At 42.6% G+C, this 62,632-nt stretch overlaps 3 protein-coding genes across 6 annotated transcripts in view; 1 reads left to right on the top strand and 2 right to left on the bottom strand.

The window, feature by feature from the left end:
• Positions 1–4,876: 4,876 nt before the first annotated feature.
• On the bottom strand, positions 4,877–7,213 carry LOC117496409 (tripartite motif-containing protein 35-like). The gene has a single exon (XM_034148069.1). The coding sequence runs from the start codon at positions 6,954–6,956 to the stop codon at positions 5,559–5,561; it is 1,398 nt and encodes a 465-aa protein (XP_034003960.1). The 5' UTR covers positions 6,957–7,213; the 3' UTR covers positions 4,877–5,558.
• An 8,311-nt stretch (positions 7,214–15,524) lies between these two features.
• prr5l (proline rich 5 like) lies at positions 15,525–39,373 on the top strand. 3 transcript variants are annotated; one of them, XM_034148084.1, is made up of 9 exons: positions 15,525–15,807; positions 27,334–27,458; positions 30,930–31,010; positions 31,089–31,137; positions 32,911–32,968; positions 33,305–33,396; positions 33,818–33,955; positions 34,154–34,247; positions 38,258–39,373. In XM_034148084.1, exons 2-9 carry the CDS (start codon positions 27,343–27,345, stop codon positions 38,476–38,478), a joined length of 849 nt encoding a protein of 282 aa, XP_034003975.1. In that variant the 5' UTR covers positions 15,525–15,807; positions 27,334–27,342; the 3' UTR covers positions 38,479–39,373. The 3 variants fall into 3 exon arrangements, with proteins under 3 accessions (XP_034003975.1, XP_034003974.1, XP_034003976.1); XM_034148083.1 differs by having other exon boundaries at positions 27,331–27,458; XM_034148085.1 differs by lacking the exon at positions 38,258–39,373 and adding an exon at positions 36,589–37,100 and having other exon boundaries at positions 27,331–27,458.
• Positions 39,374–47,868: 8,495 nt separating this feature from the next.
• Positions 47,869–62,632, bottom strand: part of LOC117496412 (GRAM domain-containing protein 2A-like) — a 28,786-nt gene continuing 14,022 nt past the window's right edge. Inside the window, exons 4-12 of one of the 2 annotated variants that reach the window (XM_034148073.1) lie at positions 60,079–60,151; positions 57,016–57,119; positions 56,508–56,606; positions 55,801–55,872; positions 55,650–55,709; positions 54,765–54,918; positions 52,076–52,169; positions 49,721–49,822; positions 47,869–49,272 (exon numbers count right to left, since the gene is read on the bottom strand). In XM_034148073.1, the coding sequence (XP_034003964.1) occupies positions 49,224–49,272; positions 49,721–49,822; positions 52,076–52,169; positions 54,765–54,918; positions 55,650–55,709; positions 55,801–55,872; positions 56,508–56,606; positions 57,016–57,119; positions 60,079–60,151 (807 nt within the window). In that variant the 3' untranslated portion in view covers positions 47,869–49,223. The remainder of the gene's footprint in view (positions 49,273–49,720; positions 49,823–52,075; positions 52,170–54,764; positions 54,919–55,649; positions 55,710–55,800; positions 55,873–56,507; positions 56,607–57,015; positions 57,120–60,078; positions 60,152–62,632) is intronic. The other variant, XM_034148074.1, reaches the window with a different exon arrangement.

Below are 62,632 nucleotides of genomic sequence, written 5' to 3'. Positions count from 1 at the left end.
TGGGGTAACATGTTTGAAATGACAGCACACTGCTGCTTGTTGGCAGCCTGACTCACTTGACTTGTCTCACACACACCCAGGGGGGGAGAAAGAGGACACATTGACCCAGGAAAGAGTCTTCAAAACACAGGTAAAAACTGTGTTAAACAGTGGGGTAACATGTTTGAAATGACAGCACACTGCTGCTGGTTGGCAGGCTGACTCACTTGACTTGTCTCACACACACCCAGGGGGGGGAGAAAGAGGACACATTGACCCAGGAAAGAGTCTTCAAAACACAGGTAAAACTGTGTTAAACAGTGGGGTAACATGTTTGAAATGACAGCACACTGCTGCTTGTTGGCAGGTAAACATTGTTTAATTGTTTAAGTGTTTTTAAATGTATGGAACAGTGTTTTGTCTCTTTCAAAACTCTCCCGTCATTGGCCGGATACATGGGGACGATTTTATATTCACTATGACCGTTACTATTCCAGTGAGACGAAGTACGTCCGGTGACAGGAGTGATCCCATGTTAATTTTGTCCAAAAACCAGAGCATTCCCTTATCCGTTGTACCAACCATCGGAGAAGGGGAAAAATCGGCCTGAAGCGCCAATAGTCTGGCCCCTTCTCCCGTTGGCACTCTGTCATTTTTTTGACAATTTTTCAAAACTTCATTTTTGATTATTTTAAGTTATAATTAAGCGTTTTCTTCAATTTTTTTTGCTTTCCACGGGTGGGGGCGCCTGGCAGGCCGCCTATGAGCACCCAAATTCGGCCTGGATCATCCAGGATTTGTGGGCTAAGCTCCATAAACTGACTAAATCACCCAGAGAGGTCACCTTTCTAGCCCAAATATATATAATACAAATACATTTAAATAGTAAAAGGTGCACTTGTGCTCTGCATTACCCGGAATTTTATTTTCATAGCCCCATGATAGTGATTAAAAATCATTTTCATGGGAAAAAGTGTTAAAACGCCTGATTAAATTATATGCAGGACCCCAGTGAGCTCCAGACTATGTGCATTGTGTTGGGGAACCATATAAATGATAGAATAAATGCATTTAAATGCAAAAATAATGATTTTAAATCATTTTAGGGGGACAATTGTGGAGAGGAGCCTGAAAATGACTCTGCAGCAGGCTGCCTATGAGCACCCAAATTCGGCCTTCTTCACGGAACCACGACCCCTTCTGTGGAGGGTATTCTCGTGCCCCTGGTGAGCACACAATGACCCAGGAAAGAGTCTTCAAAACACAGGTAAAACTGTGTTAAACAGTGGGGTAACATGTTTGAAATGACAGCACACTGCTGCTTGTTGGCAGCCTGACTCACTTGACTTGTCTCACACACACCCAGGGGGGGAGAAAGAGGACACATTGACCCAGGAAAGAGTCTTCAAAACACAGGTAAAACTGTGTTAAACAGTGGGGTAACATGTTTGAAATGACAGCACACTGCTGCTTGTTGGCAGCCTGACTCACTTGACTTGTCTCACACACACCCAGGGGGGGAGAAAGAGGACACATTGGAGCACAGAATGACCCAGGAAAGAGTCTTCAAAACACAGGTAAAACTGTGTTAAACAGTGGGGTAACATGTTTGAAATGACAGCACACTGCTGCTTGTTGGCAGCCTGACTCACTTGACTTGTCTCACACACACCCAGGGGGGGAGAAAGAGGACACATTGACCCAGGAAAGAGTCTTCAAAACACAGGTAAAACTGTGTTAAACAGTGGGGTAACATGTTTGAAATGACAGCACACTGCTGCTTGTTGGCAGCCTGACTCACTTGACTTGTCTCACACACACCCAGGGGGGGAGAAAGAGGACACATTGACCCAGGAAAGAGTCTTCAAAACACAGGTAAAACTGTGTTAAACAGTGGGGTAACATGTTTGAAATGACAGCACACTGCTGCTGGTTGGCAGGCTGACTCACTTGACTTGTCTCACACACACCCAGGGGGGGGAGAAAGAGGACACATTGACCCAGGAAAGAGTCTTCAAAACACAGGTAAAACTGTGTTAAACAGTGGGGTAACATGTTTGAAATGACAGCACACTGCTGCTTGTTGGCAGGTAAACATTGTTTAATTGTTTAAGTGTTTTTAAATGTATGGAACAGTGTTTTGTCTCTTTCAAAACTCTCCCGTCATTGGCCGGATACATGGGGACGATTTTATATTCACTATGACCGTTACTATTCCAGTGAGACGAAGTACGTCCGGTGACAGGAGTGATCCCATGTTAATTTTGTCCAAAAACCAGAGCATTCCCTTATCCAGCAGTCTGTAGGTTTGTGTTCGCATATTTATGCTGTCGCAGTTCCTGTTGTTTCTATCGCGCATTGCCGGTATGAAAGGGTCTGTGCCGGAAATATCAAGATAACACGGCAGGGTCCGTTTCAGTTTGTTTTCATCTGATTTCAAATAAACAAAGTCTTGGCTTTCAGAATATTAAACTTGTTTCGGCAAATTTAGATGATAAATACAACTATGAAGCTTGTAACGGAATCTCATTGGCTGGTGTCAATTTCTGACAACGTGATTCGTTCAGATGCGTCACGTTGTGTGCTAAAGCACTTCCAGGTTAGCTTTCCGCTAGAAATTTAAATCTGAAAATGGCAAAATAACGGAGAAAAAAACGTTCACAGAGAAGACGACAACAATTGTCACTTGCACAAAGCAAGGTTATACAAAAAACAAATGACCCCGAACATGAAATACCTTCACGGAGTGCGTCGATGCGCAAGCTATCATCCAGATAACAGGAGGGTTTAGCTAGCGTCACCCTGCAATCTTTAAAGGTCGTTTTCTCAAAATGAGTTTTTTCTCCTACTCTGAGTTCGAAATTTCCACTTCAGTAGCAGTTACATACACCAAACCTTCCAGTTATATTCCTATCAATATTATGAAGGCTTTTACAGAAGGGTTTGGTCATATATAATTCATAGCCTGAATTATATAACATTTTATACCTAAAAACATGGTGAAAATTGATATTTTAGGGCTGTTGACAGTATTTTCTGATTTATGGAGTGATACAAAGAGATATCCAAAATCCCTTCTGTAAAAGCCTTAGATACTAATATGACTACAAAATGAAACAATAATTTTGCTCCTGGCTTTATCCAAAGTTCAGATTTCGGTTCCTGAAATGTGTTCAAATGTGCGCATATTTCATGAGATAATGGTTCATTTGCATATTTAAACATGCTATTTCAGAAAACTTGTAATACAAAAAACAATTGCCATATTGTAAGTAATTAACTGGAGAAATTTTAGCTGATATCTTTAAGTTAAAAAAATTACCCTATTCACCTGGGGTGTCTCGCCTTAAAGCCTATTGTATACTAACTCTTCCCGTCAAGAATATGAATAGAACTTAGATAGATCACTTCTGCGAATGAATAGCTAAAAATATGTATTTCTTAATAAACTAAATAGGCCACCATTGGTAGCAGTTTATATACTTCTCAGTAACTGCTCCCCTTAAATTAAATGTATTCTGTAGATTTTGGGGATTCATTAATGCATTTATTGCCATCACCATGCTTTTTCAAGACTCTTTTAAATTCTATCATTTTATAAGGACTTTTCAATGTTCGACATCGCGTGAAACAGAGGATTAATTTCGACATTCTGTATTCCTTGCTTACTTCCTTAAACCTTTTCTCCTCCTTATCTCTTTCATAACTTTTTTTTTAATGCCGGTGTTTATTTTATTATTATATATAGTCGTTATTCATTTGTTTTAAAGCTCAATAAGGAAGATTTAAACTTTCACACACGTTGACCGGCGAAAAACTCTGGCCGGTTCCTTCGGCCCCCACCACGTTGAATAAACAGAAGGCTGCTTTTGTGGAGGAAGTACTGTATGTTGATTTTTGACATGTAAATGGGTACCTACCCCCCTCTGAGTGAATACCTGTTGTACCTGTCCGGGGCTAAGCCCATAGGACGATGCTCTGATGTCATCACCCTCGCACATTTGTCATATGTTTACAAAAAACGATGTTAACACTTTCTCGTTCTTAATATATGCTATATTTAGGGTCGATATGTGTTGAATTTACTTTAAAATAGCAGATCACTGTGATTCGGCTTAGTGAACGTGTGTCTCTTCTCCGCGGCTCCTCCGTGCAGAGAGGCCCCCCCCGTTGACAATTCACGAGCGTCTAACTCTCTCCCCCCTCCCCCGTCGCACCTTCTAACAGAGCCCCCCCACATATCAAATCCCAATTTAACCCCTGGCCTCTGGAGCAGAAATGAAAGAGTTTTAAAAATGTTTACGTTTTGGTATGTTTTTAGGGAAATGTTGTAATATTGCAACGTTGGCCTTAGGTGGGAGCAGAATTTCTGTATTTCTACTCACATTGTCTGAATAAATATATTAAACAACTAAGGGTTCATTTGCAGGATTGATTGCTTACTTAGCCCTATATCAGTATATAGCATGAATAATAATCACACATCACTCATATTTGTTATGAATAATCATTTATCATTTATTAAATAGTAAGTCGCTTTGGATAAAAGCGTCAGCTAAATGCAATTTATGAAAGCCTCACTCAGGATTTTTTTAACAAGTGTTTTTATTGCTCTTGGGGCATTAAAAACAAGATTTTAACTTTAGTTTTTTATATAATATCTGCATTTTCTCTTGTGAAAAACTAAGTCTTAGTTTGGCCATAGTTATTTAATATATAGCGCCATCTCCTGGTTAAACCCTGAAATTGGAAAATAGTGGGAGGGCTTAACATTCCCGGATACTGGTCTTTGGCAGGTCTTAGGCAGGTAACTGGCTGGTAGTAGGCAGGAAGCTGTATGCTGGCGTCCGAAATAAGATGCCCCATCTGTAAAGGAATGAACAAAAGGAGAAACTGCTGTCTTTCAGTGGACCACAAAGGTCGACCTGTTTTTATTGAATTTAACTCGATACACAGTTACATGTGATTAAAAAGGATAACATGTTTAAATGATAAAGACAACAAGCTGAATTAGAGGAAACATGTGAGGAAACCTAAAAACATTCTACACATTTCTATATCTGAGGAAACACACATCATTATAATATGCAAACATGATAACATCTAGGTTAGAGATAGGAGGCTAATAAACTCTGGGCCTTTTCTGAGGTTAACTTTCAGTATCAGTGGCACAGACACACATGATGAATTACGTTGAACAGATGATTTAAAATAAAATCCCTTTTACACAGGAGACAACATCTAAGGGTTCTGACTTTAAGTCTTTAGGTATACATGAATAATATTTATGATATCAAAACAATACATCTGCTGATTAAACTTGACCAAACAATCATCATCATCGTCATCGTCATCATCATCATCATCATCGTCATCATCATCGTCATCGTCGTCGTCGCCGTCACCGTCGTCATCGCCATCGCCATCGCCATCGCCATCGTCGTCGTCGTCATCATCGTCATCGTCATCGTCATCGTCATCGTCATCGTCATCATCGCCATCACCATCGCCATCGTCATCGTCATCATCATCATCATCACCATCGTCATCGTCATCATCATCATCATCATCATCATCATCTATTCGTGTTGTTCTCCCCTCACAGAGATCTTCACTGGGAGAATCTGCAGTTCATCCCCAGTGTTAATGTATGGAAACAGCCTCTCAGTGAAAGTGTGTGTGAAGGTGTGTATGTGTGTGTTAGTCTCAGGATCAGAGAACGTCAAGGTTCCTCCGTCCCAGTCCAGATCCACTCTGACCCTCTGGAGCTCCTTCTGAAATGGGAGAACAACACTTCGATGTAGTGAGGAGTCTGCAGAGTATTCACCATCGCAGAACCACATTGTCCATAACCCAGACTCAAAGTCTCCCTTCCTGATCCTATCAACAGACTCTGCTAACACTCCCAGTTCCCAGTATCCACTGTCCCCGACCTGGACGTCCCAGCTGTGAGTCCCTGAGGCAAAGCCCTCAGAGCCCAGGACAGAGAAATATAAACCATTAAGCCTCTCTGGATTATTAGGAAGTTCCTGTTCCTCCTCTCCTGCTCTCACAGAGGTCAGACCTTCAGACACGATGAGGTTTGAACCGGCAGTGTTTGGGTCCAGGATCACAGGGCAATAGGACACCATGTCCTTCATCTTGCTCCAGATGTTGAAGCTGAGGTTGCCCAGGTGTTTGGCCTGGTCTATCAGAGCTCCTGAGGGCAGCTGTGGATCCTCCAGCAGGGGGCGCTGCAGCCTCTCCACTGCAGCCTTGTAGTTGTTCAGGAAGGAGACGTCTTCAGCTCTCAGCTCCTCCTCTGTGGCTCTGACTGTGTGTGAAAGAGCTGCTATCTCTCTGCTCACAGCCTCCATCTTCTTCTTCATCATCTTCCTCTTCTGCTCCTCTTCCTCCCTCAGTGCAGCCATCCTGGCCTCCTCTTCCTCTTCTAGAAACTGGTGAAGCTTCTTAAACTGCTCCTTAATCTGCGTCTCTGTGTGTCGAGCCTGGACCTTCAGGTGTCCTGTTGTTTGATCAAAGTCCACTTGAACTTCCTCAAAGAGCTTCAGTTTCTTCTTGAAGGGCTGCAGAGACTTCTGGAGCTTCTCTCTGAGATCCTGAGCAGCTTCATCGATGGGTCTGAATCTGTGGTTGTTGTGTGTTCTTGAATCTCTGCAGACGACACACACTGGCTGCTGATGGTCCAGACAGAAGAGTCTGAGTCTCTCAGAGTGCAGACTGCAGAGAGCCTCTGGAGATCTGTGATCTCTCTCCTGTAAGAAACTCTCACACAGGTTCTTTAGCACCAGGTTAGAAGGAGGCTCTGACCGTGAAGATCGTCTCTTACAAAGTGGACACTCTTTGATCACTTTCCCCGTCCACCAGCTCTGCAGACAGTCTCTACAGAAGCTGTGGCTGCAGGACAGGACGACAGGATCTTTAAAGACTCCATGGCAGACAGAACAGCAGATATCTTCCTCTAATCTGGAAGCCATTTATTCTCCGAGTGAAGCAGAAACCCAGCAGCAGCCGCTCCCTGAAAGTTACTTCCTCTTTGACTTCTGGTAACACTCTGGTTCAGTGTGGATTCAGCAGCTGCTGGAAGTGGAAGTATTCCAGTTTCCCTCCTGTAGCCGGCCTCTCTCAGGGGAAGTGCTGCTTTCAGTCTAAAGGTGACTCTTATTGTCCGTCTCTCTGTGAGTGAGTGTGTGTGTGTGTGTGTGTGTGTGTGTGTGTGTGTGTGTGTGTGTGTGTGTGTGTGTGTGTGTGTGTGTGTGTGTGTGTGTGTGTGTGTGTGTGTGTGTGTGTGTGTGTGTGTGTGTGTGTGTGTGTGTGTGTGTGTGTGTCAGCAAGTACACAACACGCCCACCTGACGACACTACGGTGGCTGAGAGACGTTGATACCGTACATGGCAGATTAAAAACGAATTGCAAATGTTATTGTAGCATTTTAAGCAACTATTAGGCAAAAATAATTAATAATCTAGTCTATCCGTTTGAAACACAACAGTATATGACTTTAAGCACAAATCATTTTGTCTAATTAATAAATTAAAACAAAAAGGGGGCTGAGTAAACTTTATTTTTTAGTACACATAAAATAGGTAATAATGAGATCTATTAATTATGTTTGTCTAACTGCTACACATGCATTTATACATACATGTAGATATTTATGAACATCTAAATATAGTTGTTAAAGGTTTTAAGATATAAATAATCACATCATGGGGTCATTAAGGTTTCAAACAGGTTCATGTGAGGTAGGCCTACTATAACATGAAAACATGAGCCTGTAGTCTGGTCTGTTATTGATATGGGCTGGACACCCCTTCACAGCGATCATCATTGACTTTCTTTAGACCAAATTAGGAGGGCCAGTCAGGCCACTAATGAGCTCAATCATTCACATGTATTATTACTTTATAAATTAAGAGTACTAGGGGTCTATTTCAAAACCTTTGAAGGAATCGTCATGCATTCTGAATGTTTCTGTACTTTAAAAACATCATGGCTCAAGATCCTGTTCTTGTTCAAGATGATTCACTCATTTGTGAATTTAACATCCATATTCACTCAAAGCTGAAACAACCTGAAAGCATTGCAGGCCTAAAGCTCCTCGTCAGTGACCTATATTTAATTTCTTCCATCAAACTTTAAAAATGGCAAACAGCATGTTTTTAAAGATTTAATCTTTTAAGAAACAAAAAATCAACTTTGAACAGAAAGGTTTAAAAACACGTTTTGAATGCAAATAAACTTGAAACATAAACCTATTTGTCATTTCAGAATTCACTTGTATTGTCTGCGTGAAAGGCACAGTAGGCTATGAGCGAATACATATCAACATTCAAAAATGACAAAGTCGTACCATATATACCATGTGCTACTGTCTAGGACTAAGTATGGTGAGACTTTTCAGAGACCCCCAACATAACAGTGCCAGAGACTGGCGACCCGACGGGATCGTGATCTCCAGTGTGCTGGGCAGTGTGGCGGCGGAGGGAGCCCAGGGCACCACCGGAGGAGAGGCGAGCGATGACCGCAGCATCACCGTGGTGCAGATAGGGCAGAACGGGGAGTACCTGGCCCGCCCCCCGCACAGACTGAGGGGACTTGTTACACGGAGCCCATCACCGGGGAAGCTGCCGGACCGAGAGTTTGATCCTGCCTGCGGCGGCAGAAGGCGGTCTACTCGGCCTGCCCTTGGCTCTGGGGTCCCTCCTTAAACAAATAAATAAAAACCTTTTAAATGAAACGTTCATCTTAACAGATAAGATTTGATCATTTATTTTAAACGTCAGGCCTACAGCATGGCCACAAACCCCATCTACAAACAGAGGCTCTGTCCTCATTACCTGATTGCATCCACCTGGGTTACTTGGCTCAACCCAATAACTTTATATAAGTTTACTTTAAACCACAATTAAAATAATATAATTATACATATGTAGGCCAACATGTCTACAGTATAGCAACTAATACATGTTTTAAATAAATAAACATTCAAATGTGAAAGACTCCTTCAATGAATATTTAAAACTTACACAAAATCAGATTCTTGTAAAGATTAGAGTACAGTTCCATCTGTCAAGCTAAGCAACACACTCTCACTCCATAAGCGTCCAGGAGCGACGCTTGGTCAGGGTCCCGAGGCGTGCAGTTGGGACGCTCCTAGGCTCCTTCAGCTTCATAAACAGACGCACATAGCTTTCAACTGATTGCAATGTATTCCCATCGGCGGCGGGATTTGACGCTCAGGGAAGCACGGCATTCGTTTGCGTGGGAGGCTGTTAAAGGCAATGTGAGCGTCCATTCCCATTGGATAACGGAGAATTGTACACCCGGAAGTAAGTATTCCCCTTACTGTCGATTGATTTGACAGTGATATCTCCACTACTCATCAACTCAAAAACACCAGATTATCTTGTTAATTAAACGACATTGATAGGTTTTAGTGTGTGTTCAATGCTTTTGTCACGTTTTCCCCTTCAATTCTGAGAAACAAGTTGTTTTCTATGAGTTTTGGATGGCCGAAGACATTACATTACCCACAATCCTCTGTAGCAACCATAGACTGTATAAAACAATTAAATAATACATTATTCCGAGTGTGCTTGCTTTTCTCTTTGAAAGTCATCACATAACTGCATTGTAATACACGTTTCGGCTGCATTAAATATGACATATCTGCCGTAGTTAACTCTATGTATAGAGCCCTGATGACAAGACTTCTAGACAAACAGGAACTGCCGCCAAAACTGAAAACTTGACGTGGATCTTAAATATATAAGCAATTAAACAACATCTTACATTTCTTTTCACACAATACGTCTCCTTGCAGTATCAACACTAATTCGGCTGACTTTTATATTTGATCCAATTGGTAGATAGGCTGTATTTACGCCATAACGGTGCACAGCTGATAGAAAGGGACACCTACTGGTTAAAGCACGTTATTGCATTTTATACGTCCTCCGTTTTGTTATATTATTATAGGCCTATAGAGTCGTTATTCATTTGTTTTAAAGCTCAATAAATAACAAAGAAGACCTTTGACCGGCACTTTTCTAATTTTGTCCAGAAGATTTAAACTTTAACGGACATCTTGACCGGCGAAAGAAACTGAAACTGAAACTCTGCGGCACGGTCCCCTCGTTCCTTGGAAGAGGCGGAGAGGTGGGTGTTTGTCATCTGCTGGTGGACTAACCGGAGAGAATTACAGTGCTTGCCTCGACGGGGAGGGATTGCATTGAATTAAAGCAGCGGGAGCAAACGCTTGCCTCGGGGAGGGAGAAAGAAAGCCACACTTTTGTGGCAGACTACAGCGCCACTTACAGGCCTGGCATATGTACTACAGCGTCTCCAGCGCTTTCGAGCGGCAATGGCCGGCCGTGGCCCAACCCCACATTCCCCTGATTGGTGGAGTTGGCCCAATAGCCGTAGCGCCACTTTACTGACGTCAGGAAAGTGTTCAAATCTGGATCAGTTTTGATCAGATCCGTTGCAGCCCCTTTTTTAGAGATTTGGGTATGGAGGAAAATAGAGAGGGTTGTGTTTTCTGACACTTGGTGAGTTCCCTGGAACACCGGGGACACATATTCATGTAGAAAAGACGTACACAAGTGCATTTTGCATGATAGGTCCCCTTTAAGTAAATTCTATTAATTTCCGATTTATTTATTTTTATTTACCAAATTAATTTCCCAATTTCACTCGAATATCAAAACATTTATGATTGTTTCTGTTTTTGTGTGTACAACCCTCTCCCCCAGCTCCTTTGTCACATGTGTTTTAACCCACATTACTCGTCAGTGTGTGTGCATGGAGGAGATGTGTATGAGTATTTCCTGTTGCAGTGCACTGTGTGATGTAGTTCTGTTCTCCACCAGGTGGGGGAGCTCTACCCTGCAGGAGGCGATCAGAAACTATAGAGACGCTGCAGTCCATCTGCTGCAGGACCCCAGCTGGGACCAAAACCTCCATAAAGTCTGGGACCAAAACCTCTATCTGAGACCAAAAAATCTATCTGAGACCAAAAAATCTATCTGAGACCAAAACCTTTATCTGTGACCAAAACCTCTATACAGTCTGAGACCAAAACCTCTATCTGACACCAAAACCAACCTTTTTTAGGGTGAGGGCTACTTTTAAAAAATAAAACAAGTCGGGGGCTACTTTTACTCCTCTTTTCTTTTCTTTTTTGCAGTGTATATATTTAGCACATTTTAACATTATGATATGCTGACCTTTAACCTTTGTTTGCTGTTTGGGTCTGTGGGACCGCTTTCAGTGTTTACTAAAAGAACATGTATGCAATCTAATTATTTTAACCTGCTTTATTTGGGGGTGGACGGGCCTCACCTCCTCCAGGGGGGTCCTCACCTCCTCCAGGGGGGTCCTAACCTCCTCCAGGGGGGTCCTCACCTCCTCCAGGGGGGACCTCACATCCTCTAGGGGGGTCCGGGGGCATGCACCCCCGGGAAGATTATTTTTGAATGTTGAAGTGAAATGCATCAATCTGGAGCGCTCTGAGCCCCAGATGAATTGATGGAAACAGCTCTCAACACTCAGATGAAAGAGAGCTGTATACTTTTCAATAATCCAAACATCTTTAGAATATGATCACAACCAATAACAAATCATTTAAACTGGTTTATTCTTATCTTATGTTACCTATAGCATGCTTTCTTTCTTTTTATTTATGTTTATTTTACTAATCACTCCCCTTTCAAACTGTTTTTTGGTTTTTTTACTGTCCTATAGTACACATTGGAATGATTTATTACTTTATCTATATTAAATAGATAAAGGTGTGCTCTCCCTAGCTCTCTCTCTCTCTCTCTCTCCCTAGCTCTCTCTCTCTCTCTCTCTCCCTAGCTCTCTCTCTCTCTCTCTCTCCTTACTAGCATCTCTCCTCTCTCTCTCTCTCTTCTCCCTCTCTCCCTAGCTCTCTCTCTCTCCCTCCCTCCCTCCCTAGCTCTCTCTCTCTCTCTCTCTCTCTCTCTCTCTCTCTCTCTCTCTCTCTCATCTCTCTTCCTCTCATCCCCCCTCGCTCTCTCTCTCTGTCGTCACTCGCTCACAGAAGGGGGAGGGATGTCCTGTGTGCTCCTCCGTGGCGATGACGTCTGCGTTAAAAATAATAATAAACATATTTGTAAAGTGGGGGGACACAAACGGGATTTCGAAAAGAGCGGGGGACATTTCCCCCCTGTCCCAGGTGGAAATTACGCCATGCGTGTGTGCGTCAAGTGCAATAAATATATATGCAAGTTGCAACACACACAGTAAAACTCTGCCCTATGTGGCACCTCCCCGCTGATTTTCCTTCTGGCAGAATCTACACAACACATCAGCCCCATTGAACAGCCTATCATGCCAGCCTATACAGCACATGTGGCCCACATTGCTTTTCTTCCAGACTGCAACGCTGGTCCCGCAAATCAAGCAAGAACGTGATTGGTCGATATTCATTGTGGGGGTGGGGGGAGGAGGGGTGTTAGATAGATATAGAGTTGTAGTAAGTAGATAGAGTTCGCTATGATTGAGGTTTCGTTTATGCATAGGGTAGATTCTTTTAATTACATTTCCATTTTTGTTTTGTGTATTTTATACATTTTGGATTTGCTTGGCGAGCTATTTTTAGAACATGCCCCGCGGGCGACTCACGTTGCCCCTGCGGGTGACCAAGTGCCCGCGGGCACCGTGTTGGCTACCCCTGCTCCATACAGTCTGAGACCAAAACCTCTATCTGATACAAAAACCTCTATACAGTCTGAGACCAAAACCTCTATCTGACACCAAAACCTCTATACAGTCTGAGACCAAAACCTCTATACAGTCTGAGACCAAAACCTCTATCTGAGACCAAAACCTCTATACAGTCTGAGACCAAAACCTCTATACAGTCTGAGACCAAAACCTCTATCTGAGACCAAAACCTCTATACAGTCTGAGACCAAAACCTCTATACAGTCTGAGACCAAAACCTCTATCTGAGACCAAAACCTCTATACAGTCTGAGACCAAAAATTCTAAAAAATAAATAAAAATTGTATAAACGATTAAATAAATTATACTAAATAAATAAAAATGTGAATCCATTAAATGAAATGAGCAGCAGCTGGAAAATGCAAAAATAAATAAATAGTATTTAATAAATAAAAAGCTTTATTATTATTTCAGTTCAGTAGTTTCATGCAGAATATACATAAGCATTAAGCAGCTGGTAAAGATGATGGAGCCTTATATACATTTATATATATATATATTTATATATATATTTGTTTTATTGTTATATTTTACAATATATATATATAAACTTGTTGTTGTTCAGCTTCTTTGTTTCTCCTTTTTTTAATTATTAATAAAGGTTATTTTACTTCTCCCACTGTTGAATAATAAAACATTTAACGTCTTTCAAAATTATATTATTTTTCCTGCTGTAACTCCTGTTTCCGTCTGAACCAATCACCATCTGGGAGTCAAGCTGGAACCAATCACCGTCTGGGAGTCAAGCTGGAACCAATCACGGTCTGGGAGTCAAGCTGGAACCAATCAGCGTCTGGGAGTCAAGCTGGAACCAATCACCATCTGGGAGTCAAGCTGGAACCAATCAGCGTCTGGGAGTCAAGCTGGAACCAATCACCATCTGGGAGTCAAGCTGGAACCAATCAGCGTCTGGGAGTCAAGCTGGAACCAATCACCGTCTGGGAGTCAAGCTGGAACCAATCACCATCTGGGAGTCAAGCTGGAACCAATCACCGTCTGGGAGTCAAGCTGGAACCAATCAGCGTCTGGGAGTCAAGCTGGAACCAATCACCGTCTGGGAGTCAAGCTGGAACCAATCACCGTCTGGGAGTCAAGCTGGAACCAATCACAGTCTGGGAGTCAAGCTGGAACCAATCACCATCTGGGAGTCAAGCTGGAACCAATCACAGTCTGGGAGTCAAGCTGGAACCAATCAGCGTCTGGGAGTCAAGCTGGAACCAATCAGCGTCTTGGAGTCAAGCTGGAACCAATCAGCGTCTGGGAGTCAAGCTGGAACCAATCAGCGTCTGGGAGTCAAGCTGGAACCAATCACAGTCTGGGAGTCAAGCTGGAACCAATCAGCGTCTGGGAGTCAAGCTGGAACCAATCAGCGTCTGGGAGTCAAGCTGGAACCAATCAGCGTCTGGGAGTCAAGCTGGAACCAATCAGCGTCTGGGAGTCAAGCTGGAACCAATCAGCATCTGGGAGTCAAGCTGGAACCAATCACCATCTGGGAGTCAAGCTGGAACCAATCAGCGTCTGGGAGTCAAGCTGGAACCAATCAGCGTCTGGGAGTCAAGCTGGAACCAATCACCGTCTGGGAGTCAAGCTGGAACCAATCAGCGTCTGGGAGTCAAGCTGGAACCAATCAGCGTCTGGGAGTCAAGCTGGAACCAATCACAGTCTGGGAGTCAAGCCGGAACCAATCACAGTCTGGGAGTCAAGCTGGAACCAATCACAGTCTGGGAGTCAAGCTGGAACCAATCAGCGTCTGGGAGTCAAGCTGGAACCAATCAGCGTCTGGGAGTCAAGCTGGAACCAATCACAGTCTGGGAGTCAAGCTGGAACCAATCAGCGTCTGGGAGTCAAGCTGGAACCAATCAGCGTCTGGGAGTCAAGCTGGAACCAATCAGCGTCTGGGAGTCAAGCTGGAACCAATCACCATCTGGGAGTCAAGCTGGAACCAATCACAGTCTGGGAGTCAAGCTGGAACCAATCACAGTCTGGGAGACAAGCTGGAACCAATCAGCGTCTGGGAGTCAAGCTGGAACCAATCAGCGTCTGGGAGTCAAGCTGGAACCAATCACAGTCTGGGAGTCAAGCTGGAACCAATCACCATCTGGGAGTCAAGCTGGAACCAATCACCGTCTGGGAGTCAAGCTGGAACCAATCACAGTCTGGGAGTCAAGCTGGAACCAATCACAGTCTGGGAGTCAAGCTGGAACCAATCACAGTCTGGGAGTCAAGCTGGAACCAATCAGCGTCTGGGAGTCAAGCTGGAACCAATCAGCGTCTGGGAGTCAAGCTGGAACCAATCAGCATCTGGGAGTCAAGCTGGAACCAGAGCTGTACCGGAAGTCACAATAAAAGACCAACACGTAACTTCAGGAATTTTTTTTATTTAATTTTTGTAATTCACTAAATATGGTTTTCCCTCTGCATGGTGTACGAGTGACTGAGATATGAACATAGACATACAAATAATAAAAATAATAACAATAAGTATAGTAACAATAACAATAATAATAATAACAAAAACCATTATGATAACAAATATACAATATTTAAATAATAGTGTAAAGCTGTATGATTTATTAAGACAGTTTGTTTGACTGAAGCTATTTAGAGAAGTAGTTTAAACTACAAAAGAATAATCCCATTTAATTGTACAAATGTACAACAAAATATAATATAATATACTAAATTGCTTAAGTAGCAAACAGCTAAATAAAAAAAAGATAATGTTTAACTTTGAAAACTCAATCTGGACTTTTACTTTGAAGGATGTAACCGGAAGTGTGTGTAGGCAGCATCGGTCGCTTGTTCAGCAGCCTGTTGATCAAGCCGCGGGTTGTCTCATGAAGAGCCGGGAATGTCAGAGGAACAGTCTCTCTGTGCACAACAAACACAACCAAACAAACTGTTTACTTTTAGTGTTTATTTTTATTTGTTTCCTCTGTCTGGAAGTTGGACCGATGTGTGAGCAGAATGTTAGCCGGAGATGAGGCGCTGCAGTCGGCGTTGAGCTGCGTGTCGACCCGCTCGGTCCCCGCCGGTGCTTTATTCATCATCCAGCACTGAGGCGAATCTGCAGAAGTGAGTTCACACACACACACACACACACACACACACACACACACACACACACACACACACACACACACACACACACACACACACACACACACACACACACACACACACACACACACACACACACACACACACACACACACACACACACACACACACACACACACACACACACGAAAGCAGACGTGCACTCAGTCATTTCAAACAGTTTGTCTGGGTTTTTCTAGTTATACCAGTTCTTCTGCAGACCCTCAGGAGTAGAGACACTACATACTGATATACACCTGGAAAAGTCATGGAAATTCAAAATGCTAATTCCAGGCCCTGGAAAAGTTATGGAAAACAATATTTTTCCCAAAGTTTTGGAAAAGTCATGGAAATGTAACTAAAGTTGCATCAAATATAATTTATATTTGAGCTAATCGCCGAAATAGTAATACTATAATGATAATACATACTGTATCGTATAGTAATGAAACGTAAAAGGGCATTTAACTGTCGAGGTGTTTTGCTGGTGTGAGATTTTAGTGGCTTTAGCGTGTAGAAGCTAGTAAGCCAACTATTGGATTTGTTTTAGATAGGCACAACATGTTTCATATGCAGACCTTATTTTCCTGTTCCATGTTCAAATAAACCATTTTCAGTGATACCGCTGAGAAAGAGTCATTTTATTGGTCATGGAAAATTAGGTAAAGGTCATGGAAACGTCATTGAAAATCATTGGTGAAAAAGTGTATGAACCCTGACACACACACACACACACACACACACACACACACACACACACACACACACACACACACACACACACACACACACACACACACACACACACACGAAAGCAGACGTGCACTCAGTCATTTCAAACAGTTTGTCTGGGTTTTTCTAGTTATACCAGTTCTTCTGCAGACCCTCAGGAGTAGAGACACTACATACTGATATACACCTGAACATCAGCAGGAGAGGACTCTTTAAAGTAGAGACACTACATACTGATATACACCCGAACATCAGCAGGAGAGGACTCTTTAAAGTAGAGACACTACATACTGATATACACCTGAACATCAGCGGGAGAGGACTCTTTAAAGTAGAGACACTACATACTGATATACACCTGAACATCAGCAGGAGAGGACTCTTTAAAGTAGAGACACTACATACTGATATACACCCGAACATCAGCAGGAGAGGACTCTTTAAAGTAGAGACACCACATACTGATATACACCTGAACATCAACAGGAGAGGACTCTTTAAAGTAGAGACACTACATACTGATATACACCTGAACATCAGCAGGAGAGGACTCTTTAAAGTAGAGACACTACATACTGATATACACCTGAACATCAGCAGGAGAGGACTCTTTAAAGTAGAGACACTACATACTGATATACACCTGAACATCAGCAGGAGAGGACTCTTTAAAGTAGAGACACTACATACTGATATACACCTGAACATCAGCAGGAGAGGACTCTTTAAAGTAGAGACAGTACATACTGATATACACCTGAACATCAGCAGGAGAGGACTCTTTAAAGTAGAGACAGTACATACTGGTTGATCTGAAAAAAGGCTTGTCTGAAATGTCATTGTATATTAATTAACAGAAACGGTAGAATATGTTTGTTTTCTGCTGCTGTTCAGAGTAATGAACAAACCCCTCCCTCTCTTTCTGTTTGTAATTGCCTTAGCCTCTTTAAATACTTTCTCATGACAGGGGGCTGCTGTTTGAGGATTAGCCACATGCTAACACTTACACACAAACAGTGCACTCAGGTTCAGAGCCGCGCTTCACACTGTTTACTTTCACTTTGAATGAACAGTCTAAGTTAGATTTGGGAAAACACCTGAGGTCAGGGTTAGTCAGAAACAGCATTTAACCTCTGACCTGTTGGGAATATGTGTTTTCTGAGTGAGAGTCGAAATATCTGAGACACCAATAACATTTTGGAGCCAAGCAACATTTCTCCAGAACATCCTGTCACTTAGATGGCATTTTTCAGACGGAGAAATCAGGAAGAAATTAGTTTTAATCGAGACTCGGTTACATCACTGTGCGTCAAACTGTGTCCACATTTTACATAATATGATCGTTTTCAGGTTCCTTTAGCGTCTCTACTTTAAAGAGTCCTCTCCTGCTGATGTTCAGGTGTATATCAGTATGTAGTGTCTCTACTTTAAAGAGTCCTCTCCTGCTGATGTTCAGGTGTATATCAGTATGTAGTGTCTCTACTTTAAAGAGTCCTCTCCTGCTGATGTTCAGGTGTATATCAGTATGTAGTGTCTCTACTTTAAAGAGTCCTCTCCTGCTGATGTTCAGGTGTATATCAGTATGTAGTGTCTCTACTTTAAAGAGTCCTCTCCTGCTGATGTTCAGGTGTATATCAGTATGTAGTGTCTCTACTTTAAAGAGTCCTCTCCTGCTGATGTTCAGGTGTATATCAGTATGTAGTGTCTCTACTTTAAAGAGTCCTCTCCTGCTGATGTTCAGGTGTATATCAGTATGTAGTGTCTCTACTTTAAAGAGTCCTCTCCTGCTGATGTTCAGGTGTATATCAGTATGTAGTGTCTCTACTTTAAAGAGTCCTCTCCTGCTGATGTTCAGATGTATATCAGTATGTAGTGTCTCTACTTTAAAGAGTCCTCTCCTGCTGATGTTCAGGTGTATATCAGTATGTTGTGTGTCTACTTTAAAGAGTCCTCTCCTGCTGATGTTCAGGTGTATATCAGTACGTAGTGTCTCTACTTTAAAGAGTCCTCTCCTGCTGATGTTCAGGTGTATATCAGTATGTAGTGTCTCTACTTTAAAGAGTCCTCTCCTGCTGATGTTCAGGTGTATATCAGTATGTAGTGTCTCTACTTTAAAGAGTCCTCTCCTGCTGATGTTCAGGTGTATATCAGTATGTAGTGTCTCTACTTTAAAGAGTCCTCTCCTGCTGATGTTCAGGTGTATATCAGTATGTAGTGTCTCTACTTTAAAGAGTCCTCTCCTGCTGATGTGCATGTGTTTATCAGTATGTAGTGTCTCCACTTTAAAGAGTCCTCTCCTGCTGATGTTCAGGTGAATATCAGTATGTAGTGTCTCTACTTTAAAGAGTCCTCTCCTGCTGATGTTCAGGTGTATATCGGTATGTAGTGTCTCTACTTTAAAGAGTCCTCTCCTGCTGATGTTCAGGTGTATATCAGTATGTAGTGTCTCTACTTTAAAGTGTGTGTGTGTGTGTGTGTGTGGTGGTGTGTGTGTGTGTGTGTGTGTGTGTGGTGTGTGTGTGTGTGTGTGTGTGTGTGGTGTGTGTGTGTGTGTGTGTGTGTGTGTGTGTGTGTGTGTGTGTGTGTGTGTGGTGTGTGTGTGTGTGTGTGTGTGTGTGTGTGTGTGTGTGTGTGTGTGTGTGTGTGTGTGTGTGTGTGTACACACTGTGATGGATCGATGGAGCTATGTGCAGCTCAAGGCATATATGCTCGAACGGGAGCTGCCTGGACGCTGCAATCATGTTGCGCGCACTATCCGTGCTGAGTGTGCTGACTTTTCGTACAATGTCCCACTGTCTGGCTACCTGCATAAAGTCAAGTGCTCGGCGCAGTTGTCGGTGAAATGTCGCTCCTCTGTTTTCATTGAAACAGCTCCTTATATCCGTTAGCGCAGCTAGCTAGCACCAGATGCTAACAACAACACGTAAGGTGTGCCTCGCTCGCGCCACACATACACACACCCTCCCGATGGCCAGTCCGGGCCTGCCGGTGACCGTGGAAGTGTGGTCTGCCACAAGCGGGCGGCAGGAGCGGGGCTGTCAGCATCAGCTTGGAGATGGTATTTTAAACTCGATGCGCTCTGAAACTACGGGGCGGCCGAGGACAAAAAATACACATGCGTTAATCGCGTTAAAATAATTAGTGGCGTTATTTTTTTTTATTATTAACGCGTTAACTTGACAGCCCTAATATTTATACGTTTTCTTTTTCAAAATACCAAACAGATCATGCATTTTAGCCATGCCTCATTTCGCTCTATTTTCCTCTCCTCCACCCTGTCTTTGCATGCAGCTGACCACGCCCCCCTGCAAAGGAGGGGGCCGAGTTACGAGCGTCGTGTTACCATGCTGTTACCATGCTGTTACCATGCTGTTACCATGCCACGGCAACCTCTCATTCCCCTGATAGGTCAGCTCCTCCGTCCTGACGTCAGAGACATTTTCAAATCTGGATCAGTTTTGATCAGATCCGTTGCAGCCCCTTTTTTAGAGATTTGGGTATGGAGGAAAATAGAGAGGGTTGTGTTTTCTGACACTTGGTGAGTTCCCTGGAACACCGGGGACACATATTCATGTAGAAAAGACGTACACACGTGCATTTTGCATGATAGGTCCCCTTTCAAGAGTCCTCTCCTGCTGATGTTCAGGTGTATATCAGTATGACCTTTTTTAAGATTACTGATATTTTGACTGGAAGGCAGATGGGTTGCCATGCCGATGGTTACACACTCGGTGACGCCTGACGCCCACCTCCTCGGAGCAGGAGGGGAAACAGTTGTTTTGTGTGTATGTGTGTGTGTGTGTGTGTGTGTCGATACAACCAAATCCTGTGAATGCTACATGTGGTGAACGGTGGACACATGGTCCTGTTCCCACACACAACCTGTTGTCCCTGACACGCACACACACACACACACACACACACACACACACACACACACACACACACACACACACACACACACACACACACACACACACACACACACACACACACACACACACACACACACACACACACACACAGTGACGAGCTGCTAAAATCACTTTCTTCCTTCTCAAGCTGTGCAGGTTTTTGATTTGAATGTTCTTTTTACTGAACCATCATTAAACACCCTTCAAAATAATATTACAGAACATCATTTATAAAAATCTCAAGTACAGGATCTGAGTACTTGTCCCCTGTGTCCTCAGTGTCTCCCCCCTCCTGAGGCCTCGGATGAAACAAAGATGTGTTTGTGTTGACGCTCCGCTGTGATCAGAGGAGACGGCACAGAGAGGCTTTATTTCCCATCAGCCACCTGGGCGTCCTGCACTTAGAGCCAAAGAGTCTTTAATAATAATAATCAATGTTTATCTATTTAAACAGCACATTTAGAACCACCTCAGTCGAGCTAAGTGCTGAACAGGGAACACATGCACAATAACACAACAGGAGTAAATCAATCATTAGAAACATGATAAAAAGCACCATAACTAGAAACATATAAAAAGACATACAAATGTAAAAATGTTATGCTCAACTAGTATTAAGAGTGTTGTTTGCATAGCGCTATGTGCTGCTCAGAGTGCTCCGAGTGCTCAGAGTGCTCAGCTCTGTGAACAGCACATGTTGAATAAAGTGTCCTGTTAGAAATGTAGAGTAGGGTCTCCTGCCGGATGCTAACCTGCATCAATTAGCATCAATTGTGTTAATTGAGATTATATCTGACTCTGTGGACTAGAGTAACTTCATGGATTGGCAGATTTGGACGCTTTCAGAGTGGTTTGGGGGTTATTGAGGATGCTCAATCCATTTCTGACCTTTTTTCAGGATCAGAAATGTCCGTTTTAACCAGAACATTTCCACATCTCTTCTCTCTGTGGACTGATTCTGACCACCACGAGTAGAGTTACCCATTGGTTATACAGTAGAGAGCACAAGATGACCATCATTACCTCGACTGTGGACAATTTATCTTCAAGTAAATAAGCAGTCTGTCCATGATCCAGAGTCTCCTAAATCTTCCAAATCGACCCAAAATGTATCCAAATCAGTCCACAGAGAGAGGTGTGGCCTCTTTCTGCTTAAAACTGACATGTGATCCTGAACATGGATCCTGAATCCTCAATAACCTCCAGAACCACTCCCAAAGTGTCCAAATCGGACTTCCATTAGCATTCATCCTAATTAACGCAACTTATGCTAACTGTGCTAATGTCCCAACATGCAGGTTAGCATCCGGCAGCTTCTAGGATCTGGAGACCCTACTTAGATTTCTGTCATTCAACTTTGGGGTCTCAACATGTCCGGATCTCACTGCTAGCAAACAGACCATCAGATGAGATGAGGAGGACTTTATTGATCCCAATGTGGGAAGAGTCTGCGTGGCAGCAGCTTAGAAAGACACGGCATCTATTAGAGAAATCAAGAGACTAGAAATAAACAAATCCAAAATGTAAACATCTCAAATAGAAAAAAATAGCATTAAAAAAATGACCAGAAAACTATCGACGGTTATAGTCCCCCGTCCCACCTGAGCCCCCGTCCCCCCTGAGCCCCCGTCCCACCTGAGCCCCCGTCCCCCCTGAGCCCCCGTCCCACCTGAGCCTCCGTCCCACCTGAGCCCCCGTCCCACCTGAGCCCCCGTCCCACCTGAGCCTCCGTCCCACCTGAGCCTCCGTCCCACCTGAGCCTCCCGTCCCACCTGAGCCCCCGTCCCACCTGAGCCTCCGTCCCACCTGAGCCTCCGTCCCACCTGAGCTTCCCGTCCCACCTGAGCCTCCGTCCCACCTGAGCCTCCCGTCCCACCTGAGCCTCCCGTCCCACCTGAGCCCCCGTCCCACCTGAGCCCCCGTCCCACCTGAGCCTCCCGTCCCACCTGAGCCTCCGTCCCACCTGAGCCCCCGTCCCACCTGAGCCCCCGTCCCACCTGAGCCACCGTCCCACCTGAGGCCCCGTCCCACCTGATCCCCCGTCCCACCTGAGCTTCCCGTCCCACCTGAGCCCCCGTCCCACCTGAGCCCCCGTCCCCCCTGAGCCCCCGTCCCACCTGAGCCCCCGTCCCACCTGAGCCTCCGTCCCCCCTGAGCCCCCGTCCCCCCTGAGCCCCCATCCCACCTGAGCCCCCGTCCTCTGCAGAGAAATAGTGAGCAGACGTTAAAGTAAAGATTTATTTTGACAAAGTGTGTAAACATTGAGCTCCTCTCTGAGAGCCGGGGCGTCTCCTCGTCTGCAGCTGGGAAACGGTTCCAGACGCTTTGATCCTCTGAAGCTGAACTTTAACACCTCGTCTCCAAACCCCAGTCTCTGTCAGGGTGAATGCACCATACAGAGATCTTTCATTCTGTTTGGTCAGGGGTGTCCAAACTACGGCCCGGGGGCCAAATGCAGCCCGCGGCTCATTTTGAAACGGCCCTCAGTAAATAAAAAAAGTATAATGAAATATGGCCCACAAATAAAACGTGTGCATGTCATATCTTGTACTTCTTAGTATTTATGTGTTAATGAGCCCACTTTTCAAATGAATTCAGTTAATTAAAGTCAACAAATCTTAAAAAAAGCCCAATAACTTCATTACATAACAAGCTTGAAATAAACCTTCATATTTCCTCTTATCAGCAATCTGAAGTACAGTAGGGATGCCAGCGATTATTCGATTTTTCGAATATTCGTTACAGTCTCCATAATCGAGGCGGCGAATAATCGATTAATATTCGCCAGGGCTGTCCGATTTTCGAATTTGATCATGGTCAGTTTCTGGCATCCCTAATCTGAAGCTTCTGTTTGAAGGGATGAGCTGCTAACTAGATACATGGAGAGCTGGGATGAAGGCCGTTGTGTTGACTTTTTCTCAGAACTTGACTTTTTTTTTTTCCGAATATGCCTTTTTCTCAGAATTGGACTTTTTCTCAGAATTTGACCTTTTTTTTTTCAAAATGTTACCTTTTTCTTTTCTTTTTAAATCATTTTGTGACATTCTCACTGAAAAGACTTGCACTTATTTGCCCTAGACTTCTGCTTTCAGACGTAGTTAATTATGAAGTTATTACCCTATCCGATAATAATCCAATGCAGAGGCAATAATGTAATATAATACATTATTTGATATATATTAAATATATATATATATAGGTATATTTATATAGTCTTAAATTTACAACCGGGCCTTTGAGTGCAACCATAATTCTGATGTGGCCCACGATGAAATTGAGTTTGACACCCCTGAGCTAGGGTCTCTGCAAACAAATAACACCTACTTTGCATTTAATCAAGTTTAATTGTTGTCTACTTTATCAATATTCATACATGTCTAGATAATAAAACGGTCATTTTAACTTCTGTGGAATATATATGTGCAATACCTTTTATAAGAAAGTCTATCCGAATGCTTCCTGACTTTACCTGAAGGTGTCATTTCAAATATACGTATATAAATTACACATAAGGCAAAGAAAATGTGGTTATATTGACCTTTTTTTGGCCATTAAAAGGTCATAATTATAATACTTTCTCATAAAACACATTTTAAATTAAACTACAGCTTCTTTTAGGAGAAGTCCGGTACCAGCAGGACTTTCTTTTTTTAATCCAACACTTATGAATTTCCAAATGTCCAAAACATCGCTCACAGATGTTCTGCTGTTAGCTTACTATGTTGACAATAGTTTAAAAATGTCGTGGCCGATTTGGACAGTTTAGGAGTGTTTTTGGGGGTCTTTGAGAGTCTATTTCCCACATTTTCAGGGTCATAAATGTGAGTTTTAACCAGAAAGTGGCCACATCTGTTCTCTCTGTGGACTGATTTGAACTACCATGAGCAGAGAGCATTGGATATAGAGAGCACAAGATGAACAGTATGATCTCTACTGCTTCTTCAAATAAAGAAACTATCTGTGTAACCAAATGTCCAAAACAACCCTCACTGTCATAGTGAATGTTTTTCTGGTGCAGATAAAACCCCCCTATTTGCATACCGCCTGTGTTTCCCCCTGCTGCGCTCACGCTTCCTCGTTGGGTGTAATGTCAGTTCAGAATGATAAAAGGATGCAAAACCTAACATGTGTAAAAGAGTTTCCTCTACGTTCAGCATGCAGTCTTTCCATTTCCTGCCATCACAGCCACCGCAGACCTCTGAATCCAGCAAGACCTGTATTTCCTGTTTTCTTACACACACATAGAAAAACACAGAAGAAGAAGAAGAAGTGACTGAAAGTTTCCCACGCTGACTAAATCAAATCCGCGGTTGTGTTGTTTCTGGAGACGCTAAATATACATTACAGACGGTAAATGGACTGCAGCTTGAAGGCTTTTTTTCCGTGCACAGAAATGCATCTTTGAGCTTTCTGTGGTTGGTGCAAAGCGAGGCAGAGTGAGACCTCTCGGGTCACAGGAAGCTGCGGTTTGCAGGAAGCCCTTGCTCTGTGTTTCTCACAGAGTCGCTGCTGACAACATGAAGTCAAACCTGCATCCAACGTGTCAAAAGACGACTACGAGATGCGTCGGATTGTCATTATCCTAAATGTCTCAGAGATATGTGTCTGTGCTGCGAGGGGTGCCAAATGAATACTAGAAGCATTATGATTCACCCTCTGAAGGACCACGAATATAAATACCACATATAGCACCATTTAGTGAGAGCATTTGGGGGAACTCTACTTTAGAGGAGGGGTGTCCAAACTACGGCCCTGGGGCCAAATGCAGCCCGCGGCTCATTTTGAAACGGCCCTCAGTAAATTAAAAAAGTATAATGAAATATGGCCCACAAATAAAACGTGTGCATGTCATATCTTGTACTTCTTAGTATTTATGTGTTAATGAGCCCACTTTTCAAATGAATTCAGTCAATTAAAGTCAACAAATCTTAAAAAAAAGCCCAATAACTTCATTACATAACAAGCTTGAAATAAACCTTCATATTTCCTCTTATCAGCAATCTGAAGCTTCTGTTTGAAGGGATGAGCTGCTAACTCGACCAATGGAGAGCTGGGATGAAGGCCGTTGTTTCTCAAAGCAATTTTCAAGTATCAGGAATAATTGACTTACATTTGATTGATTTTGCTAACTTATAACTCACTTTATGAGGCAACACACCTCTAGCGAGCGCCCCAGACCTTCCTATATTTCCCTGTATGTGGCCCTCGGTGAAAAAAGTTTGGACCCCCCCTGCTTTCGGGGGGTCCGGGGCACGAAACTTGTTCCCAAACCGCTGCTCTCTGTAAGCAAAATAAGAACTTTTTGCCCCTGAAAAATGTTTAAGAATGTCCTTGTAAACTTTATAAAAACACTTTGACTTTGAGTTTTGATGACTCTTTAGGAAAGTCACGGGAGAGGAGATGGGCTCCATGTTTCAGGCAATAAGGAATATGGGAGGATGAAAATCATGATGTAAAACATGCTATAAAACTTGATGTAAACGTAATTCACGCTTTCACACCAAGTACTGAGCCGGTACTTACGGCCCGTCCACACAGCAGCGTTAAAAAATCTTGGAACGCTTCTGCCCATTCACTTTGAATGGGGTGACGTCACTTTGCCTCACTTTTCGCCGAACTGCATTGTGGGAAGCAGAGCGAAGATTTCCAGGATTTTCAGGATTCAAAAGTTGAGCAATGTTCAACTTTTGAGGCTGAGGTGGAAGCGTCAGCCAATCAAATCCTGTGTATGCAAATCTGACAGTTCAAGCGCTAGCCAATCAAACGGCGTGTATGCTGGGAGAGACATACCGCAGGTCATTTCCTCATATTCCAAAACATGGAGGAGAAATGAGCGGTAGGGAATCACCCGGTGCTTTATGACCAGTCCCTATTTACCTACCGGGATACAAACCGGAGGAGCCAGGCATGGAGGGAGGTGGCAGAGACAGTGGTAGCTTTTCTCCTGTTTGGGGAGTTTATATCCAGTTTACTTCGGGCTTTTTTGCTTCGTATGTCGGGGGCGGGAGATTCATGTGATTGGTTGTTGGTGCCTTGCTCCCAAAAAATCCTCAAGCTTCAGATACGCCCACCTCCAAGATTTTTTTAACGCTGCTGTGTGGACGGGCCGTTAGTCCCCGGTACTTGTTCCCCCCGAACGCTTTAGTCCCTGGAACTGTCCTGGTAGATCGCGTTCACACCGGAATAAGTCCCTGGGGGAGGATTACGCAAATGAGCCGCTGACGTCACTTCTTCTTCTTCTGCTTTGGGTTTACTGGCAGGCCGCAAACAACTTCACGGCGTATACTGCCACCCGGAGTCCCCGGCCGGAAGTCCCCGGAGTTGGGGACTGGCTTCAGTAGAAGCTGCTGGGTCGCGTCTTCCGAGTAAATCGCCAGAAGCGCCGACACCTCCTCATCTCCAACGCTCCCATGTTTTCTACTGTGTTGCCATAAGTTAGTCTCTCAGCGTTGGTGCCCTGGGCGAATCTAGCAGGGACTATCTGGGGGCGAAAGGTTCGCGTGAACTAGTGACTAGTTCCAGATATTTTTGGTGTGAAACCAAATCTCCCCCCTATCGGCCTAGTTCGGGGGGAAAAGTACTCCGGTGTGAAAGCGGAGTACTTTTTGCAGTAAAACATGCAAACATGGTCTAAAACTTGATCTAAACACGATATCAGGAATGAAGTAAAAAACGACGTTCAACAAATAAAACCTGATGTAAACATGACGTAGAACATAATGTAAACATGACGTAGAACATGCTAACATGCTAACGTTCTGTAAATCTACAGTTGAATTAGCTGTTTCTATAAATGTCTTAGTACGCTGATGACGATGCTGTTTATCTAACTGTTTGTCCCCCCTCCCCTCAGCAGCCAAGGTGCATGATGGGATCTTTCCGGCGCCCTCGGCCTCGCTTCATGAGTTCTCCGGTTCTCTCTGACCTGGCCCGGTTCCACGCCAGCTCCCCGTCGCTCTCCAACACCAGAGTGTGGAACAGGTGATTTAAACATTTAATATGTTTACTCAGTGTCTCTCCTATCCTTATTGATGTACTACATTTCCCAGAATGCATTGTGACGACCCTTAGCTGACCTCTTACACAGCAAGTAATGAAACACACACTTTCAGACACATTTAAAAAAGGTTTGAAATACAGGAAGTTGTGAATTAAATTGTTTCAAAAGGTCATCAAAGTAAATATAACGTGCTTAGCTGAGGAAATGATTTGGGCATTTTGATTGAAATGTATAAAGGACTCTTTAAAGTAGAGACACTACGTACGGATATACACCTGAACATCAGCAGGAGAGGACTCTTTAAAGTAGAGACACTACGTACGGATATACACCTGAACATCAGCAGGAGAGGACTCTTTAAAGTAGAGACACTACATACTGATATACACCTGAACATCAGCAGGAGAGGACTCTTTAAAGTAGAGACACTACATACTGATATACACCTGAACATCAGCAGGAGAGGACTCTTTAAAGTAGAGACACTACACACTGATATACACCTGAACATCAGCAGGAGAGGACTCTTTAAAGTAGAGACACTACATACTGATATACACCTGAACATCAGCAGGAGAGGACTCTTTAAAGTAGAGGCACTACATACTGATATACACCTGAACATCAGCAGGAGAGGACTCTTTAAAGTAGAGACACTACATACTGATATACACCTGAACATCAGCAGTAGAGGACTCTTTAAAGTAGAGACACTACATACTGACATACACCTGAACGTACGTGTGTGTGTGTGTGTGTGTGTGTGTGTGTGTGTGTGTGTGTGTGTGTGTGTGTGTGTGTGTGTGTGTGTGTGTGTGTGTGTGTGTGTGTGTGTGTGTGTGTGTGTGTGTGTGTGTGTGTGTGTGTGTGTGTGTGTGTGTGTGTGTGTGTGTGTGTGTGTGTGTGTGTGTGTGTGTGTGTGTGTGTGTGTGTGTGTGTGTGTGTGTGTGTGTGTGTGTGTGTGTGTGTGTGTGTGTGTGTGTGTTATGGGTCTAAACATGAGCTTTAAAGTGCTGTGTGCTGTTTTCCACAACAGGTTTTGTCAGATTTGTTTTATTTTCTGTAATAATATTACAGAAAAGGAGGGATGTAAATACTGTGTGTCATTGGCTCAGATTGATCACTGTAAGAGAATATATATATATATTTTTATTTATTTATCTTCATAATACAACAACATTTTCTTGACTTAATGCAGTCCTATGTGTGCAATAAAATCAAAATATTTAATTATAAGAAATTCAAATAGACTCTCAGTTTTTAAATATCTGTAATTGATAACGTGAGCGCTGGTCGAGGCTTGAAAGCTGGAAGAAAGGCTGTAAAACTCTCCGGAAGCTTCCTGTCGTCGCAGGATGTTTAGTAGGAAGTGGAGGTGGCAGCCAGGGCCACTTCCTGTCAACCAGCTGTGACACACACACACACACACACACACACACACACACACACACACACACACACACACACACACACACACACACACACACACACACACACACACACATAAAGGGGCTGTCTGTTGCTCTTCTTTTATTTTGAAGGAGTGGTAGAGAAAGTCTGAACACATCCTGTGTGTGCATGTGTGTGTCACTTAGGGCTCTTTACGGTCAGATTTGTAACTGGATTTGATATCATGAAGACATCGAGACAACGCTCACTAACTCTGCTACAGTAATCATGTGAAAAGAGTGAATATTATGGGATTTATAGTATAGCAGCTTTAATGTATTTTTCAGGAGATTTTAAAGACACTCTAAGTGATGATGTCATCACTCTGAACATTCCGTCACATACACACCCATTAGAAAATCTGAAAAGTTCACTAAACTTTAAACAGTGATTTTAGGAAAACAGTTCCATCTATTAAAAAAAGCTTTCAGTCCAACGAAGTAGAGAGTCTGGAGAGCTGTTTAAACTTTGAATCTTGTTCCTCTGATAAAGTATGGCGAAGCAGTAAGACCTCAAAGTTGGGTGATTTTGAGCTCAGGTCGACTTCCCATTCATTCCTATGGAGAAAAAGTTAGCAATTTCTTTGCGATTTGCACCAAAAAACGTCTTGTTGAATATCTTAGAAACGTTATAGCTATTTAATGGCATTTTATACTTTTTACTGAACTACATTCATCTGACAGCTTTTGTTTCCTTACAAAATTAAATATGTTCCCACAATATGTTGAAAAAGTTATCAATTTTGATGCTTTGTTATAAAATAATGAATACGCAGTAGAGCTAGTTACGTTAGCTGCTATTCGTTAGCATCCGTGGTGTGGTGTGCTGAAGATCGGAAGGTTGTGAGTTCAAATCCCGCCAGGAACACCACCACTAGTGCGCCCTTAGTTACTCCAGGGAGAATGTCCCTGTAATTGGTCATTGTAAGTCGCTTTGGATAAAAGCGTCAGCTAAAAAAAAAAAGCGTGACCACATCACCTCAATTCTGGCCTCACTGCACTGGCTTCCAGTTCGGTTCAGAATTGATTTTAAACTCCTTTTATTTGTTTTTAAAGCCCTAAATGGGCTGGCTCCGGCCTATATAGCTGAACTCCTCCAGCGCTACACCCCAGCCAGAGCTTTAAGGTCTGCTGACCAGCTGCTGCTGATAGTGCCCAAGACCAGGCTCAAAACCTGAGGGCACCGAGCCTTCGCAGCAGCTGGCCCTAGGCTCTGGAACACTCTGCTCCTCCATGTGAGGTCGGCCCAGACCCTAGGGGGTTTTTAAATCTACACTAAAAACACACTTCTTCTCCCTGGCCTTCTAGTCAGAGCGGAGCACGACTCCTGACTTTTCCCTGTGTGGTTTTTTATTTTTTATATATCTGTTGTAATTTATTGTCTTTTATTGTGATTGTAGTAATGTGTTTTTATGATTGTAGTATTTATTACATGTACAGCACTTTGGCCGGACCAAAAATTGCTTTTAAATGTGCTTTATAAATAAACTTTGATTTGATTTGACTTACTGAAATCTAATGTAAAAAATGTAATCCGGGTCCTTGGAGCTGCACTATGATGCGTTCAAGCTCCATTCAGTAAACAGCAGCGTTAGGCAAATGTCAATTATATTCCATCATGATGTGTTCAGTATAAACTTGTGAAAGGAGAGTTTTTAAGTACACAAGATGTATTGTTGTATGTATTTTTGAACCGTGGAAGTGTGGAATATTACTGGTATTTAATCGGCTACAAATGTTATATGTCTAAACTTCAACGTGTGTGTGTGTGTGTGTGTGTGTGTGTGTGTGTGTGTGTGTGTGTGTGTGTGTGTGTGTGTGTGTGTGTGTGTGTGTGTGTGTGTGTGTGTGTGTGTGTGTGTGTGTGTGTGTGTGTGTGTGTGTGTGTGTGTGTGTGTGTGTGTGTGTGTGTGTGTGTGTGTGTGTGTGTGTGTGTGTGTGTGTGTGTGTGTGTGTGTGTGTGTGTGTGTGTGTGTGTGTGTGTGTGTGTGTGTGTGTCCTCAGCGTGCAGTCAGCAGTGATGCAGGTGTTTCAGGGTTCGGCGCTGCAGCCTAACGAGCTGTTCACGCTTAACGAGAGCATCAGGTGACCAAAACAACTTCTTCTTCTTCTCCTTTCTCAGCGTTGAATCACAGATTTATAAAACCTCTCCTCTGTTTTCAGATGGCTCCTCAAAACAGAGATGGGCTCCTTCATCACCGACTACTTTCAGGTATTCCTCTTTTTTATATTTCCTGTTTTTATGTAATAAAACCCGACAGTGTTTCCAACAATCAGAGGAAACTCAAGCTTCCTGTTTCTGTCAATTGTATATAATTCACTTACTGTCTGGAAGTGTAGGGGTCGACCTTTAAAGAGGCCCTATACACAGGGAATGTAACCTCTGCAGACCATTTACATGCACACAAACCTATGTGACACACTACAGGAGAGGGAACACCACGGAAAACACAATAGGGCCTCTTTAAGACATTTTGGGGAATTAAAGTCAGTTAGCATAGCTTAGCATAAAGACTGGAAACAGAGGGAAACTGTTAGCATGGCTCTGGAAAACAGCTGCTCTGAATCTCACTGATAAACAGGTTGTTAAATCTGTGGGACTATTTCTGTCCTCCTGGATTTCATCGATTTGAACACTTTGTGCGATGTTTGGTCACAGGGCAGTGGTGTGTGTGTGTGTGTGTGTGTGTGTGTGTGTGTGTGTGTGTGTGTGTGTGTGTGTGTGTGTGTGTGTGTGTGTGTGTGTGTGTGTGTGTGTGTGTGTGTGTGTGTGTGTGTGTGTGTGTGTGTGTGTGTGTGTGTGTGTGTGTGTGTCACAACGTGAAACTGTAAATCACACACTTCTAAAAGTAGAGACACTACATACTGATATACACCTGAACATCAGCAGGAGAGGACTCTTTAAAGTAGAGACACTACATACTGATATACACCTGAACATCAGCAGGAGAGGACTCTTTAAAGTAGAGACACTACATACTGATATACACCTGAACATCAGCAGGAGAGGACTCTTTAAAGTAGAGACACTGCATACTGATATACACCTGAACATCAGCAGGAGAGGACTCTTTAAAGTAGAGACACTACATACTGATATACACCTGAACATCAGCAGGAGAGGACTCTTTAAAGTAGAGACACTACACACTGATATACACCTGAACATCAGCAGGAGAGGACTCTTTAAAGTAGAGACACTACATACTGATATACACCTGAACATCAGCAGGAGAGGACTCTTTAAAGTAGAGACACTACATACTGATATACACCTGAACATCAGCAGGAGAGGACTCTTTAAAGTAGAGACACTACATACTGATATACACCTGAACATCAGCAGGAGAGGACTCTTTAAAGTAGAGACACTACATACTGATATACACCTGAACATCAGCAGGAGAGGACTCTTTAAAGTAGAGACACTACATACTGATATACACCTGAACATCAGCAGGAGAGGACTCTTTAAAGTAGAGACACTGCATACTGATATACACCTGAACATCAGCAGGAGAGGACTCTTTAAAGTAGAGACACTACATACTGATATACACCTGAACATCAGCAGGAGAGGACTCTTTAAAGTAGAGACACTACACACTGATATACACCTGAACATCAGCAGGAGAGGACTCTTTAAAGTAGAGACACTACATACTGATATACACCTGAACATCAGCAGGAGAGGACTCTTTAAAGTAGAGACACTACATACTGATATACACCTGAACATCAGCAGGAGAGGACTCTTTAAAGTAGAGACACTACATACTGATATACACCTGAACATCAGCAGGAGAGGACTCTTTAAAGTAGAGACACTACATACTGATATACACCTGAACATCAGCAGGAGAGGACTCTTTAAAGTAGAGACACTACATACTGATATACACCTGAACATCAGCAGGAGAGGACTCTTTAAAGTAGAGACACTACATACTGATATATTAAATAGAAAATGTCTCTCTTGTTTCAGAACCAGCTTCTGACTCGAGGTCTTTCTGAAGTTCTGGATCAGGTCCAGCTTCACTCAGGTGAGACTGGATATGTTTTCTTAGCCTTTTATTCAGAAATTGTCATATCACAATTATCCTGACTGACCAATAAGAATCATTCAATATATTATTCTGTCATCAAAATATACTTTAAATTAAATAAGTTGCATTTTCTATCATGTACTTTTATTTTATTTTTCTCAAAATATTAACACTTTTTCTCCAAGTATTAAAAGATGAATAGAGATGTTTGCTTCCTGTAATGAGGTTCAGTGTATAATGTAGTAACAGAAACATTAACAAGGTCATTTCGGGGTGGCGGAGGTGTTTGTGGTGTGTTTCCATGGTAACCAGCGTGTGTGTTACCCTCGTTAGGTGACGAGCAGCTGGTCGTCCTCGGCAACGTCTGGGATCGATTCTTCACGGAAATCCTGCCGACCCTGCAGGCCATCTTCTACCCTGTACAGGTACACACACACACACACACACACACACACACACACACACACACACACACACATAATTTTCCTTGAAATGTCTGCGCTTCTTTCACTCCAAACATGTGTGTGTTTCTTAAAGGTATTACGGTCTTTACATAATCTGTGGAGGGTCAGTGGATTAACCTGCTGAGCTCTGAGGGAAAACACAGCAGAGGTGTATCTTACTGTGTGTGTGTGTGTGTGTGTGTGTGTGTGTGTGTGTGTGTGTGTGTGTGTGTGTGTGTGTGTGTGTGTGTGTGTGTGTGTGTGTGTGTGTGTGTGTGTGTGTGTGTGTGTGTGTGTGTGTGTGTGTGTGTGTGTGTGTGTGTGTGTGTGTGTGTGTGTGTGTGTGTGTGTGTGTGTGTGTGTGTGTGTGTGTGTGTGTGTGTGTGTGTGTGTGTGTGTGTAGGGTCAGGAGTTGTCAGTGAGGGAGATTTCTCTCCTGGCGTTCAGAGACCTCGTGCTGCTGAAGCTCCACCTGCAGGACGATCTGAGAACTGCAGCCTTCATACCTGCAGCCGTAAAACAGATGCTGCTGGTGCTGCAGGTACACACACACACTCACTCACTCACTCTCACACACTCACTCACTCACTCACTCACTCACTCAGTCACTATATAGTCAAATGTTACAACTTTTTTCTCAAAATGTTTATGATTTGTATTTCCTGCGAATAATGTGCCTTTTTTCTTTAAATCTTACAACGTATTATTGTAAATACTCAGCCTTCCTCTCTCCCTTCAGGGCGTCCACGATGCTCCCAGCCTGGAGTTCTGCCAGCTGGAGCGTCTGGTGGAGGTCGTCGTGACGCCGTTCATCAGAGACGCCCTGCTGACAGGTGAGAACTGCAGGGACTACTACCTGTATCATGTAGGGGTGTGTGTGTTGTGTGTGTGTGTGAGGGGCCGTACAGGCCGTGACTCATACTGGTCCTCTCACACACGTACATTCTCCCTTTACATTCATACATTTTCACTCTTTTACACGTATATATTTACACTCACACACTCATACATTCTGCTCTCATATCATCATATTTCAATGCACACATTCATACATTGTCACTCACACATTTATACATTTTGCTCTCATGCACATTCATTCAATGTTTAAATGTAATATTATAAATAATATATGTATGCAAGAGAAGAATGTATGTATGTATGTATGAAGACAATATTTGTATGCAAGAGAAGTATACATGTATGTGTGAGAGAAAGTATAGTGGAAACGGAAGGCAGGTCATTATCGCGCTGTGATTGGCTCAGAAGGTCGAGCGGGGCGGGCTCATGTTCAGAACTTCTGATTCAAATCAACATGATGGAGGGAGATGAATCCCAGGGCGAGGGGGGGGGGGTGCGAATCTCGCGGAAGTGATTTCAAAACAAAAGCACTCGTTTGCTTGGAACGTTGATAATATTATAAACGAGGGGAAACGAGGTGAATTTAGCGATCACAACGAAAACGGCCAAGACACACATTGAGCCCAGAAAATGAATGTTATTAAAGACTGTAATGTAAATATAATAAGTCTGTGTCTAAAATGGACAACATTGTTAGGAGATGTAAACTATACAGCGATACTGCACTGCTGTGTGTGTGTGTGTGTGTGTGTGTGTGTGTGTGTGTGTGTGTGTGGTGTGTGTGTGTGTGTGTGTGTGTGTGTGTGTGTGTGTGTGTGTGTGTGTGTGTGTGTGTGTGTGTGTGTGTGTGTGTGTGTGTGTGTGTGTGTGTGTGTGTGTGTGTGTGTGTGTGTGTGTGTGTGTGTTCCTGCTGTGTGTGTGTTCCTGGTGTGTGTGTGTGTGTGTGTGTGTGTGTTCCTGCTGTGTGTGTGTGTGTTCCTGGTGTGTGTGTGTGTGTGTGTGTGTGTGTTCCTGCTGTGTGTGTGTGTGTGTTCCTGGTGTGTGTGTGTGTGTGTTCCTGCTGTGTGTGTGTGTGTGTGTGTGTGTGTGTGTGTGTGTGTGTGTGTGTGTGTGTGTGTGTGTGTGTGTGTGTGTGTGTGTGTGTGTGTGTGGTGTGTGTGTGTGTGTGTGTGTGGTGTGTGTGTGTGTGTGTGTGTGTGTGTGTGTGTGGTGTGTGTGTGTGTGTGTGTGTGTGTGTGTGTGTGTGTGTGTGTGTGTGTGTGTGTGTGTGTGTGTGTGTGTGTGTGTCTGTCCTGGTTAATTCAAAGCATCTGACAGAAACTTGTTAGTAGATTAAGCAGCTCAGCTTCTGAGAGGATTTAATGACCTCTGAGGAGAAACACTCTGACTTCATTCAACTGCCACACACACACACACACACACACACACACACACACACACACACACACACACACACACTGTACTCACAGCTACTCGTCATCTAGAAGTCAACACAGCACAAATTCCTGCCTTCAAAATAAAACCCAATGTGAAATCACTGCAAGTAAAAAATACTATTAATGAAAAAGTATGAATATAAATATTGAGTAAAGAAACACCTTTATTTACAAGAACTTTATTTGATTCTTTATTAATACGACACGCAGTCAGAATGATATCTGTATTTCTTTGGTGAGGGTGTGTTCTCTCAGATGAACAGGAAACTGGGACTAATCAATACAGATAAAGGATTCTTAAATATCGCATGAGTTAGAACAATATGTCACATTACGGGATGTTTGTGTGTTTCCTTCACTCTGACCACGTCTCAGGCTGAGAGGAGATTACTGAGTTAATCTGAGACCAAAGCATCAGGAGGCCACTTCAAGAACACACACACACACACTTCAAGAACACACACACACACTTCAAGAACACACACACACACTTCAAGAACACACACACAGCAGCAACACACACACAGCAGGAACACACACGCACACAGGAGCACACACACACACACACACACACACACACACACACACACACACACACACACACACACACACACACACACACACAGCAGGAACACACAGACACACAACATTTAATTAACTTAATTAAAACAAAAATAAACCTGTTTAACGAGTTTGAGGCGTTCCCTTCCTGTTCTATTGGACTCCTTTGTTTACTTCCGGAACATAGTGACATCACTATGGAACGCTCCTATTGGCTAGCGCTCCGACACATTGCTAACCAATCGGAGCAGACTGGGCTCTGGTAGAGTAGCTTAAAGGAAACAGTAGATCTCACTTATGTTCCTCTGCCTCCTCCTAGTGCTACAAGTACAGCAGTGCAGGGATGTCGTGTTTCTCTGCTGGTCCCTGAAGGCAGCATCTCCCCGGTCCAATGGGATTCCTCCCTGTGATTTGTGATTATTGCAGTCGGCTCCCAGCTGGAGATCAAGAAACACGAACATTTTTGAGAAAAGCCTAAATATTCTCCAGGACTATAAAGTCAACAATTTGCACAAAAACTGAATATCCAAAATAAATGGATAACATTTAAAATACAATTTGAAGATTATAAACGTCAACAATTGGACGAAAAGAAATACAGAAAATACATGTTTTTAATATTTGTCAGTGTTTTTAAAGTAATGAATTTGAAACAGCCAGAATTTATCTGAGATTGTTGTAAAAAATGCAACAAACTTTTCTTTTGAGAGAATAAATAGGATGTTTCATTTCCTAAATCCTCTCTTTTTAAATCTGACCCCTGTCTCCTGTCTCCTGTTTCCTGTTTCCTGTCTCCTGCTTCCTGTCTCCTGTCACCTGTCTCCTGTCTCCTGTCTCCTGTTTCCTGTCTCCTGTTTCCTGTCTCCTGTTTCCTGTCTTCTGTTTCCTGTCTCCTGTTTCCTGCTTCCTGTTTCCTGTCTCCTGTTTCCTGTCTCCTGTCTCCTGTCTCCTGTTTCCTGTTTCCTGTTTCCTGTCTCCTGTCTCCTGTCTCCAATCTCCAGTCTCCTGTCTCCTGTCTCCTGTCTCCTGTCTCCTGTTTCCTGTCTCCTGTCTCCTGTTTCCTGTCTCCTGCTTCCTGTCTCCTGTTTCCTGTCTCCTGTCTCCTGTCTCCTGTCTCCAGTCTCCAGTCTCCAGTCTCCAGTCTCCAGTCTCCAGTCTCCAGTCTCCAGTCTCCTGTCTCCTGTCTCCTGTTTCCTGTTTCCTGCTTCCTGTCTCCTGTTTCCTGACACCTGTGTTCTGTCTCCTGTTTCCTGTCTCCTGTCTTCTGTCTCCTGTCTCCTGTCTCCTGTCTCCTGTCTCCTGTCTCCTGTTTCCTGACCCCTGTCTCCTGTCTCCTGTCTCCTGTTTCCTGCTTCCTGTCTCCTGTTTCCTGACACCTGTGTTCTGTCTCCTGTTTCCTGTCTCCTGTCTTCTGTCTCCTGTCTCCTGTCTCCTGTCTTCTGTCTCCTGTTTCCTGCTTCCTGTCTCCTGTCTCCTGACCCCTGTCTCCTGTCTCCTGTTTCCTGTCTCCTGTCTTCTGTTTCCTGTTTCCTGTTTCCTGTTTCCTGTCTCCTGTCTCCTGTCTCCTGTTTCCTGTTTCCTGCAGACCCCTTTAATATTTCTGGAGATTATGCAATTTGCAAAAACGTCAAAAAGAGAATACATTTGATTTTTCTTGTTTTTTTTACGCCTTTATTTTCCAACAAGAAAAATCTTAATTTATTCTCTGGAAATAAAAAAAGTTTGTGTGTTTTTTACTTTAACCTCAGAGAGTTTCTGGGTGCTGCAAATTCATGACTTTAAAAAACACTACATTTTTTCCTAAATTTAAGACATTTATTTTGAAAATTATGTTTTTTTTCATCCATTTTTTTGTCGTTTAAATCTGACCCCTGTCTCCTGTCTTCTCTCTCCTGTCTCCTCTCTCCTGTCTCCTCTCTCCTGTGTCCTCTCTCCTGTGTCCTCTCTCCTGTCTCCTCTCTCCTGACTCCTCTCTCCTGTCTCCTCAGACCCCCAGCGCTCCCCAGAGGTGCGGGTGCCCACCCCCGGCGACGCGCTGTCTCTCGGCCCCCTGGTGGAGACGGAGGGCGAGGCGTACCTGGAGAAGACGGGCGGCGTGCGGCGCCATACGGTCGCCAACGTGCACTGTGACGAGGGGGGCGTGGCCTTCATGCTGGGGGCGGGGCCTATGGCTCCCAGGGGGGGGCGCACCGGGGTCACCTGCAGATAGACACTGGATGCAGAGCGGGAAACTGCAGGGACAGGAAGTGACATCACGGGATGGAAAGCACGAGGAGAAGGATCCACGGAAGATCAGGAAACAACGGTTTTCTCTGAAAATTCCACGAAGAGACACGAATTCTCTGACGATACAAACGACTGACTGAACATCAGCGAGCAGATAGACACTCACTGCAATGAGCATGACTGAACATATACAAAACACATTCATAAAATAGACATATGATAATATATATATATAAATATAAATAAGCATAATATATCTGAAGAAATACAGAAAGGACAACAAAAAGACACAAAATGCCAGAAAATAGACAACGACAACAACAACAACAACAACCCTGTGTGACTTCAATAAGACATTTAAATAGATGGAAAACGACTTCAAGGAGACTAAAAAGTGACAGAGAATTCAGACAGGATGAAACAGGACAACAGGAAATCAAAGGATGGGACAGGAAGGAGGAGAAAGTGACAAGTCGACAGGAAAACAGACACAAAATGAATGAAAAGAGACTAAAAACCTGAACATAGTGACGACAAACGACCCAAAAGACAACAAAATCACTAAAAATAGACTTAAACTGACAAAAATTGACCATAATATACACATAGCGACTAGAAAGGACCCCAAAAAGACACAAAATGCCAGAGAATAGACAACGACAACAACAACAACAACAACCCTGTATGACTTCAATAAGACGCAATAGGACATTAAAGTAGACGACTTCAAGGAGACAGAAAATAACCATTAAAGACTAAAAAGAGACAGAAAATTCAGACAGGAAGTGAAAGGACGGGACAGGAAGTGGGGTCTCGATGTAAATACGTTTCTCTTTTAGCATTCTTAATGATTAATAAAGAATATTAAATTAAAAAAAGCTGTGTTTGTTAATCTGTCTGAAACCAGCAGTCTGCTCTGATTGGTCAGCTGGTCATTGGTCTGTTGTGATTAGTCGACGGGCTGCTTAGAGATGTCCCGCCTCCTTAGCCTATATCACGAACAATGTGTTGCCAGCGCTAGCCAATAGGAGAGCAGGGAGTCAAGTTTGAGTGCAGAGGGGATGAATGATTTTGAGAAGTCCTTTGATCAGGTAGAGCATATCTTCGCCCTGATGGCGACAGACGAGATTCATGTGAAGAACAGGACCTGGAGAGTTCAGGATGCTCTCTGCTTTCCACAGACTGCTGGTTACAGAAGGAGTCTCTCTGTTTCACGCCCATGACCTCAGAGCAGGTTGTTCAGGCTGTTCAGGCTGCTCCTGGCTTTCAGTGTGAGGCTGTGGAGCCAGCTGATACAAGAACAACTAATAAGGCTCTCAATGAGTGCTTGGTCAAAACCACAAAGAATGAAAGGCCTGACGGAGAAAGAGTTCAGTTTGAGAAGAAGGTGCATCCTCTGTTGACCCCGCTTCACAATACACTCAGTATTCACATCAAAGTTGAGCTGCTCATCGGAAATGGTGCCCAAGTATTTGTATGATGTGACAATTTCTACCTTGTCATTGTGTATGATGCACTCCTTAGGAACATCCTGGTGACGTCTAAAGTCAATGATCTATTCCTGGGTTTTGGAGACATTTAAATCCAGAGAACTGTCATCACACCAAATACAATCAGTAGAGCACATGGCCTGATTCTGAGCCGCTAAGGAGGGACAAGAGGAAGGGATCATCAGAGAATGTAACCAGGTAGCTGTTGTCTTGCATGCTCCTGCATTTATCAGTGTACATTATAAAAAGTAGGGGCGAAAGAACGCATCCTTGAGGCGAGCCCGTGGAAGTGATGACAGAGTCAGAGTCCATAGACAGACACCTTCTGCTCTCTATTAGTTAGAACGTTTCAAATCCATGAAACAAGTTGATCGGGCCGTTTAAAATGACATACCAGGCTCTCCACCAGGAGATTGTGTTCAATGCTGAAGAAAAGTCAGCAAACCAAAGCCTAGCGTGGGCTCGTGGCGTTTCAAGGTGTTTGTGGAGGGTGTGCAGTGTAAGAAGCTTTGCCTCCTCTACGCCTCTCCCTGCCTGATACGCACATTGGAGACGATCAAGTTCACCACCTACTACTGACATGACATGCCTTTAACAATTTTTTCTAAAATGTTCATTACCAATGACGTTAAAGCCACCGGTCTGAAGTCGTTCAGGACTTTAGGATGAGGTTTCTTAGGGATGGGAATTACAGTTGAGGATTTCCACATATCAGGAATTTGGCTATTCTCAAGTGACAGTTGGAAGATATGCTGGAAAACACCACAAAGTTCGCTAGCACAACACTGGAGTGTACGCCCACAGATATGGTCTGGACCTGGGGCTTAATACCTAATATGGACTCGTTTGAAGAGATTCCTAACATCATCCTGTTCAATGACTGTGTCTGAGAGAGGGGGGAGAGACTCTCTGAGGGTTGAGGTGTTTATGGAGAAATCATTTTTCTGGAATCGAGAATAGAAAATGTTTTCAGCGTTGGGGAGGTCTGCCTCATTTGTTCCCTCAATGCTAATGTGATCCCTCGCCCTGTCATGTTGTTACCCTGGGAGATGGAGGACATCGATTGGATTCCCCTCCAGGCTTCCTGAAGATCTCCACTGCTCTATTTGAGTTCCACCTTATCTCCTTATCTCATTTCTTAATTCTCTGTTCATTTCTTTTTTGTCCTGACTGTTTCCAGTATAAAAGATACGTTTCTTTCTATTGATAACACTCTTTAGTTCCTTCGTGACCCACGGCTTATTATTAGGGAAGACGGTAATGTCAGGATGTTAGACTCCACACAAAATGATATGTAGGATGAGACAGTTGACGTCAGTTCATTGAGATCTGGGGCCTCATTTATAAAGGGATATACGCTCAAAGAATGGCGTACGCCAGTTTCTACGCAATGTTTGCGATTTATAAAATACTAACTTGATGGGAAAATGTGCGGTCCTCCACGCAAACTCTAACCCATGCGTACGCACTAAGCACAACAACGGGAGAGACGAGAAACTGCGACACCGTTGGCAGAAGGAAGAATGGAGAGAAATATGTGGAAATAATACCATCAATAAAATGTTACCTCTCATTTATCAAATATGAAGAATTCATTTTCAAACATTGATTAAAGCCAATCTTTAAATGATGAAACAAACGCCTGTTTGAGACTCCTCAGTGCACACAAACACATAACTTGGAGAAATAAATAAATACGGATATGTTATTTAAAACCACCTCGAATATGTTGTGTTCATGTTATGAAATGTTTTCTCATAAATGATGCGGTAAGCAGGAGGACAGAATTACGTCTAAACTGACGCCGTTTTGCATTTCTATAGGTTGTAGATACGAGCATGGTTTTATATACTATCACGTTTAATCGTGTTTTATGCCGTTTGCCAAGACTTGATAAGTGGCTCGTAAAACCCAGGAGGTATGGAAACTAAGAACACCATATGTGGTAAACAGCTAATATAACACAACACATTGTATTTCCTTTAACTGGTGGATTATGGATATATAGTTGCTGATCGACAGCTGGAACACAAACCACCAAATACAACAAAGTAATTCAGATCCAGTCGTCATGACTACACTCCGGAGGGATTCCCCCATCATTTCTTACAGTTTCTCATCAAGGGGGGGGTCTCCTGTCCCCGGGACAAACACACTGCCTGAGGAAGGTTATGTGTATTTTTTTGTCATTAACTTTTTTCGGACCACTTATTTATTTATTTAGGTGACGATCCGACCTCCATGCTGCTACTCTGGTTCAAACTGCATCCACCAAACAATATGATTTATCTCCACCTCCCCAAAATAACCAAAATCTGACACGGTGTGAGATGTCTTTTTTAGCTGTTCTGTCCTCATTTCCTGCGATCTTCTTCATGCAGTCAGTCAGAATGAATGAATGAATGAATGAATGGGCGTTTGACTATGTATAGGCAAATATGGGCGTTACGAGTCGATTGTGATTTATAAAGGGAAACAGGCGTAGGGAGTGCCGTACGCACTTCCCTCGCCGGTACGCAATGTTTTGTGAATCGGAAAATGGCGGAAAATGTATGTACCTATTTTTGTGCTTTGTACTACGTAAGCAACCTTCCCACGTCAATCCTACGCAAGGCGTTATAAATGAGGCCCCAGAGCATGAGCTATGAAACACAGGGTAAGGTGTCCAACATGTCACCGTTTCTTTTGTGACACTTGTTCTCTGCAGATGGGTTTGTAGATCGGCACCAGAAGAACGCTCGTGTGGTATGACGCTCCAAAAGGGGGCACGGTCAGGGACTTGAACGCACCAGGCACCGTCTTATGTACCTGACAGTGATTAACATCTCCTAAAATAAATGTAGGAGCATCGGGGGAGAGGGAGTCCAGTCTGTTAGTAACTTCCTCAATCAGCTGGGTGGCTGCTGAGGCGCTTGCCCGTGGGTGAATGTAAACACACAGTGAAAAACAGCTGGGGGAACTCTCTAGGCAAGTAGAAGGGGCGAAGCGAAATGGATAACAGTTGAAGAACCCGGAAGTAAGCTGCGCATGGGTTCCCTCGTCTCAGAGCCAATGGGATTTCTCCATCGGATTTTGGAAAATAGCTGGAAATCAGGTCTGTGGTTGAGACACATTGAAGAGACGGATCACGTTTTGTTCAGCCGGATAATCTCCACATGTCTAGCCTACTTTTATAATGTTCTAATCATAAATCTAATGGCCAGAAGCTAAATGCTAACGTTATGCTATAAAGGAACTACAGCCGAGTCCAGCAGCACGACTTCAACGTCACGCCAACTTCAGATCCATATTCAAACATACAGATTCTAAATGGAACGAGTTGAAGCGTTTGTTTGAACAGTTTTCAGGAGGCAGGAACTTGCTTTCAAGCAGAACAGGGCAAACAAACTTAGAGGGGTGTTTACGTGTTTGGCGTAATAACGTACAACGACCTCCAGAACTTCTGTAGTCCTATTCAGCCACTTGGTAACAACCATCGTTTTTCAGACACGTCAACTCACCAGTGGGGTCACCATCCATCCATCCATCCATCTTCTCCCGCTTATCCGTGGTCGGGTCACGGAGGTATCAGTTCCAGCAGAGAGCCCCAAAGGTTCCTTTCCCCTCATCAACCAGCTCTGACTGGGGGATCCCAAGGCGCTCCCAGGCCAGCGAAGAGATGTAATCCCTCCACCTGGTCCTAGGTCTACCCTTCGGTCTCCTCCCAGCTGGACGTGCCTGGAACACCTCCCTAGGGAGGCGCCATGGTGGCATCCTTACTAGGTGCCCGAACCACCTCAACTGGCTCCTTTCGACGCGAAGGAGGAGCGGTTCAACTCCGAGTCCCTCCCGGATGACTGAACTCCTCACCTTCTCCCTAAGGGAGACGCCAGCCACCCTGCGGAGAAAACCCATCTCGGCCGCTTGTATCCGCGATCTCGTTCTTTCGGTCATGACCCATCCTTCATGACCATAGGTGAGGGTAGGAACTAGGGCTGAACAATTAATCGATTTTAAATCGAAATCGCGATTTTAAATGATGAGATTATAAAATCGCAAAGCCTGCGATTTTATTTTACTTTTTTTGTTCTTGTGTGTCAGTCATCCACACCAATCAGAAGGGCTGTGCTCCACATGTACCAGCCATTGTTAACCAATCAGAAGTGGCCCATGATAGAAGGTTATAGACAGATTGATCCAATCACCTGCCAAGTATTTTTGAAAATCAAATCAAATCAAATCAGGTTTTATTTATATAGCACATTTAAAAGCGATTTTTGGTCAGGCCAAAGTGCTGTACATGTAATAAAAACACATTACTACAATCACAATAAACGACAATAAGTTACAACAGATATATATAAAAAACAAAATTAAAATAGAAACACAAGGAAAAGTCAGGAGTCGTGCTCCGCTCTAACTAGAAGGCCAGAGAGAAGAAGTGTGTTTTTAGTTTAGATTTAAAACCCCCTAGGGTCTGGGCCGACCTCACATGGAGGGGCAGAGTGTTCCAGAGTCTAGAGCCAGCTGCTGAGAAGGCTCGGTGCCCTCAGGTTTTGAGCCTGGTCTTGGGCACTATCAGCAGCAGCTGGTCAGCAGACCTTAAAGCTCTGGCTGGGGTGTAGCGCTGGAGGAGTTCAGCTATATAGGCCGGAGCCAGCCCATTTAGGGCTTTAAAAACAAATAAAAGGATTTTAAAATCAATTCTGAACCGAACTGGAAGCCAGTGTAGTGAGGCCAGAATAGGGGTGATGTGGTCACGCTTTTTGTGGCCAGTCAGCAAACGTGCAGCTGCGTTTTGGACTAGCTGTAAGCGTTTAATTGAGGCCTGGTCCATACCCACATACAGAGCGTTACAATAGTCCAGTCTCGAGGTTACAAAGGCGTTAATAACCCTTTCTAAGTCATTAAAAGATAAATACGACTTGGTTTTGGCCAATAGTCTTATTTTAAAAAAGCAGGATTTGACTACAGTGCTGACCTGCTTGTTGAATTTAAAAGTGCTGGTGAAGGTCACTCCAAGGTTCATGACCGAGGGGAGGATGTTTTTTTTGAGAGACCCCAGAATATCAACCGGAGAGGCTGGAGGTTGCGGTCCAAAAAAGATGACCTCAGTCTTGCTCTCGTTGAGGTTGAGAAAGTTTTTGCTCAGCCAGGATTTTATCTCTGCTAAGCAGTCCATCAGCTGCTGTAGTGAGTGTGTGACATTTGCTTTAGAGGCAGATATATCTGTACATCGTCGGTATTTCTGTACATGAAAGTGCCTGCCCTTTCCAAATGGCTTCCAATGGAGCTTTCCTGATGGTTTGGTGAAACAAAGCATCTGAGTCAGGTTAGTGATGCTCCATCACATGTTTCTATTACAGGGTGAAACAAAGCCTCTGAGTCAGGTTAGTGATGCTCCATCACATGTTTCTATTACAGGGTGAAACAAAGCATCTGAGTCAGGTTAGTGATGCTCCATCACATGTTTCTATTACAGGGTGAAACAAAGCATCTGAGTCAGGTTAGTGATGCTCCATCACATGTTTCTATTACAGGGTGAAACAAAGCATCTGAGTCAGGTTAGTGATGCTCCATCACATGTTTCTATTACAGGGTGAAACAAAGCCTCTGAGTCAGGTTAGTGATGCTCCATCACATGTTTCTATTACAGGGTGAAACAAAGCATCTGAGTCAGGTTAGTGATGCTCCATCACATGTTTCTATTACAGGGTGAAACAAAGCATCTGAGTCAGGTTAGTAATGCTCCATCACATGTTTCTATTACAGGGTGAATCTGAAACTGAAGCTTGACTTTAAAGCAACCCAACGGAAGTTTCATGTAAGTTTAGTTCTTTCACTCGTAGCTCGGGCTGCGGGGATGCTAGAGACGGGAGCATGTTCATACGACCTTCCTAGCCGGAGATATGGCCGCATTTTACAATAAACTTCCGTTGGGTCGCTTAAAAACAAATATCGCAAATCTAATCGCAATCGCAATATTTGTCAGAAAAATCGCAATTAGATTTTTCCCAAAATCGTGCAGCCCTAGTAGGAACTAAAATGGCCCGGTAGACAGAGAGCTTTGCCTTCTGGCTCAGCTCTCTTTTCGTCACAGCGGTGCGGTAAAGCAACTGCAGTACCGCTCCGATGCTCCTATTCTCCGGCCCATCTCACGCTCCATTGTTCCCTCACTCGAGAACAAGACCCCGAGATTCTTGAACTCCTTCACTTGGGGTAAGGACTCATTCCCTACTTGGAGTGGACAGTCCATCGGTTTCCTGCTGAGAACCATGGCCTCAGATTTGGAGGTGCTGACCAGTGGGGTCACTGCTGATGGATTTAATGTCGTAGAGCAAACGTGATCCGTCTCTTCAATGCGTCTCAACCACAGACCTTATTTCCAGCTATTTTCCAAAATCCTATGGAGAGATCCCATTGGCTCTGAGACCAGGGAACAGGAAGTGGTAAAATGCTGACTCACTTCCTGGTTTTAGGACGCGTCACTGCACCACTCTATAACGCTGTAAATAACTGTAATTAATTAAAGACGAGTCCGGTGATTGAAATGTGTTTTAATATTACATCCAGAACTACAAAATGAGTTAAAAACATCCAAACACTTTTCGTCGTCATCCTGAACAAATCTGCAATATTTCCCCAATGCATCAAACATAAATGTTTATTCACTATTTTTTAGCATAGTGTGCTAACGGCTAACTGTGTGTTCTCTCTGACGTAGTTTCCCACAAAGCTCTTTATTTATTTCTCACAAACATCTCAAAGACTTGGCACTGAACATGTATTTGATAAAAATCCCTTAAACTGCAGGAGACGAAACTCAGGTCACAAAATAAAGTACATTTGATTGAATGAATATACTTTGTAATGAATGAGTGCTATTCCCGGTGTACTAACGATTTACATAGTATGTCTACGATGTATTTAATTTGGGCTTCTAAAGATACACTAAAAAACTGTTTGTGTAATAATTGTAATATTAAAAAAGTGCTTGACAGAAATATATATTACATAAGTAAACATAAAAAATAATCACGTGTGCCATTTACATTTTATATAGAATTAATTAAAAATCTAAATTATAATTAATTATATTTAAATGTATTATTCACAGTTTTTTGGGTATTAAATATATATATAATTCGTATTTATTATAAGTGGATTAGCAGTAATATATAATATAATTGATAAGAATTGGGAATGATTATTTTTTTAATATATTTGAAAACACTTGAAGTTAAGTTGGAATAAAGTGCATCTTTAAGAAGTGAAAAAAACATTGTACTTCGTTTTAAATACATTTATAGTACTTTAAATATTATAATGTATAGGACATGTATTTGGAGTTCACTTAAAAATATCATTTAATTTAAGTGGGAATAAAGTGCATTTTTAAAAAGCTTAATGCTAAATCTTTAGAAGCAATAATAATATATAATAAGCGAATTAGATAGATTGTTAGTACATTTGAAATAGCACTTGTAGTAATTCTGTGCACAGTAAGGATACTAAATATACTACATTTTTACAATGAGCAGTATTCAGTTTCTACGGAAGAGGATTAGGGACACATGGGAATTTTTCCAAAAATATATATAAAACATTTTTTCTAAAAGAAAATTGAAAAATAGTCAGAATTAAAAAAAGAATTCTCAGAATTACGATTTCATTTCAGAAGTCTTAGATTAATGTCAGAATTTTTCTAGGAATTATGCGATTTTCAAAAAATATATATAATACATTTTTATTCAGTATTCCGACTTTTAGGATAAAGTAAACATTCCGAGATTAAAATCAGACGTAAAAAAAAAAGTTCGTAATTCTGAGAAAAAATTGAGAATTCCGACTATTTTAAGAATTCTGAGAAAAAAAGTCAGAACTCTTCTCAGAATTGCGACATATTTAAAAAAAATACATTTTAACATTTTTTTCCAGAATTCTGAGATTAGAACAGAAATCTGAGGAAGACAATTCTTAAAAATGTTGTCATAAAAATCTCAGAATTCTGACTTTAATTTCAAAACTAAAAAAGAAAATCACATTTTTGGTCAAACCTCCCCAAAAGAATGACACCTGGCCCTGATCCTCTTCCTACATTTCACATTTAAGGAAACATTTATTCAACTTCAGCAGGAAAGGTTTCTCCACGAGATTAAAAACATTTTTGAAATAAAGGCAGCGATTCAACTCGAGTTTAAAACATTTGTTGATTTCATTCATAATGTTCTGTTTTTTTTACAGATGACTTTCTTATTTCTGGCACTTTGTAGGCTTTAAAAAGTATCTGTCTTTGAATAAAAACCGTTGTAAACTAATAACTTTACAACAAAGCAACATGTGTCCTGGATAACTTCAATTAAACTGAGTTTGATTACGAATATCAGATTCCTCCTTATTTTCTGCAGATTGTAAAATCAGTGACATCTTCAGCACACTTTTAATGGAATGATTTAAAGTGCTGTGATTGGATGTTTGATGGTGAAATGCATCTTGGGAGTAGAAGTTGGCTTTTTGTAGCTTTCACTTTAAGAGGTTCATGTCAATTAACAACAAAAAAAGAACATCTATGATAGAAAGTTTCTGTGAACTGACGAAAAGTGAAAGTAAAAAAAAAACGTACAATAAATACAATCTGAAGGAGAGGAGTAAACTACGACTCCCAGGGTGCATTGCAGCTAAAAACATCCAATCACAAAGCTTAAAAATCTGAACAGAAGTTAAACATCTCACTTATGTTTACAGTCTGCCTTTTAAAGGAATTCACTTTTGGATGCTGTGTTTTGAATTAGCACCTCTTGACTTAAATCCTTAGCAACAGCCGCTGAGGCTCATGGGAAATGTAGTTTCTTAGACCATTCAGCCATTTCCGAGATAATAATAAACATCGTTCATAATAAATTATTACAGCTGTTTTCACATCCAACAATGTCAGTATGAAAACCACACACACACACACACACACACACACACACACACACACACACACACACACACACACACACACACACACACACACACACACACACACACACACACACACACACACACACACACACACACACACACACACACACTTGATATTCTACATCTGTTATGTTACAGCATCTCTTCGTCCCTGAACCCTCGCGACCTCTATGTGACGTTTCTTTTGTAACCGGGTCGCAGCGGCGGGTACAGTCTTTGCTCAGCGTCGCCCTCTGATGGACGGACTACGTAAGTGCAGGTCTCTTCTTCCTCTCCCTGATTGGCTGCAGTGTCAGGTTCCTGTCCTCTGATTGGCCAGCCAGCAGGGCAGCTCTCCACACCTGAACAGGATTTAAAAAATATATATTTTCACAATTTATACATTTTTATTTTAAACGTACATTCACATATCTTTACATAATGATGTGTTTCTCATTTATAGCATTGTAACAGTGCCTATGTAGTTTATAATGAAAAGAACAATGAGTATAATTGGAGAGAAAAAAGTCTTGTTTTCTTTTTTGTTTGGATAGAAAATAGGAACAATTTGAGAAAAAAAGTTATAATTCAATAAGTCATTAATAAAAGTCATTTATTTGTAGGAAAAACAAATTAAACAATTGAAAAAAAAGGCGTAATATTTGGATAAATGTTATTGCCATAATACTTTTAGAAAAAAACTGTGTGTGTGTGTGTGTGTGTGTGTGTGTGTGTGTGTGTGTGTGTGTGTGTGTGTGTGTGTGTGTGTGTGTGTGTGTGTGTGTGTGTGTGTGTGTGTGTGTGTGTGACCTCTCTCTCAGGGGGGTCTGGCTGCTCAGGAAGCTCAGCTGCTGCTCCAGACGACAGACTCTGAAAGCCAGATAGCAGGAAGACAAAACCAGCAGGAAGACTCTGAGAGGGGAACAAATACTATATTATGACTTATTATCACATTTAACATCATTCTATATTATTACTATATTATGACTTATTAAAACATTTGATCAGTCATAAGAGACTGACTTTTTTCTACGAAATAATAAACAATGATTTCATTATGATTTATTACAACATACTATGACTTTTTACGTTTTTATTGTATAATTGTATGACTTTTTATGACTTATTACGACATACTATTCTACGACTTGTTGTGACTTATTACAACATAATATACTATGACTTTTTATGACTTATTACGACTTTTTATGACTTATTACAACATTATATAATATGATTTTTTACGTTTTTATGGTATAGTTTTATGACTTTTTATGACTTATTGCAACATATTATATTATGAATTTGTATGACTTATTACGACATACTATTCTATGACTTTTTATGACTTATTACGACATACTATTCTATGACTTTTTATGACTTATTACGACATACTATTCTATGAATTTGTATGGCTTATTACGACATACTATTCTATGAATTTGTATGACTTATTACGACATACTATTCTATGAATTTGTATGACTTATTACACCATACTATTCTATGAATTTGTATGACTTATTACAACATACTATACTATGACTTTGTATGACTTTTGAAGACATAGTATACTATAACTTTTTATGATTCATTACAACATACTTTACTATGAATGTATTCAACATACTGATAATATTTTACGACGTACCTTTAATTTTTCTAGGTGAAACTATAAGATGACTTTTTATAACACTGAACATCATAGACCTTTCCAAAAAATATTTTACATTGTACTATCCCAGGACTTTTTAGGAAATAAAATGTAAAAGTATGTCATAAGAAAATATTTTTATTAAATCATAGTATGTCATAAGAAAAGTTCATTTTATATTATGCTATAAATAAAGGTCTCACAAAATGAATTGTATGGTATGTTATGGAAGCGTGATTGTCCATGTAATGCATGTGGAATCTATGCAACCAGCAGGGGGCAGCAGAGACCAACACAACACACACTTCAATCTGAATCTACAGACTGCCCTGAACACACCTAGCAGTTCATCATCCTCTCTGAACTATCTTAGAGAGTACTGATTGTTTTACTGTGAGGTATTTCTGGATTACTGGCAGGATTACAGAGACATTAAAAACCTTAAAAGAGCCACTATAAGCTATTTTTAGGTTTTTAATGTCACTGTAATCCTGTGACATTTGTTGTAAAGGATCAGATGTTATATTTTCTCTGTAAGCTGTACTGTTCTGTTAATACTTTAAATCTCTATGCCTACTGCCTGAATCTGCTTTATTAAATATTTATTTCTTTTTTTACACGTGGCCCAAATCATATTCTTAAAAAAACTCTCAGAATCCTGATTTATTTTCCCTTTCCTTTTTTTTAATCAAAAATCTAAAAGTTTTATAAAAGTTCAGACTTTTTTTCACAAAATCCAAAAATGTTCTCGCAAATCTCACTTTTTTCTAATTCCTGAGTATTTATATAATTCTAACTACTTTTTCAGAATTCTCGCTTTTTTACAAAAATCTAAGTTTTTATAAAAATGTGGACTTTTATCAAAATGTTCGACTATTTTTTCTACATTTTATTTTTTTCCTCGAAAATATAACTATTTCTCGACAATGTCAATTCTTGAGTTTTTATAAAATGCTCACTTCTTATAAAACTGAGTGGATGAGCTTTTCTGTCTCTGTAAGCTGTTCTGTTCTCTAATTCTTAAAGTCTGAATCTCTCTCTGTTCTGCCTGAATCTGCTTCATGGTTTTCACTTTCTTTGCTTCATTTGTTCTGTTTTTAATTCAGCAGGTGAACCTATTTGTTCATAAAACAGTGTGTGTGAGCTTGTGTGTATGAAACTAAAACAGAGCATTTCCTGTCAGATCAGATGTCACTTCTGCTTTTTTAAACTGTAGTTGGTGCTCATGTGTTTCAGTGTTAGACTACTGACTGAATCTGCGGAATAAAAGGCAGGTTTTCCTTTTGAAAAAATCATTTCTGATCCTAAATATCTTTCTTTTCTAAGGTCACGTTGTTCTGTTGTCTTACGCAATACTCAACAACATCTTATTGATATTTTCTCTTGTTTTTATTTGCATTGCATTTGATATTGAGGTTAAATGACTTTTATCTGATACTCAGATTAGGTTACTGATTCATTCACAGGTAACTAGTAGTGGTAATGGATTAGATTAAAGTGGGACTCACAGCAGGACGAAGAGCTTGAGCAGCTGGTACTCTGATTGGCCCAGTTCAGGGACTGGTTCTGTCAGCAGGGTCTTCTCCGTCTCCAAACTGCTGTCTGCAGAAACAACGGGAACGTTACTGAAGAGTCAGGGAACGTTACTGAAGAGTCAGGGAACGTTACTGAAGAGTCAGGGAACGTTACTGAAGAGTCAGGGAACGTTACTGAAGAGTGAGGGGACGTTACTGAAGAGTCAGGGGACGTTACTGAAGAGTGAGGGAACGTTACTGAAGAGTGAGGGGACGTTACTGAAGAGTCAGGGGACGTTACTGAAGAGTGAGGGAACGTTACTGAAGAGTGAGGGAACGTTACTGAAGAGTGAGGGAACGTTACTGAAGAGTCAGGGAACGTTACTGAATCAGGGAACGTTACTGAAGAGTGAGGGAACGTTACTGAATCAGGGGACGTTACTGAAGAGTGAGGGAACGTTACTGAAGAGTGAGGGAACGTTACTGAAGAGTGAGGGAACGTTACTGAAGAGTCAGGGAACGTTACTGAAGAGTGAGGGAACGTTACTGAAGGGTCAGGGGACGTTACTGAAGAGTGAGGGAACGTTACTGAAGAGTGAGGGAACGTTACTGAAGAGTGAGGGAACGTTACTGAAGAGTCAGGGAACGTTACTGAAGAGTCAGGGAACGTTACTGAATCAGGGAACGTTACTGAAGAGTCAGGGAACGTTACTGAAGAGTGAGGGAACGTTACTGAAGGGTCAGGGAACGTTACTGAAGAGTCAGGGAACGTTACTGAAGAGTGAGGGAACGTTACTGAAGAGTGAGGGAACGTTACTGAAGAGTGAGGGAACGTTACTGAAGAGTGAGGGAACGTTACTGAAGAGTGAGGGAACGTTACTGAAGAGTCAGGGAACGTTACTGAAGAGTGAGGGAACGTTACTGAAGAGTGAGGGAACGTTACTGAAGAGTGAGAGAACGTTACTGAAGAGTGAGGGAACGTTACTGAAGAGTGAGGGGACGTTACTGAAGAGTCAGGGGACGTTACTGAAGAGTGAGGGAACGTTACTGAAGAGTGAGGGAACGTTACTGAAGAGTGAGGGAACGTTACTGAAGAGTGAGGGAACGTTACTGAAGAGTCAGGGAACGTTACTGAATCAGGGAACGTTACTGAAGAGTCAGGGAACGTTACTGAAGAGTGAGGGAACGTTACTGAAGGGTCAGGGAACGTTACTGAAGAGTGAGGGAACGTTACTGAAGAGTGAGGGAACGTTACTGAAGAGTCAGGGAACGTTACTGAAGAGTCAGGGAACGTTACTAAAGAGTGAGGGAACGTTACTGAAGAGTGAGGGAACGTTACTGAAGAGTGAGGGAACGTTACTGAAGAGTCAGGGAACGTTACTGAAGAGTGAGGGAACGTTACTGAAGGGTCAGGGAACGTTACTGAAGAGTCAGGGAACGTTACTGAATCAGGGAACGTTACTGAAGAGTCAGGGAACGTTACTGAAGAGTGAGGGAACGTTACTGAAGGGTCAGGGAACGTTACTGAAGAGTCAGGGAACGTTACTGAAGAGTGAGGGAACGTTACTGAAGAGTGAGGGAACGTTACTGAAGAGTGAGGGAACGTTACTGAAGAGTGAGGGAACGTTACTGAAGAGTGAGGGAACGTTACTGAAGAGTGAGGGAACGTTACTGAAGAGTGAGGGAACGTTACTGAAGAGTGAGGGAACGTTACTGAAGAGTGAGGGAACGTTACTGAAGAGTCAGGGAACGTTACTGAAGAGTGAGGGAACGTTACTGAAGAGTGAGGGAACGTTACTGAAGAGTGAGGGAACGTTACTGAAGAGTGAGGGAACGTTACTGAAGAGTGAGGGAACGTTACTGAAGAGTCAGGGAACGTTACTGAAGAGTGAGGGAACGTTACTGAAGAGTGAGGGAACGTTACTGAAGAGTCAGGGAACGTTACTGAAGAGTGAGGGGACGTTACTGAAGAGTGAGGGAACGTTACTGAAGAGTCAGGGAACGTTACTGAAGAGTGAGGGAACGTTACTGAAGAGTCAGGGAACGTTACTGAAGAGTGAGGGGACGTTACTGAAGAGTGAGGGGACGTTACTGAAGAGTCAGGGAACGTTACTGAAGAGTGAGGGAACGTTACTGAAGAGTGAGGGAACGTTACTGAAGAGTGAGGGAACGTTACTGAAGAGTGAGGGAACGTTACTGAAGAGTGAGGGAACGTTACTGAAGAGTGAGGGAACGTTACTGAAGAGTCAGGGAACGTTACTGAAGAGTGAGGGAACGTTACTGAAGAGTCAGGGAACGTTACTGAAGAGTCAGGGAACGTTACTGAAGAGTGAGGGAACGTTACTGAAGAGTCAGGGAACGTTACTGAAGAGTCAGGGAACGTTACTGAAGAGTGAGGGAACGTTACTGAAGAGTCAGGGAACGTTACTGAAGAGTGAGGGGACGTTACTGAAGAGTGAGGGAACGTTACTGAAGAGTGAGGGAACGTTACTGAAGAGTCAGGGGACGTTACTGAAGAGTCAGGGAACGTTACTGAAGAGTCAGGGGACGTTACTGAAGAGTCCAAAGGACTACAAAGAGACTCAAAATGTCTACACAAAGACTCAAAAGGAGTACAAACTGACACAAAGAGACTCAAAAGGACTTCAAAGACAATCAAAAGGAAAACACACACAGGTTGTACCTGTGAGTGTGTGTGTGCTGAAGGGTGTGTCGGCCACGAGGCTCGGGGAGGAGTTTCCCAACAGGTCGGGCAGCGAGGAGGAGACGGCGGGAAGAGAAGGCTTCCTCCTCCACTTCAACACCTCGGGAAACTCGTCCTGAAGACAGGAGACAGACTGTCAACACCGAGACAAAAACACACATTTCATCATTAAAAATCCACCGTGAATGAAGCTCATCAAGCTAGAAGCTAAACGTGAGGGGGTCAAACTCAAGGACTTCATTTAAAGAATAAATTACGTTTATTATACGGTTACAGAAGCACGTGGACCATGAACTACATGTCCCACAATGCATCTCATTTTGTGACACTGAAGAGACTTGCAATTATTTGCCCTAGACTTCTGCTTTCAGACGTAGTTAATTAGACTCAAAATAACTACAAAGAGACTCAAAAGGACTTCAAAGAGACTCAAAAGGACTTCAAAGAGACTCAAAAGGACTACAAAGAGACTCAAAAGGACTTCAAAGAGACTCAAAAGGACTTCAAAGAGACTCAAAAGGACTACAAAGAGACTCAAAAGGACTACAAAGAGACTCAAAAGGACTTCAAAGAGACTCAAAAGGACTAAAAAAAACAGAATTTTGAGAAAAAATTCAGAATTTTGAGATTTTGGAAAAAAATTCAGAATTTTGAGATTTGGGGAAAAAGTCCGAATTTTGGAGATTTTGAGAAAAATACCAACAAATTCTCTTTTTTTGTTTTGACTACTTCCATTCTTGAAAGGATAATAAATACATGGATCCTGAGATTGAAGCTCAAGCCGGTGACCAGTGAGAGTTTTCCAACACATTATTATGCAACTTAATTGAATATAGAGTGAATCTGTGTATTAAATAACGTCACCATGGACAGAGAGCTGGGCTCCTCCAGGTATTGCTTCAGACTCAGAATCTTCCCGTTCACCTGCAGCCAGAGAAACAGGAAGTCAGGAAGAAAACTGCTAAATATTCTGAAATTAATGAACAAATATAAAACAACTTGTAATGTTCCTGACCTGCAGGTGAGTGCAGATCCTCCGCAGGACGTCGTACACGCTGTCTCTGGACAGCAGCGACACAAACACGTACTGTAATCATAATCATAATATTAATAGTTTAAAGCTCTGTGATTGGATGATTGATGGTGAAATGCATCTTGGGAGTTGTAGATTGCTTGCTGTAGCATTCACTTTAAAAGGTTCATGTCAATTAACAACAAAAAAATAACATCTATGATAGAAAGTTTCTGTGAACTGACGAAAAGTAAGAAAGAAAACTGTGGACATAAAATCTGAAGGAGAGAAGTAAACTACGACTCCCAGGGTGCATTGCAGCTAAAAATAGATCCAATCACAAAGCTTCAAATTCTTAACAGAAGTTAAACATCTGATTAATTTTACAGTCTGCATTTAAAAGGAATTCACTTTTGGATGTTCTGATTTGAATGAGCTCCTCTGACTTAAATCCATTTCTGAGAAATAAACATCATCCATAAAACATCACACACACACACACACACACACACACACACACACACACACACACACACACACACCACACACACACACACACACACACACACACACACACACACACACACACACACACACACACACCACACACACACACACACACACACACACACACACACACACACACACACACACACACACACACACACACACACACACACACACACACACACACACACACACACACACACCTTCTGAGCCGTATCCATGGTGATAGCCAGGCCGTTGGGCACCAGGCCGGCTGTCTTGTGTTTCTTCACCAGACGCACCGACACCACGGGGATACACACCTGCAGGGACAGGGAACACACGCTTTATGGTGAAGGGCAGAGCAAACACTTTCTGTCTCTGCAGGGGTGCAAAGTAACTAAGTACATTTGCTCACTTTACAAAGATATGAGGTCGTGTTTTCATTAATTGAGCATGTCTTTGTTCTGCTACTTTATAATACCACTACTGCACATCATATTAGAGGTACATATCAATATATAGAGTACCTTTTCCTCTTGTACATTTCCACATATAAGTACTTTTACTTTAACTGTCTCTCTCCTATTTGTGTGATAACAATCCTAGTATTTTTTTAACAGGAAGTTTTTCTTAACCTCAACGTGTTTTTGAGCTCTAACGAGTTTCAGGAAGAAGCTTATTTAAAGTTATTTTAAATGTGAAAAAAAGAGTCTTTGAATCTCCTCTCACCTTGATGTCTTTCCCGAACAGGTTAGCGTAGAAACACAGCCAGTTTCTGGAGATGTAGAGACGACCCTGCAGTAGGATGTCCCGCAACAACGCACACGAATACACTGCAGAGTGAACAGGTGATGAACAGGTGATGAACAGGTGATGAACAGGTGATGAACAGGTGATGAACAGGTGGTGAACAGGTGGTGAACAGGTGGTGAACAGGTGGTGAACAGGTGGTGAACAGGTGGTGAACAGGTGGTGAACAGGTGATGAGCAGGTGATGAGCAGGTGGTGAACAGGTGGTGAACAGGTGGTGAACAGGTGGTGAACAGGTGATGAACAGGTGATTAACAGGTGATGAGCAGGTGATGAGCAGGTGATGAGCAGGTGATGAGCAGGTGATGAGCAGGTGATGAGCAGGTGATGAGCAGGTGATGAACAGGTGGTGAACAGGTGGTGAACAGGTGGTGAACAGGTGGTGAACAGGTGGTGAACAGGTGGTGAACAGGTGGTGAACAGGTGATGGACAGGTGATGGACAGGTGATGAACAGGTGATGAACAGGTGATGAACAGGTGATGAACATGTGATGAACATGTGATGAACATGTGATGAACATGTGATGAACATGTGATGAACATGTGATGAACATGTGATGAACAGGTGATGAACAGGTGATGAACAGGTGATGAACAGGTGATGAACAGGTGATGAACAGGTGATGAACAGGTGATAAACATGTGATGAGCAGGTGGTGAACAGGTGGTGAACAGGTGATGAACAGGTGATGAACAGGTGATGAACAGGTGATGAACAGGTGATGAACAGGTGATGAACAGGTGATGAACAGGTGATAAACATGTGATGAACAGGTGATGAACAGGTGATGAACAGCTGATGAACAGCTGATGAACAGGCGATGAACAGGCGGTGAACAGGCGATGAGCAGGCGATGAACAGGCGGTGAACAGGCGATGAACAGGCGAAGAACAGGCGATGAACAGGTGATGAACAGGTGATGATGAACAGGTGATGAACAGGTGATAGACATGTGATGAACAGGTGATGATGAACAGGTGATGAACAGGTGATGAACAGGTGATGAACAGGTGATGAACAACAGGTGATGAACAGGTGATGAACAGGTGATGATGAACAGGTGATGATGAACAGGTGATGGACAGGTGATGAACAGGTGATGAACAGGTGATGAACAGGTGAAGAACAGGTGATGAACAGGTGATGAACAGGTGATGAACAGGTGATGAATAGGTGATGAACAGGTGATGAACAGGTGATGAACAGGTGATGAACAGGTGATGAACAGGGGATGAACAGGTGATGATCAGGTGATGATCAGGTGATGAACAGGTGATGAACAGGTGATGATCAGGTGATGATCAGGTGATGAACAGGTGATGAACAGGTGGTGAACAGGTGATGATCAGGTGATGATCAGGTGATGAACAGGTGAAGAACAGGTGATGAACAGGTGATGAACAGGTGATGAACAGGTGAAGAACAGGTGATGAACAGGTGATGAACAGGTGATGAACAGGTGATGAACAGGTGATGGACAGGTGATGGACAGGTGATGAACAGGTGATGAACAGGTGATGGACAGGTGATGAACAGGTGATGATGAACAGGTGATGAACAGGTGATGAACAGGTGATGAACAGGTGATGAACAGGTGATGAACAGGTGATGAACAGGTGATGGACAGGTGATGAACAGGTGATGGACAGGTGATGAACAGGTGATGATGAACAGGTGATGATGAACAGGTGATGATGAACAGGTGATGATGAACAGGTGATGATGAACAGGTGATGAACAGGTGATGAACAGGTGATGATGAACAGGTGATGATGAACAGGTGATGATGAACAGGTGATGAACAGGTGATGATGAACAGGTGATGAACAGGTGAAGAACAGGTGATGAACAGGTGATGAACAGGTGATGAACAGGTGAAGAACAGGTGAAGAACAGGTGATGATGAACAGGTGATGAACAGGTGATGAACAGGTGATGATGAACAGGTGATGAACAGATGATGAACAGGTGATGATGAACAGGTGATGAACAGGTGATGAACAGGTGATGAACAGGTGATGATGAACAGGTGATGAACAGGTGATGAACAGGTGATGAACAGGTGATGAATGAACAGGTGATGAACAGGTGATGAACAGGTGATGATGAACAGGTGATGATGAACAGGTGATGAACAGGTGATGAACAGGTGATGATGAACAGGTGATGAACAGGTGAAGAACAGGTGATGAACAGGTGATGAACAGGTGATGAACAGGTGATGAACAGGTGATGATGAACAGGTGATGATGAACAGGTGATGATGAACAGGTGATGATGAACAGGTGATGAACAGGTGATGAACAGGTGATGATGAACAGGTGATGAACAGGTGAAGAACAGGTGATGGACAGGTGATGAACAGGTGAAGAACAGGTGATGATGAACAGGTGATGAACAGGTGATGAACAGGTGATGATGAACAGGTGATGAACAGGTGATGAACAGGTGATGAACAGGTGATGAACAGGTGATGAATGAACAGGTGATGATGAACAGGTGATGATGAACAGGTGATGATGAACAGGTGATGAAGAACAGGTGATGAACAGGTGATGAACAGGTGAAGAACAGGTGATGATGAACAGGTGATGAACAGGTGATGAACAGGTGATGATGAACAGGTGATGATGAACAGGTGATGATGAACAGGTGATGAACAGGTGATGAACAGGTGATGAACAGGTGAAGAACAGGTGATGATGAACAGGTGATGAACAGGTGATGAACAGGTGAAGAACAGGTGATGATGAACAGGTGATGAACAGGTGATGAACAGGTGATGATGAACAGGTGATGATGAACAGGTGATGATGAACAGGTGATGAAGAACAAGTGATGAACAGGTGATGAACAGGTGATGAACAGGTGATGAACAGGTGATGAACAGGTGATGAACAGGTGATGAACAGGTGATGAACAGGTGATGAACAGGTGATGAACAGGTGATAGACAGGTGATGAATGAGCAGGTGTCTCACCCTTCATGAGGATCTCCTCTTTGGGGACGGTCTGGAACAGTTTGTGGTACTGAGAGTTGTACTTGCTGACAGTCTGTGGAGAAAACACGAGAGAGAAAGTTATTAAATACAGAATCAAATGTTGTTTCTCAAGAAAAACAAGCTGTCGAAAAACTTTGAATATATTTCCTTTTTTCAGGAGTCTGACTTTAGGACTTTTAAGGCTTCATTATTTGAATATCTTACAAGTATTACAGGTAGTATTACAGGTAGTACTACAGGTAGTATTACAGGTAGTACTACAGGTAGTACTACAGGTAGTACTACAGGTAGTACTACAGGTAGTATTACGGGTAGTACTACAGGTAGTATTACGGGTAGTACTACAGGTAGTACACCAGGTAGTACTTGTGCTGAAGGATCTGAGTACTGCTGCACAGAGCTTTGTTTTGTCTGCTGCTTCGTGGGTCATGGGCTGGGTTTCACTTCTCTTATTTTTCATTTCCTCGCTCTCGGTCTCGGTATCACCGGAAGTTGATTTGTCTGCGCCATCTTGAGTAGCGTCCCAATGGCCTTATTTCTGCCGGAGGAGCGAGGAGCGAGGAGCGAGGAGCGAGGAGCGAGGAGCGATAATGGAGGAGCGAGGAGCGATAACGGAGGAGCAATAACCGAGGAACCACCAGACCACCCTCCGGTGAAATCCTCAGCCACTCGCCCCGCCCCCCTTACTGTGTATCGCTCACTGATTGGACGATGCAGCGCATGCACTGATCTGATGCTTCTTGACATGAGAGCAGTTTCCCAGCGGAGTGAAGAAAACACATGAAACTCACGGGACTCACTCCTCAGTTCATACCGTGTTCTGTTTCAATGAATGCATCATTCAGTTACAAATATGTGATATATCTGAACAACAAAGTGGACAAAAATCCTTTTATTCATTTATTGGAAACATTTTCGTGATCGCTTTTTTCGTTTTACATTTTCATTTATTGTCATTTCCATTCAGTCAGTCATTAAGTGCTATTTAACATGTTAATGTGCTACATATCCACACAAACAGACAAAGTGTGCAATCCAATGAATGTTAATCTAACTGGGTTTTGATAGATAACATATCTCTCTTTCTTCTCTCAATTATTTTATTTATATTGTGCACTCTAATCAATATTAATCTAACTATTGTTCGTTTATACATTTTAAGAATGGCGTTTATCTTTTTTGAGAATGAGTTCTTATTTTATTTTATTTATTTGGGTCTACAACAGATGATACAAATGTGTGTGTCAGTAAATGTGTACTAACAGAGGCGGGGGTGTTTGTGAAAATAACGGGGACAGAGCTGCTGTCAGACGATCAGCTGTGCGGCGTCATCACAAACGGACGTCGCTTCACGTGACGCTCCGGAGGAAAGGACTGTGGGTGTTTCTCAATGTCGAGTAAAGCTGCTCCAGAGCCACTATTTCAAGCATACTACGTCATCGAGTGCCGCCGAAGTACTGTTCCAATCTCCAGCATACTTGGAAATCTACCGAGCCCGGCGTACTCCGTTTGGAGAAATATCGAGGCTGCACATGAGTAGACTCCGCGGTCTTAAAATCCCCACAATGCTTTGCGCACGGACCAATTTCCCCAAATCTGTGGCGGAAGATGTAAGAGGCGGGGCCTCTCATATGACGCACACCTGCACACTTGCTAGCGTGTTCCACACTTCGTTTTCCGAATGCCAGGAAGGATTCTTGACTTGCTTCTGAAGCGAGGTGCTCGGCAGACATGTGCTACCAAGCAAGCGTACTCGCCCTGTCACTACCCGATCTGTACTGCGCATGTGCGAGATGGTCCACCATATTGGACAACTACATACGGCAACTCTAATAGGACACTTGACACAGTGGCTTTTGGCAAAGCAGAAAAAGAACCGAGAGAGATTATTGTTATTACAACGTGACTTCACTATTATTTAACAACTCTTTTTATTGGGTTCTTTTATTTGGGGTTAAGTACATTGTCAGAATAAGTGAGACATGGATTTAACTTCTGTTAGACAGCTATATGCCATACATTTTTGCATACATTCACAGTAAATATTTATTCAGTATGATAGCTGTCTAACAGAAGTTAAATCCATGTCTCACTTATTCTGACAATGTACTTAACCCCAAATAAAACAACCCAATAAAAAGAGTTGTTAAATAATAGTGAAGTCACGTTGTAATAACAATAATCTCTCTCGGTTCTTTTTCTGCTTTGCCAAAAGCCACTGTGTCAAGTGTCCTATTAGAGTTGCCGTATGTAGTTGTCCAGTATGGCGGACCATCTCGCACATGCGCAGTACAGATCGGGCAGGGGGACAGATCGGGTAGTGACAAGGACGTCCCATTGCTCTTAAAACTCATTTCCCTGCTTCTCGTGGTTTCCTTGCGTCTCTCCATGCTTCCCTGGTGGGAGGGACTAAACGCAGGGAAACGAGTGAGGGACGCAAGGAATCCATTTAACCGAAGTGAAACGCAGCCACGGTGTGAATACACCTGTCTTTATTCTCTGAGACTTCCTGTTTCCTGTTTCCTGTTTCCCG

Source organism: Trematomus bernacchii, unplaced genomic scaffold, assembly GCF_902827165.1.
Source record: "Trematomus bernacchii unplaced genomic scaffold, fTreBer1.1, whole genome shotgun sequence".
Taxonomy (NCBI): domain Eukaryota; kingdom Metazoa; phylum Chordata; class Actinopteri; order Perciformes; family Nototheniidae; genus Trematomus; species Trematomus bernacchii.
Note: the sequence above shows the minus strand (reverse complement) of the source record. Positions and strands in the feature narration are given on the sequence as shown.

Excerpts from the sequence above, each read along its gene's own strand:
- LOC117496409 (XM_034148069.1), bottom strand. The coding sequence starts at position 6,956 with ATGGCTTCCAGATTAGAGGAAGATATCTGCTGTTCTGTCTGCCATGGA.
- prr5l (XM_034148084.1), top strand. The coding sequence starts at position 27,343 with ATGATGGGATCTTTCCGGCGCCCTCGGCCTCGCTTCATGAGTTCTCCG. Across the intron at positions 31,011-31,088 it reads ACGCTTAACGAGAGCATCAG|ATGGCTCCTCAAAACAGAGA; the intron begins GTGACCAAAACA and ends CTCTGTTTTCAG. Across the intron at positions 33,397-33,817 it reads CCATCTTCTACCCTGTACAG|GGTCAGGAGTTGTCAGTGAG; the intron begins GTACACACACAC and ends GTGTGTGTGTAG.